This window comes from Pseudonaja textilis, chromosome 11 (assembly GCF_049901715.1).
Source record: "Pseudonaja textilis isolate UNSWEBS1 chromosome 11, rPseTex1.2, whole genome shotgun sequence".
NCBI lineage: Eukaryota > Metazoa > Chordata > Lepidosauria > Squamata > Elapidae > Pseudonaja > Pseudonaja textilis.
Window position 1 is genome coordinate 22,906,473 of NC_142000.1, and position 53,555 is coordinate 22,960,027.

Here is a 53,555-nt window from a genome sequence, read left to right on the forward strand (position 1 = left end):
CATTGCTTGACACAAGAGTCCTTGCAGAAGGAGCAGCAGAAACGTGAGTAGTCTCATGTGCCTGTTGGAAGAATGAGCAAAGATGGCTGCATTGGGGTATTTCTGTCCCCTCTGTTAAGCAGATTCAAGCCTGAGCTGTTTTTTGGATGAGGTTGTGGACAGATCCTGGGTTGCCCATCGGAGCAGGAGCATGACTGCCTGTGAGGGTTGCAAGACCTTGTCTACTGGAGTCTGAAATTCTGGAGGGAGACCTCCACAAGACTTGAGAAGGGCAGAAAAATAACTGTCTTAGAGGTTGGTGGAGCCCTGACCAGGATCTGCCAGAGGCAGAATGCGGAGACTTGAAGGGGGAGGATAGATATTAATGGGGAAACCCTCCCTTTCTTTTCTTTGTTGTTCAGTATTGGATTCTTCTGATGACCTGGAAACTCTGGCACATAAATATTTACCATCCATGTCCACCAAGATTCACGAAAGAAAGTACTTTAGAGAAAGGTAGCCAGAGTCTTCTCTTGCCTGTCATCTTTGCAAAATGCCAGTGTTCAGAGAAGGATCAAACACAGTCATTTCCTCTGCCCCACACACAGAAAGTGGAATTTTGGAGAAGTATGAAATCCCTTTCCCCTTTAGGTATTGGTCGATAGATTGGGTTACTGATGGTTGGAGGAAAGGGCAGATCTGTTCATGATATGTGATGCCTTCCCATTCCCAGCTGGTGCTTAAAGCATTTGGGATCAATTATTGTGTTTTGCAACGTGGAGCTGATGAGGTGGGCCTCATGGATTGCATCAGGCTGCCTTAAATGCCAGGCAAAGCATTGGACCATGCCTGAAGTTAACTCTTTGGGTTTCACTCGCATCATTGCATCACATAGTCTCTTTGGTTAGATTCTGAAGGCATCCATTCTTCCACCCACGGGGCTTAAATTAGGTTGGGGGCTTTTCCTTACCCTGGAATCAGATGGATCTCAGGGGTCAGATAAGCCCAAAAGAATTCTACCCAGATTGGATGGTTGGCTCTGTAAGGGGAGCAATGTGGTTCCAGCAGACCGTTTTGGCCTTTGTCTGAAAGAGTTAACATGCAGCGCATGTTTGTTCCAGATGTTTGGAGCCAGATGGAGTCAGAGTTGGGGGTGTCCCTGGGTGGGAAGTACAGCCCTCCACCTCAGCCAATAGCTGGAGGACTCCAGGCTGACACCCAGTTCTTGACTCTAGGCGGGTGCAGGCTTGCCATGCATAAAAGGACTTGTGTTCTAGCACTCTGGCTCTGCCTTTGGGTCATCCACATTGGACGCTCCTCTGCGCAGCTTCGCCATCACACTGAGCTGTAGCCACATCTTTGGGTGTCTCAGGTAAGTCACCAACACCTGGGTTCCTGAACCAAGAGGCTCTACAAGTAACAATAGAGGAGAATCTTTGTAGCTCAGGGTTGAAATGAGGGGTCCTTAGTGGTCTTTGAGCTTGATTGTTTTCTTGCAAACATTTCATTGGCTAAACTAGGTAACATCATCAGTCCCAACACTGAAAAGAAACAGGTTCAAAGACACCAACAACCCCTCTACAAATAAGTTTAACCAAGGGTCGTTTCAAAATTCGAGCAGCATTTGGTGCTTGCTGAACTCTTCCTAAGCTTCCCTCTTGCCAGCATGCCCTCTCTGGTGAAGACTGTTGGGGATGACCTGGCCTCGTACAAGCACAGAGCCAGAGAACCCCAAACGAAAAACAAATGAACAAGAGGACACTGGACAGTGTCAGGACCAAGGAGCTGACCCACAGTTTCCTGATTAACTGGCAGCTCCAAATGGAGTACAATCTGAGCATACTGGATGATTTAACATGGCACAATTAGTCTTTGGGTAATCAATTCCTCAGCCAAAGTTTTGCAGTTTGTTAGGAAGATTTTGCCAATATTCAATTCAGATGTACCTTCTTGTAACTTGTGTCCATTATTCTGTGTTTGTCCTCTGGAACAAGAGAAAAAAGGTCTTGACTTTCTTCTGAATTTATTCTTTTGTAAATGGGAAGGGGGAGTTTTTATATTGCTCCTCCTCATGTGGTCTCAAGGTTAAACATATTTATGTCTATTCCCTGATCACTCTTTTGTCTTCGGAACTGGTTTCAATTTCTCTGAAACCTCTTTGCATTGCAACCAGGACTGAAGGCAAGGCATGACTTACGCAACATGAAGTGGAACAATTTCTGCTGACAGTTTGAAAACTATAGGATGCAACCTTAAATATTTTTGCACACAGCTGATACATACTCCCTTTACATAAGAAATTGGGCAGTGTTCGGTGATTTTCATGTATATCTGGATATTGTGTGACCTCATTCTAACAGATGGAAGAACAAATTGGGTTTAGGTGCTTTATCAGATTTTTTGTACTGGGTTTTTATTTCCTGGATTTGGGAGGGGAGCAGCTGGGTATGTTGCTTTCCTGGCAGCCTTCATAATGTGAACTTGGATTATCCTGTGCACAAAGGCCCAGCTTTTCAGAGGCCAAAGTGTGTACTCCCAGAGTGAGTGAGTAGGGAAAGAAGCAAGAGAGGTTCAAGGACAGCTCTGCTGCGTTATCTGCTGACCTTTCTCTCCTTGGTTGTGCCGTGGCTGCTAAACAAGAGGAAGCCTGCTAGCATCACCCCAGGCAGCAGTTTACGTCCCTGCCCACCCCGACCTTCATCCCTCTGCTGCCGGGATCGATGACCTGGTGTGTTTCAGTAGTTGATGGCCAGCATCGGGACAGCTTTGGGATTGGCAACAGCCTCAATCTGTGTCCCCTGCAGGCTCTCCCTTCCCGAGATGGACTCCTGCCTGATCCAGGTGAACAGCAACACCGCCCTGTCCTCCGTCCTAGATGTCCACGTCAACCTCAATGGGAAGAGCCCTTCTTTGCCCAAGGGAAAAGGCCGCAAGCCCCACTGGGCAGTCAGGGCTTCAGAAATGTCTAGAAGGACTTTCAATCCCATTCGAGCCATTGTGGATGCCATGAAAGTGGAGCCCAACCCCAGGAAAGCTCTGATATCTTTGTCCATAGGTGAGTAGGTGGATCTGGCTGGCCCACTCTGACCTTTTCAATAAAGTCCAGCCACTGGCAATGTAGGCACCTCACCCTCTCCTTTTCTACAGGAGATCCAACTGTCTTTGGAAACCTTCCTACAGATGATGAAGTCACACGGGCCATGAAAGAAGCACTGGACTCTGGAAAATACAACGGCTATGCCCCGTCTGTGGGTGAGACAAAAATTCAAGGCAAAGCGGGGGAGGGTGGGGCAGCAACACTAACAGACAGTGGCCTTGAGATCCCATACAAGGCCTTTTTGGCCCTGAGAGGGAACTGGGTCAAAGGGAAGGCCTCTCCTACCTGAGCTGAAAGTCCCAGACCAGAGTACCTTTTTAATTTGCGGGAATCCTTGGCAAAAGAATGGGGGAAGGCACTAAATAACAACCTGTGTGGGCTTCTAAATCTGGAATTCAGGAATTTTCCATTTTATAAGTTTTTTTTAATTCAGCCATAACACTGAACACTCAGTTAACCCCACCTCCCCATCCATCACAGGTTACCTGTCTTGTCGAGAGGTAGTTGCAAGCTACTACAATTGTCCAGAAGCACCTCTGAAAGCCCAGGTAACAACACTGATATGTTGAGAAAGAGTAAGAACATTCTGGGGGAGAGGGGCTTGGGTCCTGAGTCCCCATCTAATTTCAAGTGTGTAATAATCATTTAAGGTTCAAATGGCTCTGATCTTTATGTGGGTCTGTTGAACTGAAAGCCATGAAGTGCCCATTTGACTCACAGCTCCCTCCCTTCCCCCTCCCTTTCTTCCTTCCAGGATGTAATTTTGACCAGTGGCTGCAGTCAGGCTATTGAATTAGCTTTAGCAGTCCTGGCTAACCCTGGACAGAACATCCTGGTGCCACGCCCTGGCTTCTCCCTCTACAAAACCTTGGCCCACTCTATGGGAATTGAAGTCAAGTTCTACAATCTCTTGGTAAGCTGGACCTAGATGTGGGGAACCTCACCCTAACCCTTTTTCCAAAAGTGAAATGGAACCAAGGTTCAAAGCTTGGAGAAATGGGCTTTGAAGGAGGAGTCCCAAAGAGAGCTGGAACAGTTGCAATATTAGAGTCAAAACCAAAGCCATATTTAGGGTGTGCATAAGAATAGCTAGAAGTGGTGGTATTCAGCCGGTTCGCACCAGATCAGTAGCAAGAAATTGGGCATGGGGTGCCGAACCGGTAGTAAGTTCTGGCTGGCCACACTCCCGACCCGGTCGCCCTCCCCCCCGATGCTCACTCACTCCGCCTGCCCGCCTGACATTCGCCTAAGGTATTTTTCTCTTTTTCTTCCCTCCCAACAATCAGCTGTAGATAAGATCAGCTGTGCCGGGATTCCCCTTGCTGAGGCTCAGGAAGGCAAAGAAGGGCTCAGCCCGCCCCCCCTCCATTTTTTTTGCTCTCCTGAGCTTCAGAGGAGCCTTAGGGGAGCAAAAACACCCCCCCACACACAAGAGGCTCCTCTGAGGCCAGGAAGCTCCCAAAACGGGGCTTGGAGGGGTCCCTCCCAGGCTCTCTTTTTTTGCTTTCCTGAGCCTTTGCAAGAATTAGAAACAAGCTCTCTCTGTTCAAATTCCCTTATTGCACAATTCTCAGAGAAAGAGGTAAGTTAAAAGTAACTATGATAAAAACCAGCGGTCACCAACTGGTGGTTCATGGACCACTGGTGGTCTGCGAGAAAAATTCGCTGGTTCACAGAAAAATTATTTGCATTTTTATATTGCACTGAATCAGGGATCCTCAAACTACGGCCCCTGGGCCGCATACATGCAATGAACGTTTGTTGTGCTGCAGAGAGTCTCCCACTTTGGGATCTTTTTGTGCAGGTCGGATGGGGGCACAAATTCTGACTTGGGGTCTGCTTCAGCCCTCTGGTGCAGGGCTTTGGGGCTGGAGGGCAGTGCCACTGGTGGCGAAGAGCCTTGTTCCAATGGGACTGCATCATGGCCTGGAACTGGCTGACCATCTCAGCCCACTGAGCCTCCAGGCACCAGTACCTGGCCTTGCACTCCCTCAGGTCTTCCCTCTGCTTGGGAAACCTATGCTCATAGTCCTCAGTGAGGTGCTTCTGCTGAGCCCCCTTGGTCCGATCCAATTTGAACTGAGCCAACTGTTTTGTCAACTCTTTCTCCTGGGGGCTGCTTAGCTCCAACAACTGCTTCCTCTTGGGGCTCTAAGGAACCCGGGCAGGCATGCGAGGAGTGGCTGGTAGGGGAGGGGCAAATAGGGGATGGCAAGGCACCTCTCGACGTGAATGACATCGAGTTGGCCATGCCCACCCAGTTACATGACCACCTAGCCACGCCCACCCAGCCGGTCATTAGGCAGATCATATTAGTGGTCCGCAGGATTTAAAATTATGAATTTAGTGGTCCCTGAGATCCAAAAGGTTGATGACTCCTGATCAAAACCAAAGTTATTCTTACCTTAGATCAACCATTGTTTATTCCTGTGTGATATGTTTATGACCAACATGTTAAATTGCTTGCTTGAAAATTTTTATCTTTTCCTCCAAGACAACATCCTGCAGCTACTGGTCAACAAACTTCATAGCACTCTTCAGCTCTTGATTATATGAGCCATACATTGGGATTGAGAAAGAAAGCTTTCCTTATACAATGCTGTGGTTCCTTGGCTGGCCACCTGTCCCTCTTGCTCTCCCCTTTACCTGCCTATCACTTCTGACCCAGGCAGGGAGCTAAACCCCCATAGCCAGAGTGAAGATGATTGTTATTTGATTTTAGACTTCCTCACTCTTCATCTTCCTTTCCATTTTGCCACCAGCCAGAAAAATCCTGGGAAATTGACCTGAAGCAAATGGAATCTCTGGTGGACAACAGGACAGCTTGTCTGATTGTGAACAATCCATCCAATCCCTGTGGCTCTGTTTTCAGCAGAAGTCACCTCCAGAAGATTCTGGCAGGTAATTCCTCTGACCAGCTTTGAAACTGCCTCATGCACGTGTCCCTGTGCTAAACTCTGTGCTGCTTTGCATGGGGTAGGGGTTGTTTCAAGAGGCTCCAAGCTATGGAGTCCATCCAAGTTGTGGGCACCCAGTGAATAGCTGAATGTCTTCCTTCCTTCTTCTTCTGTTGCCCAGTGGCCTCTAGGCAGTGTGTCCCCATTTTGGCTGATGAGATCTATGCAGAAATGGTGAGCGAGAAGCACCTTTTGTCGGTCTAGAGGAATGGAGAAATGTCGGCGGTGGGTGGTGGTGGTTCTGCTGGAATAACATGACAATGGCAGAGGGTGGCCTTTAAGAGAGGCCTGCTTTTGTGTCAGAGACGGAATTGGGACGCTATTCTCCGGGTCTTGACCAGACACTAAATGGGATTCCTCCAACTCTTCTTCCACACTCAGGTATTCGAAGACTGCAAATATGAGTCCCTTGCAAAGCTTAGCACTAATGTCCCAATCCTGTCCTGTGGAGGCCTTGCCAAGAGATGGCTGGTGCCTGGCTGGAGGATGGGATGGATTCTGATCCACGACCGCCGGGACATCTTTGGAGAGGAGGTAGAGAAATACACACTTGGCTGGTGGGTTGCCCAGGTCTGCTCCAAGAGGGAGGAGGAAGAGCTGGCACTCTTGGTTCCATCCCAACCATTGCCTGCAATGTTTATCCCTACTTCATGTGCTGCCCCTCTTAATGCTGGGCAAGAGGGTTGTGGAAAGCCTGGTTTTGGGGCGGGGGGGACGGGACCTATAGGCAGGAATCTGATGCTTCCCTCCTCCTCCTTTCTCTGTGTGCCTTAAAGATCAGGGAAGGCCTCCTGAGGCTGAGCCAAAGGATTTTGGGGCCCTGCACAGCTGTCCAAGGAGCCCTTGGGCATATCTTCCACCACACATCCCCTGAATTCTATCACAACACTCTCAGCTTCCTCAAGGTAGGTAGGCCTCAACTGTTTCTAAGAACACATTGCAATACAGGTTCTTCTCAATAGAAAGATGCCAAGGCAGACTCAGTTTCCACTAGGCTGAATGGGTCAATTGTGACGGGGAGGTTAATAAACTCAGTAGCTCAAGGGCACTAAATTTAATCCCAGACAGGTCCAGTCATGCATTGGCTCCAATCAAGCGCACTCAGTCATTTTTATTGTGGGAACATGTAGACCTGGACAGTTGACCTGTTCGTTTTCCAACTTTGTTCTCCAAGAAAAATAGCAAGAGAAAGAACAGGGAGAAGCCAAGCTCACCCATTCAGAACTTGTTGCCAACACCTGCAGCAGAGCGCCCTTCCAAAACATGGGTGCAGCATTTTTTTCCTTTTTCTGATTGAAATGAAAAAGACAGTGAAAGCCAAGGCAGTCCCAAGTTCGCAGAGCTCCTGTCTGACGGCCCTGAACTTGGCAGTAATTCCTTTCTGCCCAGCAGGTGACCTGCGGTGGGAGATGGACGCTAGTCTTCTTTTCAATGTCCTTTGCTGTTCCTTTCTGTAATATTAGTGCTAAGAGTTAAAAATGGGACATTAATATATTTCTGAAAAGACACTGAAGGGAGAAAATATTTTGTTTTGTTTTTCACCAGTTTGAAAACAAACTGCTACCAAGGTGGTTTCAGGAAAAGATCCCTTTAATTAGGAAATCTGGATTCTACAACACTTTCTGTTACTAGGAAATCAAAGAGTCCAAAGGGGTTTCAAAACACAGTGCCTGCAGCTCTGGAGATGTGAAGGCCTGTGTGCCAGAGGCCTCTTTTTCGTTCTCCTTTATATCCTAAAACAACTGAGCAGGACCCACGTGTGCTCACATTACATCTGTTGCAAGCAGAGATTCCATATTTCACCTTTCTGGAAGTCCATGTTTAATCACTCACTGTCCTCTTTGGTGGGCCTGGCCAGTTGTGTGAATGAGGTTTCCTTGTCTGTTATTTGACTTCCTCCTGATTTGCTCTTTCCAGTCCAATGCTGCCCTTTGTTATGCTGCCCTCTCCACAGTCTGTGGGCTGAAACCTGTCCGGCCCCAGGGAGCCATGTACCTGATGGTGAGCTACCTGCATGGAGGGGGTGAGGGAAGGGCTGTTGGTATGGAAGGTGCTTTCTTTCCTTCCCCAAAGACACCCCAGCAAGGGCTCTTGGGGAGGTCCTGGGGGAGGTCTTTGCTGTGACCACTTTTCCATCCCTGTGGCTCTAGGTGGGGATCGAGATGGAGCATTTCCCAGAGTTTGAGAACGATGTGGAGTTCACAGAGAGGCTCATTGCGGAGCAGTCGGTCTTCTGTCTACCTGCCACGGTGAGCTTGTTACTCCATGGGAGGACTGTGAGTTCTCCAGATGGAAACTCGGCCTGGCCTCAGCTCTCCTCTCAGCTGATTTTCTTTTCCCTAGTTCTTTTTGCTGGCAGTGATCCCAGGTCCACATTCCTGGAGGCCGGTATGAGAGGTGCTACAGTGTCCTTCTGGCCAAATGCTCGCTAGGATACCCTGGAGACTTCCATGTTCCTTGCTGCACTATCTCTTCCCTCCAGTGGATTTTCATATTAGAAATAAATGGGGGTGGGATCTTTCCCTCTGCAGCTATGTCTGCAGCTTGGTGTCCTGGTAGCAATCTTGGAAGCTATGGGAGATGAAACAGAAGCAAGCTTTTCTTTGAAAGCAGAAAGAAAACTATATCTGGCCTTGGACATGGGCTCAAGGGGGAATAAGCACAGTGGGATTTGTAAAATAAAAATAAAAAAACAAGCTCTTTCTCTTGGCCCAGCTTTCCATAAAAGGGGTCCATGATAGCAGCAAACAAGCAGATTTACAGGACATCAACCCCCAGGGCTCTGCTTGGGAAGCTGGGAAAGCCCCAAGGGAGTCCAGGGGCTAATGGCTCAACTGTCTCTCCTGACAGTGTTTTGAGTACCCCAACTTCTTCCGTGTGGTGATCACCGTGCCCGAAGAGATGATGACAGAGGCTTGCCAGCGTATCCGCTACTTCTGTGAGAAGCACTATCAAGGGGGAGAGGGGACCCAGGACTTGGAGTGTGACAAGTAGGCCTGAGCACGTGCCCCTAACCTTCTACTCCCTGAGCAGCCTGACTCGGCACCACCATTCTTGTTCTGGACTCTGAACTGCTAGGGCCTGGCTAGAAGTAGGCTGTCAGTGACACTCCTACCTGCCCAGCAGGCTCAAGGAACTCCTGCAGCAGCCCTGGGCATGCTTGACAGCCTTCAGTCACCTGCTGAATGATTTCTAGATCCTATGAGAACCTGTGAGAAGGAACCTGCAAGCCAGAGCAGAAAATGCCCAACCCTTCCTCAGGCACAGAACTAACCCCAGTGCTATACAGACCTCAAAGAAGGACCATGATGTCTCCCCCACCTCAATGGATTACACCTGCAATCTGTTTTCTTGTACACACATTTGAAGTTCATAAGTTATTGTATTTTTGTACGAATAAATGCATGGTAAATTTCTAACTGTGTGCAAAAGTTATGCAAGCTCATCTTGCAGCAGGGAAGGTGTGTTACTTGGGCAGAAGGTGTGTTACTTGAGGAAAGTGGCACAATTCTTGCAGATTTCACTTGTTTAAAGCACTCAATGACATTTGTGATTCTCTTGGTTGACTTGTTAAATCAAAAGTCAGCTTTCGCCATTCCACTGGAAAACTCAAAAAATGGGGAGAGGTGGGGAGGGCACTCCCAGGGATTAGTGCACAATAACTAAAGAGATGTTGGCCGGGGATGAAATGAGGAGATGGAAGCCACTGGGACAAACTTGCTTGAAATGTCAGGAGCCAGAGACTGCTATGTTTTATGCACAGCAGACATGCATAAATTGGGAGGGTTGCCTTCCTGGTGGGTTGTGTGCAGTTAAAGGACCTCACTTTGGCCCCTTGTTGGACAGGAATTGGGTTGTGGGGATTGGTCCTAAGTCACTCACCTTCATTTAGCCTGGCAATGTACCACATTCCAGTTCTGTTGATATTGGAAAAAATACCTATGTTGACTTAGAAAAATTATTTCTCCATATGCTGCAAAAGTTGCTTTTAATAGGGTCAGCAGCTTGAATTTTATATAAGAGTCCACTAAGAGGATTGCTGTAAAAATCTTCTAATATGCAAGCTAAAAATAAAAAAAAATTATAATATGATCATAAACATTTTGAACATTCAATCATTATTCTCACCTTTCCTATCTCTGAACTCAATAGCAAGATGCCACTTTCTGCCACTGTTGTCAGAGTGCTGGCTTACTTATCTCTGTGTAGCTAGCAAATGACCTAAACCTTCCAAGTTGTTGCCCTGTAATCTCTCCCAGCAGGATTCCCTGGAGGGATTTTTTTCCTGGAATGTTTTCCAACAGCTCACAGCTGGATCAGGCCATTTTTTGCACCTCCTGCAAGTCAAATTTGTCTGTGTTCTGATCAATTTCTGGAAAGTTAACCATGCTGTTAGTCAGGCATTGGTGAACTCTGTACATTACTTGTTTCCAAATTCTGCTTGCTTAGGTCAAATAAATGAAGCCAGCTGATCCTGATGTCAGCTCTGGGTCTTGCTGAAGTCTTAAAGACTCGAAGAGAGCTTTAATAAGAGAGATAGAAACAAGATTACATGAAGTGTTATAATTCTTTGATAAGATCATACATAGAACATTGCATACAGTTTTGATTCCCATGATATAAAAAGGATGTTGAGACTAGAAAGAATGCAGAGAAGAGCATGATTAGATCTGGAGGCTAAAACATATAAAGAACAATTGCAGGAATTGGGTATATCTAGGGAAAAGAAAGACCAGGACGATATGATAGCAGTCTTCCATGACTTTAGGGGCTGTTCACAGAGAAGAGGGGTCGACCATTGACCTATTCTCCAAAGCACCTGAAGGCAGAAGCAGCAACAATGGATGGAAACCAATCAAGGAGAGAACCAACCTAGAACAAAGGATAAAATGGCTGACAGGACAATTCATCAGTGGAACAAATTGCCTCCAGAAGTGGTGGGTGCTCCAACACTGAAGGTTTTAAAGAAGAGAATGGACAGCCATTTGTGTGAAATGGTGTAGGGTCTCCTGCTTGAGCAGGGGGTTGGACTAGAAGACCCTTCAAACTCTTTTTATTCTGTTAGAGCTAGGGAAGAAGGGAGGGAAGAGGAGAAGGTGGAAAAGTCAACACCTGGCCAAAGGCATACTGCTTGGAAATCATCTGCAATTAACTTTCCTGCCCCCTTTACTCTTCTGGTACATGAATGAATAGCTGTGCCCAGGATAGCTGGTATGCATGGGACCATCTCCTCTGGCATCTGGGAAGAGAGGCAGGTAGTTTACCACCAGTCATCCTTCAGAGTTGTGTCCTTGGCTTTGGCATGGCCCAAACTTTGATTCACAATGCATTCAGCCTGAGTTTTTGACTAAACTTGGCATTCCGTAAACCTGTTGCGTCCATTTGTACTGCAGATATAGCATGAGCAGGATGAAAGGGAGCTTGGTTTGCATTCCAATCATTGTCTTCAGCTCTACACGTGGGAAGGGAAGCGTAGAGCATCCTTCCTAGATTTTAATTTTGGGCCACCCTCCTCAGGCATTTGTAAGGACATCCCTATTTCTTCTAGCACATATTCTTTCTGTACCGTAGAGGATGGCCTGGCCTAATGAGGCTCCCTCCCCATTGGCTCTCCTCCCCTTTCCTCCCCATTGTAATATGACTTCCCTTTTGCAGTCTTTTCCTCCTAGCAGCTCCTTCTCACAGCAGTGTACATTGAATCACAGCTGGCAAGCAGTGCGTGCTGCCCCTGCTCTGGGAAGGGAGAGGGTTTTTTTTCCTAGCTGGCTACAGCCTATGAAAAAGTTGTGATCTTCAACTCCCAGAGGCTCAATAGGTAAGTGAGACAAGTGCTAACATGTGTATTTCCTAATGTACGTGGGGAAGAGGGCCCTAAACAGGGGTGTGAGATGCAACTGGTTTCTGTTGAATGAAAATAGCAGAGGCCAGATTGAATTATGACCCTTGCAAAATTAACAAGTGTCAGATGATAATTGTGTTTACAACAGCCACATTCTTCTTCATTGACCAAGCCAATAACTACAAGCTGTCCACGCTTACCCTGCACTGTGGCCAGCAGTAGAATAAAGATTGGGCTGTTACATTAAAGAGTTGGAAACTTCCTTCTTACAATTTTATGGAGCTTTCCAAAAATCAGTTGGATCACTTATGAGATCCTATGAACTGGATATCAAGATTTGCCTTGTCGCGTAAGTTCTACAACAACTAGTGCCATGAGAACTGTAATATTCTGATCACTCTTGGACTTCCTCTGCCTTAGAAAAGGGTTTGAAACTGGGGTCTAGGCCTATTTCTATAGAACAGGAATTCTCAAGGCAAATAATTTTTTTAGCTGTGATAAGCAAGTGACTGTATGGTTTACAGGACAGCTACCACAAGCAACTAATATCAGCAGCTATTGAGATAACAAGGACACATAGTTTAGCATTTTGACACTTGTCTGTCTTCTGTTCTCACTTCCAGGCAGCCATGTTGAAGCTGAACAAGACTGACATCCTGGTGATCTTAGCAATCCAGGTAGTTCTCCTCTGTTTCATTTTTCAGCTTCAGCACAGTCCCCAGGAACAGTTGTCTCGGAAGCATATCCTCATCCTCTCCTCTTGGAGGTCTGGATCATCCTTTGTAGGGCAGCTGTTCAGTCAGCACCCCAGTGTTTTCTACCTGATGGAGCCAGCCTGGCATGTATGGGCAACTATGTATCAAAACAGTGCCAAGGTCTTGCACATGGCAGTGCGGGACCTTATTCGGTCAGTCTTCAAGTGTGACATGTCCGTCTTCGATGCCTACATGAATGAGCACAGGAATAAGTCTGTGCTTTTTCAGTGGGAGACCAGCCGAGCTTTGTGTTCTCCTCCTGCATGTGACCTTTTCCAGCGCAGTGACATCATCTCCAAACACTCCTGCAAGACACTCTGTGGAAATTATCCATTCAGCAAAGTGGAAGAGGCTTGTAAGACATATAGCCATGTTGTCTTAAAGGAAGTCCGTTTCTTCAATCTCAAGGTGCTTTATCCACTCCTCACTGACCCCACCCTGGACCTCAGAATCATCCACCTGGTCCGTGATCCCAGGGCTGTTTTCCATTCCCGTGAGAATGTAGCAGATGAACTTGCCCGTGACACAAAGATAGTGGTTGGGCATAAGAATATAAGGGACATTAAGCCCTATGCTGCCATGAAGGCAATTTGCAAAAGCCACATTGATATATACACCCAAGTCAAGCAGTCCCTCAAAGATCGCTACCTCTTAGTGCGCTATGAGGATATTGTTAAGACTCCCTTGGCAAGAGCTGCTCAGCTGTATCAGTTTGCAGGGCTTCCCTTCCTTCCCAATCTTCAGTCCTGGGTGCAGCATATCACACACGGCCAAGGCCTTGGTACCAAGGTTTTTGACACTGATGCCAGAGATGCAATGAATGTGTCACAGGCTTGGAGAAAGACTCTTTCTTATCTCCAAGCAGCAATGTTACAAAATATCTGCAAGGAAGCTATGAAACTTTTGGGTTACCGGCCTGCTAGATCTGAGGATGAGCAAAAGAACATGGCATTCGACCTCTTTGACGCAGTTGAATATAAAAACTGCCTGTCCAGCTTCCAGTAGCTCAAAGCTTCCCAACTAGAACTGCCCCAGGAAGCTGCAGCCTGTGTAAATGGATCCCAACATGAAAGGATGAAGGATCACCTGGCATTTGCCCTGCAAGCAACGTTGGAGTAGCTGACAAGGAAAAGCACCCAAAACCTCTATAGTAACTTGTCCATCAGTTCACAATCTGCACTCAGTCCGCTATCTGATTGGCAGCTGGAATGCTTCACATGGCCATGGATCTGTTCTCTTGACCTGGTTTCAGCCCCCCACCCCTTCATTGTAGATAACATGTATTTATTTTTTTAAAATATAGCTTACTGCCTAATAGAATGTTTTTGTCAATTAACTGAGAAACATGGATGTAACAGAATATATAAGACTGTTCTGTAAAACTTTATTGTCGGATTCACATTGACCATTCAAGAACAACTGCAATCCTAATTAACAGTAAACAGTTTACTCTGGAAATAAAACTTGCACAAAAGACAATTGTCCCTACTGCAGCAGCTTCGGTGATTTTCACTCCTGGCACAAACTTTTCCTGAACAACACTCGTTTATTTACATTTCCTACTCCGTATTTTGTTTCTAAGTTATTCCTGGCTCCCTCTCGGCCTTTCAGCAAGTCCTCATCGTCCTGTCTGTTCCAAACAGGCCGCCCGTCCGGCCGGCGGCCGGTCCGCAGGCAGCTGGCCACGGCGGCCACTTCCCCGCTGTTCTTCAGAAAAGCGTGAGTGACCGTGGCCAGATCCACGCCGAACTCCCCCATCAAGCGCTCCATGTCCTTGACTGCCAGGGCCACGTGGGCAGCCGGGGGAGCCGGGGGAACCGGGCGCTCCTCCGGCTCCGGCGACCGGCGGCTGGCGGGCACGGCACCGGCTGCACCGATCTCCACCGTCATCTGGGCATCCGGGGGTGTCCGCCTTCCTCTCGAATTCCCAAGGCCCGGGGAGGCGGGGGGCGCGGGCTCTGCCCAGCCGGATTGCTCGTCGTCTCCCTGGAAGGGAAGCAAATCAGAGCCCGGCAGTCAAACGCTGAGATACTCAGAGGCGCAGGTGGGGGGCAGGCAGCAGAAAACGGGATTCAGAAGTTGCAGTTTCCCTCCGGTTTTACTTGCTGGCCCACCCGAGGCGCCCTTGGACGGCCAGGCAGGCTCGACGGCTCCGCTGCCCATCGGGGTTCCCAAAAGGCCCGCCCGCACCCTCCACGCACGGGGCCCGAACTACCTGCTCGAACTCCCGGTTGGCTTCCCGGAAGAGCGCGGGCACCCTCGACCCCTCCATCGGAACTCTCCCGCAGGCAGACCCCTCCAGCCTGAGGGAAGGGCCGCTTCGGGGGGTCTTCTTGGCGGGCGCCAGCCGGAAAGGGAAGCAGCCACAGCTCCGCCCGGACCCTCGCAGCGCTCCTGGCGCACGTCGCCCTCCGGCCGCTGGGCGGAGCGCTGCGGCTGAACGCCCCCCCCCTCCCCCCGCCCCCGTCTGCGCGCCTACTCCTCGCTTGGCGGAAGTCCCTCACGCGCTTCCGACCGGCAAAGATGGCGACGGTGCCGAGCCTCTCCACGCTGAGCGAGGCCGAGCCTCGCCTTAGTAAGAAGTGAGTGTCGCTCCGCCAGTCACTCATGCTGGCCCTGGCGCGGCTGCTGTCGCGGGGCCGCCCGGCTTGGGCTCGGCGGCTCTTGAGCGGCGGCCGCAGACAGCCGAGGTGGGTGGCTGAACGGTGGAAGGGGCGGTGGGGCGGCGACCGGGCGGTGCCTCTAAAAATCCCCGGCTTTTCTCGCAGCGAACTGAAGCGGCGCCTGAAGGCCGAGAAGAAGGCGGCCGAGAAGGAGGCGAAACAGCAGGAACAGGGCGAGAAGGTCTCGTCGCACCGGGCCGACGCCGCGGGCGCCGAGGAGGAGGAGGACCTTGACCCCAACGTGAGCGGGCGGGGAGCTTGCAGCCGGCGGCAACGGGACAGCCGAGCCTCCTGCGCGTTCGGCCAGGCTCGCTCATGGCCCCGGCCCAGTGGTTGCCTTCTAACGGCCGGAAGCGAGTCCGGCGTTGCTCGGGATGGGGAGGGCGCGAGGCGTGGATGGAGGGCGCTTCTGCTTGCGGGATCGTTCTCCCCTCGCGCCTCTTCGTCCTTCAGAAGCCTTCCCTCGTTGTCTTGACAGCAATACTACAAGATCCGTAGTCAGGCCATTCAGCACCTGAAGGGTACTTGCGAGGATCCCTACCCGCATAAATTTCACGTGGATCTCTCCCTGACAGACTTTATAGAGAAGTATAGCTTCCTGCAAGCAGGGGATCACCTAACCAACATCACGGTGAGAGTGGCAGGTAAAGGCTCACTTGGGATACTGGGAAGAAAGCAGCTTTCAATGCAGATCTTGTTTCCTCCCCCAAGACGTTGTAGTTGAGATTTGAGATAGCATTCTGCTTCGAAGTAGTAACAAAAGGAAAAAAAAAACCCTTTAGTGTGTTTTCTGATGGAAACCCAGATGTCATGTTCTGTTAAGGCTCTTTTGGAATGGAAGTGTGATGATGATCGATATAGCCATAAGGGTATGTTTTTCTTTTCTAGCTCATCTTGCCAGATTGACCTTTGATGAAGAATGCAAGGGAATAGTTTGCTGTTTTTTTGTTGCTCTTGTTCCTGGTTTGCTTGTTGCTTATGATGGTGTGCTTTTTTTGTGATAATACGACAACTCTTTTTGGTTCTGTTTTTGGAGGTCGGATCCATGCAAAACGTGCCTCTGGAGGAAAGTTGATCTTTTATGATCTTCGTGGGGAGGGAGTTAAATTACAGGTGATGGCAAACTCCAGGTAAGCATTAATTTCTTTTTTTCCTGATCATATATTTTAGTTTTGCTTTGGTGTGTATATTTAAGAATGAGAGCCAGTTTGATATAGAGGTTAAAGCACCAAGCTAGGAGCTGGGAGACTGAGTTGTCTCACCTTTGGCACAAAGCCAACTGGGTGACCTTGGGGAATTTACTCTCAGTCCTAAGAAGAATGCAGTAGCAAGCCACTTTTGAAAAATTTGCCAAGAAAACTTGTCCAGGAAGTTGCTTGGAGTCAACAGTGCCTTAAACGCCTCGCTCTCCCCAAAATCCCCCCGTTATTTTCCTCTTCAAAAACTAAGCCCGACCATATAGTTTCATAATGAAGCACGGATATCGAACCAGTATCTTAATATATGTTCAGTAACATTCCAGTATATTTCATGAATTAAACTAAGCAGGCAACTCAATATACTTGGGGCACAGGGGAGACAAAGACAAAGATGAAGGTACCGCACAAGGAGAAGTTTGTTAATATTTCTCAAGGAAGTTGTCTACCTGACTGTTACTTATCTTAGTGACTGCTACCTCTGGAATCCCAGACAGTATATCGTAATGTCAATTGTTGCAAAACAGTTCTAGAAGAGGGATATTGTCCTGCTGCCCAAGCTTACAAATCTCCAAAATCCATTGGATTGTGTGATATAGAATGCTACACTAGATGATCACTCCATTTGATCTAGCATGTGTTTAAACAAGTCCTTGTGGCATGGCAATCAGTGTATAGTGCCTCATTAAAATAGTTGTATGTAGTTAGATTTATAGAACAAAATTCAGATCTTGTAACTTAGTCTGAGATTGAAATTCTATTTCTATTTCTATTTCTTTGGCTAGGCTTGGTATGTAAAATATTTTTTCACTATTGGAGAATCAATTTGGGGAAAAATAATCTTTATAGAAATTTCCCCTCTGCAATATAGAATAGAATGGATTGTGAATATTTAATTGATAAGGCTGAAAAGATTTACCTAGAAATGTTGTTTACTGAATTGTAAACATTCTTTCAGAAACTACAAATCTGAAGAAGAATATATATGTGTTAACAACAAGCTTCGCCGTGGAGATATCATTGGGGTCCAGGGGAATCCTGGAAAGACCAAGAAAGGGGAACTGAGTATTATTCCTTATGAAATTGTTCTGCTGTCGCCATGCCTGCATATGCTCCCTCATCTTCATTTTGGGCTCAAAGACAAGGTATCAGACATGCTGCTGCTTTCTTGGCAACTTACTTGATAGTCTCCAAGAGTGCCTTCTTGCGGTATTTTATTATCTTCATTTTAATTTATTTTTAGGAAACCAGATTTAGACAGAGATACCTGGATTTAATTCTTAATGATTTTGTAAGGCAAAAATTCATAATTCGAGCAAAAATCATAACATACCTTCGAAACTTCCTGGATGAATTGGGCTTCTTGGAGGTGGGTATTTGCTTTTATATGTTAAAATGCAGTGTAGTAATTGCTTGTAGATATCTCAAAGAGCCATCTTTTATAGGAATTTACCTTGCGTTGTTAAGCTTAAATTTTAGAGCAAAGACCCCAAAATACATATAAATTGTTAGAATAAAAATACATTTATAAGAGGCTAGGCAGGGATGTTATAAAATAGATTGTGGTTGGGTAAGTGATCTTCCAGGTCCTCTTAACATGGTTTGTTGAGGATGGTCAAATGCTTCAGTGCCACTACTTGGTTCAGAAGATACTGTATTTGCTGTGTGCCCAGGAAAAAAAGCATTTTAGAATAAAGGATGAAGCAATGGCAGCTGCAAAGTGGTTATTTAGAGAAGCAGAGAAAAGAAAGCATTGCTGGTATTGGAACTACATTCCCTTCTGCAAACATCAGTAGTAGCAATGGGAAACTGTTAATCTCTGTGCCCGAGAGACAGTATATAGCCTTCCTGACAGAGGACATTTGTTTGAATATCTCTGAATAATTTCCCTTGATAGTTTCATCTGGCAGTTGAGTACCTGATGAAGTGCCAAGGGATCAGGTGCCTTCTTTTAACACTTTGGACTGGGAGATATCACTCTCTAAAATGCTGAAGTGATGTATGTGGGAAAACCTGACATAATCGACAGCTCAGAGCTGATCTATAATTTGAAAAATGGAACTGAGCAGAAATACAAGACTGAATGTTCTGAATTGCAAAGTAGTAGTGGCTAAAAATACATACTCAATTTAATTTTAATTTGACACATTTCTTTAAGCAGAGTCTTAAGGCTTGTGTTTTCAGTCATGCTAATTTGATCTTTTTAGTAAAGTAATTAATCATTTGGAAGTAATTTTATGTACCTCAGCATACACTACTACCTCAGTGCCTTACTACCTCATTTTTGTCATTAATAGATTATGTTCTTATTGCAGACTTTATTACTGCTTCTCTGCTTGCCTGGAATTTGAAATCTTTGGTAGACTGGATGAGGAATGTTTTCCCATTTGTTTTTGCCATCTTGTTTGTCTTCAAAATCGATTTCTCGAAGGTTCTTTATAAATGTAGAGACAATATTTTCTGTCTGTTTTTTGTTCCCCAACTAGATTGAAACACCTATGATGAATATCATACCTGGTGGGGCAGTGGCCAAGCCTTTCATCACCCACCACAATGAGCTGGACATGAACTTGTACCTAAGAATAGCACCAGAGCTCTACCACAAGGTGAATAAGTATATTGTATATTTCTATATGCTTTGGAATCTGGTTCAATATGCGGGGCCTTATCAAACTTAGCTATAAAAATAGCTAGGTTAAATACAGGATAGTAAAAGATATTGTGTGATTTAGTGATTTGGAAATTGAGTTAGAAATTGTAAAGACTGGGTTGAATTTAACTTCAGTCTGGAAAATCACAGGATTATTGTCAGCCTTGGAGGCCATATTTTACTCAGAAGCTCGGTAGCTGACACTATTAGTGCCTGGGAATTTGGGAGGGGGGATTGATAGAATTGATGGCTGAAACAGAGGTTGCAATAAAAATAAAAACTGGGATAATAAAAATGTAAGTAGCTCCAGCCTGTGCTTGTTCTGTATCTTATTATATTGCACATGACCTAGAGGGAAAAGCAACTCTATTTAAAAAAAAAAAAACCCTTTAATTTCACTAGTTCCAAATCTGGGCCAATTCTAGTATTAAAATCCACACGATTAGTTAAATCTGCACTTGTGAGATGATGTAACATATCAATTAATGCTTGTTCCAGGTCATCCCAATTTACTTGCTTAGACAGGACGTAAAAGAAGGGGAGTCAAATAATATCAAAACCGCTGAAAATCTTAAAAATAGTACCTGGCAGCGAAACCATGTTTTTGTGGATCCTAGCCATAGCAACGTGGTTGGAACAAATGTTATAAAATCTGTGAGTTTATGGATGGCATAATTCAAGCTCTACCAAGTAGACCCAATATTTACTCTCTATCTTTAAAAAAAAATCTAGTTTCTATTTTCCCTCCGTTTCCACAGATAGAGGTTCATTCACTACTATTAATTTCTATGGTACAAAATCAATGATTCTGGCTGGTGTCTAAAATGAAGGATGGGGAGCAGATTATTTCAAATGCTTGAAATGGGAAACAGATATTATCAAACAGGTCTATGGTGCTCCTGGACGCAATTTGTGATCCTGTGGATTTGTCTTCTCATACTGACAGGGCTTGTTAATTGCTATATTTCAGATGCTGGTGGTTGGTGGAATGGACAGGGTCTATGAAATTGGGCGGCAGTTCCGGAATGAAGGAATTGATTTAACGCACAACCCAGAATTCACTACTTGTGAATTTTACATGGCATATGCGGATTACCATGATCTGATGGAGATCACAGAACAAATGATTTCAGGTTGGTTACAAGTGTTCTTACTTTAAAACTGCTCAGAAGGTCATTCAAACATCCATTTGGAAACTAGCCAGGCTAAAACAATGGTTTTCTCTTGTAGGAATGGTGAAACATATCAGTGGTGGATACAAGGTGACTTACCATCCTGAAGGCCCAGAAGGCCAGGCTTATGAAATAGATTTTACACCACCATTCCGGAAAATCAATATGGTGGATGAGTTGGAGAAAACACTGGGAGTGAGACTGCCTGCAGCAGATCAATTTGAGACTGAAGGTGAGAGTGGAAGATATTTTATCTCCCTCTTTAATTTAAAGAGACCATTATTACAGGCAGGAAGGGTGGGCCTGCATTCTAAGTTTTCTTCCAAGACAGATCAATTGTTTGGTTTAGATTTGACTGGACAGTGTTACAGTGGGCTCTGTGGTGTCTTTTGGTTTACTCCTACTGTTTCTAGGAATGGGGAAAGCATGAGTAATTACAGCCCAAGTTAGAGGAGCGACTCGTGCAGTAGTGTTATGTCTGATTTCACTTTTTTTTTCATAATAAAATAATGCTGAAGACAGCTCAATCAACATTTGATATCCTGCTATTACAACAACTTCCAGTTAAAAACTAGATCATGATCAGGCAAAGAAATGTGAATGTAGCAGAAAAAAATTGCAAACATCCCTTAAAAATAAGTTGATCCTGACAAGTGAATACACATTCTAAGCAAAGAAGAAAAAGATTTAAGAACAAAGAAAAAAACCACTCTATTCTGGAAAGAGAAATTCAAAATGTAATACTCAACGTGTGACAAGATAAAACTGTATAAAGTTACATATTAAATAATATTAACATCATAATATAATATGTCTGATTTCACATTATGCATGCAGAGTCTCGTTCATTTTTTGATGCTATCTGTGAAGAACGTGGCATTGAATGCCCATCCCCTCGGACAACAGCCAGGCTTCTAGATAAGGTAAGGAAGGGCTATTTCTCCTGATTCTTATTTGAGGTGGATCTTGGATGGGATCACACCGAGTTGGGTTTCCCAAAATCTTTCTTACAGAGATGCTAATTCAAAGTGTTATGTATCTTACGGGCCTCCGAGAAATGATCAAATAAAGTTTTCCTTGGGATAGGTGACATTTTGACAATGGCAGAGGAATGTGTCCTTTTTAAAGGCTTGCGTAGTTATTTAATAAATTATTATGTATTTATTTGGACCCTACCCTTATTATTTTTACAAATAACTCATGGCAGTGAACATATCCAACACAACTTCCTCATCCTATTTTCCCCACAACAATAACCTTACGAGGTGGGTTGGGCTGAAAGAAAGTGATTGGCCTGAAGTCAGCCAGCTGGCTTTCATAGCTAACACAGGACTTGAACTCAAAATCTATTTTCTAGCCTGGTGCCTTAACCACTAGACCAAGCTGTCATTATTGTACTCTAATCTCATTATGTCTTACAAAAATCCTGTCAATCAAAATTAATTCATATTAATGAATAATTCACAATTAAAACAAACATCCATGGTAATTGTTACTGTATCATCTGTAATTACATGAGTATTGTGCAATAACAAAATATCCAGATTAAATTGTAAACCAAGAAGATTATAAATAATTGCTGCATATCACAATAGTCTAAGAAAAAAGATACTCCATGTATTCAGTTGCCCTGAGAGATGCTGTAAAACTATGGTCCTGAAGCTTTGCTGTGGTACAGTTATGTGAATGAACCTTGTTGAAGTAATTCCCCGTTAGGAGAATGAGTGCATACAGGGAGATGTAATGAGAATAGTGAAGAATAATACACACAGCACACAGATACACTGTACAGTAAATGTAGGTTTTTACTTCCCATAAACGTTTAAGCAAAGTTCAAACACAGTCCAAGTCATTCACGGTTAAATCAGTCAGTTTTCAGTCCAGGGATAATCCAATAACAAAGTCCAGTATCAAAAACAGTTCAGTAACAGACTTACATCAACATCAGTAACAGTCAGGCAACTGTCTCCAACAGAAGAAACAGAGAGACTGAGACTAGGTTTCTGGCTCCATCTTATGGCCATTTGTGGAACCACACCCAATTACAGTTTTAGTATTCTCTTAAAGACAGAGTATTAAAATGTCTATCCTAGTTTATATATTTTCAACCCAAATAACTGTTAGGTGACTTACATTCCTAACAAACCTGAAAAGAACTTGACCATGTTATACAGTTTTTAACAGTGATGGATTATTCCCAAATAGTTATCTGATGTTTTGCCTTTTCCCATCCTCATTTTTAGCTGGTTGGAGAATATTTAGAAGTCACCTGTATCAATCCGACATTTATTTGTGATCACCCACAGATCATGAGTCCTCTAGCCAAATGGTAAGCAAAAATGCCGTGGTTATGAAAGTATGGATGTGCAGCATATAATCCACCCAATCCACCCACTTTATATAAAATAAACATTTTAACACATTTGGAAACCTTGGGTACAATTGCAGAAGGTAGAAATGTTTTATCTTATGGGATGTTTCTAGCCTCTGATAAGTTTGATATGACGTGCAAAAAAGCCAGCTGATTCCTAGGGCTAAAGATGTAAGCAGTTGTTCAAATCTCTTGTTCTATCTCATGAAATAGAGTAAATAATGCAGACCATCTGACCTGGTATCCCTGGTCACAGAAGAATTATTTTTCTCTGTGTGATCTTCAGTCTTCTCCTTTGGTGTTTATTCAGGCACCGTTTTCGACCAGGATTGACTGAACGATTTGAGCTCTTTGTGATGAAGAAAGAAATCTGCAATGCCTACACAGAACTGAATGATCCCTTTCGGCAACGACAGCTTTTTGAAGATCAAGCTAAGGTGAGTGAGGGTGTAGGCCTGGGCTGGAGCTGCCAGAACTGTTTTGTATTTTGTTGGAGTTTGTCATAACTTCAATTGGTCACTAAGTAACTAGTCTAACTAGTCATAAGTTGAGGACTATATGTAATGGGGGAAGAAAATGCTGACCCGTGGTATGGGGATAGAACTTAACTGGATTGTAAAACTGATCTGCGATTGGGCCAGTATTACAGGTAGCAGAGAAATTTCTTGAGTGGGAATTTCATTTGTTTGTTTTTAAGACTTCAGTACATCTCCCTTCCAAACTGGCTCTGGGCTGCTTGCAAGAAAACTGAGGAGAAAAATCTGTCTATACTAAATGCACTTTCTCTCAGGGACTGTCCCAAAGTTTCGCAGCACTACACAAATCCACCAGGGAGGACACAGTTCAGATATATGAGGGCAGACGTTTCCACAGTAATGGGAATGAAGTGCCAACGAGCATGGTTATAGGATTAGTCCATCTGTGAGATGACAGCATGAGTGAATAGAGACATTGCTGCCTGATCCAAGAAAGGAGGCAACTGGTACCCTAAGGGTCATTGTGCCAAGACTTATCCTAGCCATTGATTCCATCTAGTGTTTAGAAGGAGCTGCAAATCCAGGCAGAACTCAGGATGAAAGAAGCAGTTGGAGAGAGATTGGTTTGAGTAGCGGTCAGTACTTTTTATTTAGAAGTGTCAAATTAGAATCCAATTATTGGAAGTAGAAATGGGAAATGTTTTTCTTTCAGGTGTTATATATAAACTTATATAATCGTAATATAATCCTAACTCCCTCCCCCCAAGTCCCAGTTGCCCTGGCTGGCTCTGCAGATGATCCTTGTCTTCCTGTTCATTTCTAACTCAGGCAAAAGCTGCTGGTGATGATGAAGCAATGTTTATCGATGATAACTTCTGCATGGCTCTGGAGTATGGGCTGCCCCCCACAGCTGGTTGGGGCATGGGCATTGACCGTCTTACCATGTTCCTGACGGATTCAAACAATATTAAGGTAAGCACTCCATAGATGGCTGCTTTCTGTCTATTCAGGGCCTGCCTGGGTAGAGGATGGGCTGCTTCCTACATTCTAAAGCAGCAATTTTAGATTTGCTACTACCTTCATATAAAAGGGAGAGGAATAATTCTTCTGCTTTAATGCACGCACTTGTGAGAATTAATGAGCTGAAAACATACTTGGGAATGTGAAAATACATTACTTTAATGGAAAGCGTAACATTTCTTAAAATGTTTTTTTTAAGACATTTCGCTTGTCATCCAAGAAGCTTCTTCAGCTCTGACTGGGTAGAGAATGGAAGGATTTATATTCCTTGCAGACAGCTGGTCATTTGCATTCTTTTAGAGAGTCACTGAGGCTACTTGGGGGTTTGTCCATCACCTGAATAGTGCAAATGGGTGTGGAACTTTCTCGGAACTGCTGAAGGGACTGTGTTATGGAGCTATGCTTTCTTTTGCGTGTTTTCTGCCCAGTGTCCCTTCACTGTTGAACATAGATGCAGGCTGTTATGGATGAGTCTGTGTTGTCTGTATCTCAAACGGAAGTGCATATGGTTCCTGTAATTTTTCTGGAAATTTGTTCATAGCCCTGTACTATTCGAAGGGTGTTCATCCCAAAATGCATAGCTAAATGTCTATGGAGATTCTCAGTCATCCAGGTTATGGCTGCCCCAAAGGTGCTTTTTCAAGAGGCAACTGGACTTTGTTTTTCTTTGAAGGCATTTCACTTCTTCAGCTCTGATTGGATGGTGGGGAATGGAGGAAATTCTTCAGAGCTGAAAAAGCATCTTGGATGAGAAGTGAACCATCTTCAAAGAAAAACAAAATTCCAGTTGCCTCTTGAAAAAAACACCTTTGGGACAATCATGATCTGAATGACTGAGAATCTCCATAGACATTTCTTAAAAGAGCTTAGGTGGAAATAATGTGGCTCTGGGGATTTCTGATGAGATCTTTCCTTGGAAAAGAAGCTGTACTGAATGACCAGAAATCCCCTTTTCTTGCAGGAAGTGCTGCTATTTCCCGCCATGAAGCCTGAAGACAAGAAGAAGGATCCACTGTCAGATTCTAGTGAGGGGACTTCAGTGTGACACAGCAGCTTACACAAGAAGCATGGAGGACAGGGAAAGTCGTTTCTAGATTTCAACAGGCCTGGGCCACTTTTTTTTCCTCCAGCCATGAATAAATGAAGTCTGTAATTTTATTTTGATAGTAAGCACCTCATTGTGGCCACTAGCTTGCATTGGGCCATTTCTTTGTCCATCAGATTCTGATACGATTCTTGAGATTTAAATCTACCAGTGATGAGCTTTGTTGGCTCTGCAGCCAAACTGAGGGTTGTAGTGACTGTCCATCCAGTTCCTGCTTGACCATCAACTTGAGTTCAGTTCCAGCACATCTTAATTTCACTGAATGTAAAATTTAGGATACCAGTGATTAGATGTTCCGGTTTCATTCTCCATTTGTTACTGGCCAGTACATTCCAGTGGCTTATGTTGGTAAGCTAACAGAACCAAAGAGAGCCACTACAGCTTCTTCCTTGATTCTTCCCATAAAAAAACCTACTCAGCACCAAGTAATGCTGAATTCAGAAATTGCTTTCATTAAAGCCTGCAGCAGCCTAGTCCATGAAGCAAAGCTAGAGTTTGTTTTCATTGTTCTATTTAAATCAATCTGCGTTTCACTTCTAGCAATTAGTTGATACAGTAAAAAAAAAAAAAACAGTTCGCGGTCCATCAACCGTTAAGGAATTGTTTAATGCAAAATATTTCACTTGGGTGATGGGGAGATTTAACTTTGCACCAGTGCTTGTGAAAAAAATCTGTCCTTGTTGACCAGACATTAAACAGAGTGACATATTTCCTAAAAAGGGAAAGGATATTTTGAGATACACTGACAGAAGTGTCAAAATTGCAGGAAGTAGAAAGAACACCTCTTTCAGAGAGATGGACGATTAGAAATACGAAATGTAAACAATTCCACTGTGCTCTGCTCTAGCTATTCTCCATTTGGAATACCATATCCAGTTAAAAGTAGCACAGTTCAAAATGAAGCAGGTTCTGAAGAAGGCTCACCAAGATAGGGAAGAGTCTGTAAAGCAGCCCTTTGAGAACAGTTAAAAGGATCTGGGCATGTTCAACAATCGGGAAAAGGCAACCAAGATGTTTATCAATTGCCCAGAGTGGCCACTGGGTAAGATGGGTAGTGAGCGAGCAAGATAACAAAATCTTCAAAGAGCGGAAGGATTGTCACATAGAGTAAGTGGACTTACTCTCTACTTTTAATAATTTTCATTAAAAATCTCTTCAAAATAAAATCAAAGCTACGAATAGGGAAAACTACGCCTCTCAACGTGGCTGAAACAGTTGCATTGAGCTGGCCGCGCTTCCAGCCTTGACTAGCTGCTCCCTGAAGGCGACGCCTGCATTAGGCAGCTCGCTCGGCGGGGATCGGGACGGCGCCAGCCCAGCGAGACCACCGAAAACCAGGACCGGGGCCCGCTGCCTTTAAGTGCCGGGACGCCGCCGTGTTCTTGCTTTGGGGGAACCTTTGTTCCGTCTTTGGTTCCCGCCGGAAAAGGGAGGGGCTGCACTACTGGTCCATTCCACCCTCCTTCCGCCTTGGGACATGTGGGACGCCGATGAAGTGGCGGCCGTCTGCTACCACCATTATGAAGCGCGGCTGCCGAAGCAGGGGAAGCCGGGACGCGGCACGCGCGAGTGGACTGAGTTGGCGGCAGTGCTGCGGGTGGAGCGAGCGGAAGGTGGCGGGTCGCCTCCCGGTGAGGCCCTCGGCAGGGAGTCTAGCGGCAAGCCGGGGACGGCGGGTAGGGTGCCCGGCCTGAGGGGCCGTGCTCCTCTCCCGTCGTGTAACCAGCCTTTCTCCCCTCAGCCGTGAAGGAAGTCGTGGCCATGGGAACCGGCACGAAGTGTATCGGCCAGTCCGAGATGAGGGAGACGGGTAAGCGGGGCTCGGTGGGACGCGAGGAGGGCTCCTCCGGCGCCTTCTGACCCGGCCACGCTGTTGCTTTACAGGGGACGTCCTCAACGACAGTCACGCGGAGGTGGTGGCCAAGAGAAGCTTCCAGAGGTAGTTGCGAGAGAATTGAAAACAGCGGAACTCCAAGACGTGGCCGCCGGGACGGCCTCATCCTTGGGCCGGGGCTGCCTGAAAAACAGTTTGGGAAGGCTGGGTGGTTCCTAAGGGAGCTGCCAGGAAGAGTAGTCGGGCGTCATCTGAAAGAACTCTGCCCAGTTGCTTCTCTATTTCTAGGCTAAGCCCACTTCTTGTACCCCTAAGGGGCTTGAATCTGGTTATCCGTGTGAAGGCCTCTCTTGCTTCTGCAGACACTAGATCTCAGCTAAACCTGTTTTCTCCCAGCTTCTGGCAATCATGGTTTGGAAGCATGCCGTTGCAATCATTTTGGATTCTGGTTAAGGTCTGTCTTTTGGGGCCAAATACCAAACTATCCTGTAGTTATGCTGAGAAAGAGTATCTGGTTTAACATCTGAGGGTAGGCTTGAATTTGGGCCTCCCCAGTCCTAACCCAACACTTGTACATCACAGCAACACTCATTTTTTCTACTTTCTTTTGAAGGGAGATTGATTTCTTATTGATGTTCTTCCTACCCCTTGGGGTCCCAAGCTGCTTGGGCTTTCCTCCCCACCCTGTGATCGACTGCTCACTTACCTTTGGCACCACGTCTTGAGAGCTCCACACTGCCCACACTCATAGTCATGAGGGGGCTGGAGCCCTTGTCCAGACAGGTGAAGGTCTCCCCTTCCCTGCTGAGCCCCAGCTTTTTTCACAAGTGGGCGCACCGAACTGCCCGGATTTTTCACTTGGAGCACCAAACTGCCCGGATTTCAGCAATTGCCCTACCACAGAGCTGGAGATCATGGTGTGCCTCCGCCCTGCACCATTCACTTGCTGGATGCACTGAGGCCTTTTTCAAGAGGAGCTCCTAATCAAAGCTGCTTTCTAGTTCCATTGTGTTTCTCCAGGCAGCTCAAGGCACTCTTCTTTCGTGGAGAAATGGAAAAGCTGCGTCACAAAAGGAAGAAACGCACAGGGAAACCAAAGAAGAATCCTCCAAAGTCATTGCTTCCCCCAATGTGGACCAGGAGAGACCATGCACAAGGCAACTTCCAGAAAGGACTTGCAGAAAGTTGAAAATGCTAGTCTTCCTTTGCTTTTTAATTTTAGCCCCAAGGAGGAAGCTTCCAGGCAACGGGCTTGGTCATTCTTGTTTGGTTTCCCTACTCATTTCATCCTTTTGCAACGTAACTTTTATATTTTTCCGGTGAAAGAAGAGTGTCTTGAGCTGCAGGGAGAAAGAAATATGATGGAGCTGGAAAGCAGGTTTGATTAGGACCCCCTCTTATGATTTGGAAAAGGCCTCAGAGTGCATCCGGCAAGGGAGGGGGCAGGACTGCATCCACTTATGCGAGAGGCTGTGCCTCAGAAGGGAAGGGGAGAGACCATCCCGGTGCTTCTCCATTTGGCTGGACAAGGGCTCTGGCACGCAAGGCTGCACAGGAGGCGAGCATGGGGCTCTCAGGCTTGGTGCCAAAGGAGCATGTTGTAGCATCTCTACGGTCATTCATAAGGGCGAATGACTGTTGTGGTGCAAGATATGTGACTTTGGGATCTGATTGTAAGTACTTTTGGCGGGGATGTCTTAACTGAACATTCACTAAGTGAATGTTCAAGGAATACCTGCATTGGTTTTCTAAAAGTGATATTTATTGCAGGGCATTTTTAGGAAAGGTGGATTGTAGATGAAAATAAATGTAAGTAATGCCCCCAACTACAATAATTGTCCTAAGTTATTCCTGGCAGATACCAAATTCTATTCTCAATTATTTCTGGCCAAAAGAGCTTTTTGTATTTTTATTAGTCAGTTTACCTGGCTTTTTCTTTTCATCAGCAAAAAATAAGTTTTCATAATCATTTCACGAAGTTCTGGGACTGTATTTCTCTCCCATGTCTTAAGAGTGGCATTTATTCTGTGCCTTCTAAGGATTCTATACTCTTGCCTATAGGTATCTTATTCATCAGCTTTGGCTAGCTGCTGTAGGTCAGGAACCTAGCATTTTCACCCCTGGAACCAAGAAAGGGAAATGGCTTCTCAAACCATTTATCAGCTTTGTTTTTTTCACCAGTCGCACACCTTGTAAGTATTACTGGAATAATTTCATTGACTTTCTTATATTTGAGAGAATTACTTCTCTTTCTTTAATTGACTCCTTGGTAGGCGACTTAGTACTGCTACATTTTATTTTAGTATATGTTGTGGTGGAAAGAAGGGAATTAAAGTTTAGGTAGTGGAAGAACTCAGTTTCTTAATGGGACAACGGACAATGACTGGAGAGATCATGAAAGTTATTTGGATCAGCAGTTCACTTTGATAAGTCACCTCAAAACTTCTTGAGGTCACAAAATGCGACATGCCATTACATTCTCTGCGTGGAAAGACTGAATATAAATCTTTTTTAAAAATTACAAAATGATTGATGTGTGTTTCATCTGTTGCAAATTAGGTCCTTGGTATTCTCTGAACTTGGTTGTTTTCTTGTAGACGTTTCATTACCCAAACTAGTGCACTGATGATATTACCTAGTTTGGGTAATGAAATTTTTGCAAGAAAACAAGCTCAAAGAGCACCAGGGACCCCTCATTTCAACCCTGTGCCTCAAAGGTTTTCCTTTATCTGTTGTAAATAAAATGCTGTTGGTTTGATAATTGTATATATTATTGAATAAATATATGTAAAGGTCCAGACATAGAGGGTCAAATCAGTTTAAATCTTAAAAGCTATTCCCATTTACATATGCTTTGTTTGGATATGAAATCACAGAATCATTCAAACACATTTTTATTAGAAAACTAGCCCTATAGCTAGTTTCTGGTAGATCCACTTCACTTTGTCTTTCTGAAATTTCACTGATGCTTGCAGATAATATATCTTGGCTGGTCTTACATACTCTGGCTAGAAGACTGTTAAATATGTTCATAGGAAGTGGTGGTTGCAATTCAATAGTTATTTTTTATTTATAATACTGTATTATAAATAAAAGCAGCATTGTTACTACATTCCTATTTACTAGAGAATATTTTTGTTCCTGTGCTTTTATTTCATGGAATTTAATAATGAAAGGAAATTGCCTAGGTTTCTCAGGAAATTGCATAGGTTGGCCTCTTACCAAGACACCATTCCTTATCATTAGATAATCATTCTCTGATGTTGAAAATATGCCTGTTCTTCTGTTCTTTTAAGTTGTATATTCTCCTGTTTTTTGTAGGTGGGGATGGCTCCATTATTCCAATGATGGAAATGGATGCCCATCCACGTTTGCTCCTGAGCCCAAAAAGGGCACCCAAAATGGACAGCAGTGACTGTAGGGCACAAGAGAGTTATAAAAGGGAGGCCGAAGAAACAGTCACTGGTTCCTCTCCCAAGAAACCAAGAATGGATGCTAGCAATTCTATCAGTAATTCAGAGTTTTCAGCCCTTAGAGGAACCCAAATAGTGGATCTGCATAGAACAGGGGCCAAATGTGTCAAAGGAGAAACAACGGATTCGCAAAGGCCAGGCATTGAATATCATACCATAGGGCTTCTACGGATCAAGCCAGGCCGAGGAGCCCAGACAGCCTCAATGTCTTGTAGTGATAAACTGGCACGCTGGAATGTTCTTGGCTGGCAGGGAGCACTTCTGATGCATTTCCTTCAACAGCCTATCTACCTGCCAGCTCTGGTGGTGGGTCAGTGCCCCTACAGTTGGGAAGCTCTGCACCGAGCCATCGTGGCAAGGTGAGTGAATTATAACTAGGCGACCATGATGGGACAGCACAGCACTTGCGGTTCCTCTTCTTGTTACACAAATGCAACACGATGGGATACCTTGTCCCTTTTGTAAAGCCTCTCCACATTGGAGTAGTTGTGATGGGATGGCAAGAGATGTAGTTACCTGGAAGAACAAACTGCCTCTTGAGTTTATGGAAATTATTCATGATGAAAAAGATGTATGACCTAGGCCTAAATTTTCTGCTTGCTTTTATGCTAGCAATGTCCTTGGTAACTGACATCTTAATGAATCTGGAGAGCGGTTGTTTTCAAAAATAGGTCATCCTGGTAATAGCGCTGGATGGTTTTTTCAAATTTATTTTACTTAGTCTGTCCCAACTTGTGTATAGAGAGAACCTGTTGGGCAAACCAGTAAGAAAATGAATGGATTAAGCTTTGTGCAACTGTTTTCCTTGTTGGCACAGTCTGTCTTTTTTCCTCCCCTTCACTCTGGTGGGTAAGCAACAAAACAAACATTCTGTCCTAAGCATCCTGAATTTGGAGAGGTTTTTATATTGCAAAAATGTGTGACCTTTCTATATTAAGCAAATTAAGACCATACTTATATTTTATTTGGCTATTGCTAGTCAGAACGGGTAAATTAATTGCTGAGGGACAGAGAACTGTTACTTTTCTTGTTTTCTGCTTCTCCCAAATCTTGTGCTGCTTCCAACATTTAGCAAGAATGACTTTAATAATTCTACAACTCTTCTTTACAGCTTGAAGAGTTAGAAACCTGTTTAAAATAAGCAAAGGACAAAAGTGACATGTCTCGGATCATTGATTGTCTCGCTTCCGTTGCCATTTTTTTAACTGCTGTGAAACTCATGACTTGGCCTAGCCTTAGTCTGTCTCTGTCTGTAAAATTAGCTCTGTATGCAAAATCTTCCCTATTCTGAGGATCTGTAAACACTAATATAGAGGATGTGGCCAGAATATGTTTGCTTTTTTACACCAAATGGATGACCTTTTGTTATTGCTGAACAAAAGGCAAGATTGGCAGTAAACAAGTCTAATATAAATATTACATTATTCCTCTCCTCCTTCCTAGGTGTCATCTAGTCTCACATTTGCCAGATGGTTTCCAGGTTCAAGAGTTGAAAATTCTACAGTCCCGGCTAGGTTTCATCCATAGTCGTGAAGCAGCCAAATCTGGCCATGTTCTAGGACAAGGAAAGTTAGTGTCCTGTGGCACAGGTAAATATCATAGAAGGAATATGAAGGGGGTGAATTTGTGAGACTTCTCTTTTGCCCTTTCACATCCTTGCTTATTAGGATAGTGAGCTGTGGTGAGCTGGTGTGTTGTGGGAACTGCATTTTTGGTCCGTTACAAAAGCTGTGCAAGCTGAGGCTGGGTCTTTGAGCAAATTCCTATAACGATCACTTCCAGTGGTGTCACTGTGACATAGGAAAGACAACTGATGAGCTAGGAGGAGAAGGCTTGATTAATGACAAAGAAGGTGGTGAATTTTTATCTTTCACATACATGTTGCATGTGCACTTACCTAATAAACCTCTTACTAGTTGATGAACTGATTCTTGATTGATACTTTATTTACTTTGTACACTGCCTGATTCCCAACAGCTGTGGGTACTTCATAAAAACAAAACTACAAAACAAGAATGCTGCAATAAAGAAGGAACGGAAAGAGCAAAATGGGGCAGCAACAAAATACACTTACCCCTCCAAAGAGGCTTACCTATCCTAGCCAAAGTCCTGTTCAAAGAACCCAATCTTTGGGGTCCTTTGAAATGCCAGTAGGGTGGAAACCATCCGGATGTGGGGGGAACTTCATTCCAGAGGGCAAGTGCTATGGCAGAGGAGGTGCACTTTCAGAATCCTGGCATTGTTGAATTGAAGGAAACTAAATTATGCCAAGCCTGCCTGATCACAGCAGCCCGGGAGATAGGCAGTCCCTCACATAGGTGAAGTCGCAGTCAGTTCTGGGAACTTCAAAAGGGTCTTGGAAATCAGTTATTCTGAACCACTAGTTAATAGAACTGTGTGGTGAGTCTAGACCTTGAAAGAAGGAAGGTCCTTATCTTGGCAACAATCAGATAAAGCTTAAACCCAGGCCAAGAAAATGGTTTAGAAAACTTCTTACGCCATCCCCTTAATTCTCATGAAGGTAAAAGGAAGTAGCACATTTGGACTTGCAAGATTTTGTTACTGTAGCAGTTATAATAAAAATAGCTACATAGCATCTATTTTTTAGCCTGGTATTTATAGTACTGACCGGTTATGAGAGTGACTTTACTTCTAAGCCTACTTTCTAAGAAAACTGTAATCTGAATCTTATGTAAAGTTATGAAAGAAGCTCATGGTCCTTGGATACTGTCCGAGATGGGGTGTTGCTTGAAAATTATACTAAAGCCCCTGTGGAAAAGGTTAAATCCTATAAGAAGGAACCTATAAGATTCCTAGCACTGTAAGAGTTGAAGGAAGGGATTTCTGGAAAAGCTGGTGAAATAGGAGATTTCCTGAACTGTAGAAGCAAAATCATACTGTGTGGGTCATCAGTCTGAAGGAATTGTTTTGCAGCAATAGAGATAGCCACTGTTTCTTTGAAAATAACCTCTCTAACCCCATTTTCCAGCTATCAGTTGGAGTGCTGTTCCAGAGCATCCATTAGATGTCACTTCACATGGTTTTAAACAAGGGACTTCCAAGAAAAGGATTGGGAGCTTAGCATCCAGGTATATGTTTCCTGCTAAGATTTGAGTGTTCTGGCTGTCAATACTTCATCCTGGATCTCTTTTGAAAAAAAAATATTTGAATGATTTGCTTATTGTTTGGTTTCTTGCAGAGTAGTTTGAGGGTCTTATGTGTAAATTTGACATTTACAATCTGACTTTAAAGCATGGCTCTGAAAATCCATGCTGTTGGACTTAGAGAGCTTCAGTAATTTAAGATTGGAAAATCACAGAATGGTTTCTTTTTTAAAACAAACCATTCTCTGTTGAAAATGCCTTCCTTTTCTCTTGCCCCTGCTGTTCATGCTGTTGCAGAGACTGGGCAATGTTTTAGTAGCCAGGGACTTCCTGATTTTCCCTCCAATTTCTGTAGGGGCATGACTTGAAGTCCTAGTGTCACCTGAGTGAATACAGCCAATTTTGAGTGGTAAATTTAGGAGTACATTTTGGCCCCTTGAAACCCACATTGGGGAAAATAACGGCGCATGGGATTAGTAGAAGTGTGTTAAGGAGATTAAATGAAGACTTCCATTCTGTTTTGCCTCTTAAATCTTCTGAGTGAACAAGGCCGAAGTTTTCAACTGGTTAGTGCTGGTAAGTGAACTGGGGAATGTAAAATAGATGGGGTGCAAGTATGGGGAGTTGTTTCCTCCGCCTGTTATAAAAGAATTGGAAAACGGCCATCACCTTGGCAAAATGTCCTAAGAAGGGTTAGAATTCAGATTGTGAAATTCTGAAGAGTTTATGAGACTACTGCCTGAGATAATTCGGTGCAATAGGATGAGCTTCTGGCTAGGCTGTGGTCCACTTATCGATGATACCCTGAAGTTTTGCCAGCAACTGTGGCTGGCAACTTCATAGGTGGAAGTGGTCTGCTTTGTAACACACTTGTGATTGGCGCTGGCCTGACTGAAAGTCAATATATATAGATTAAGTCAGTTGATTAAAGAAAGAAACTATAAACGCACTCTTAGTATTCTTTGTCCTTATTTGGTGATTTTGGATTCAAGTTATAGTTATTAAATATTTGCTTGACAACAGATGGATTTTTAATTTCCTGTTGTATGTGCTTGACTTATTACTTAGGCATGTCATGTGCCTCTTCTTGCCAACAAATCCTTGTCTGCCTTGGCTCTGCCTAGAGAGCAATGGACGTGTCCTTCTTGCAGTTCAATAGAACCAGCCACTCGAATGGCAAAACAGGGGATCTTTGGGTTGATTGAGAAAAAGCAGAGGTTGGAGCAAATGCTTTAAAGCCTTGCATGAGCTAACAAGTGACTTTTGCTGATTGTTTTCTGGAGGAGGGGATAAGCCATGCTGATTGTATGGTGATCACTTCTTCCTAGGACAGTCATATAACATAAATTGCAATTACTTCCTCCCACATAGGGTTTGTTTATGACAAAGCAATTAATAAAAGTGTGCATTTAATAAGGAACGAATTCACCTGAAGCTATACCGCATTATATGGTATGAATTCCTATAAACTTTGCAGCTGTAAAACGATTTGTGCAAAGGTCTAAAGTCATTTGAGAGCATATAGGGAAGTGATAAAGCAGCAAGGCTCAAAGAGTGTTTATATGCCTTTGTGTTGCACTTTGGTGTTTTTTTTACTGGCAACTTTGCAGAAGACAGAAACTAATAATTAACTTTGAGAGGACAGAGTTTGACCCGGAAGATGAACTAGGTAGAACTAGGTTAGCAAATTTGAGTAGTTTTTATAGGATAAAAGTTCCATCTGATCACTAGGAGGAAAGCTTTTTGATTAATGGATAGTAGAAATGTGCATTTTTACTGCTTAGAGAATGAGTATAGTTTGTCAGAAACTGTAAAATTGTAAGCAATCTGTTAATCAACATGTGCAGTCTGTGAGTGAGCGAGCATCTAAGGGATATTTTGTCCCAAATGTCATTCTGGAGAGGGTATTTGTGATTGTTAAGAGTTAATATATTGCCTTGATGATTCATAGTCAATTGGTAATCATCTGCAATACTCATGGTTAACACTGAAAGTGTCACAGCAGGAGTTGGATTTGATGCATGCAAGATCTATCCACCACCCAGTCAATACCAGACTATCTATAAATGGATCCTTCAGTAACAGGGTGATGCCTACAGTTACTTGATGTTACTAAGCACAAATATCACCAGTGTGTGTCATTTCTATACCCTCCAAAATCATTTGGACCAAATATATGTGGCATATATTAGTATAATACACCTGATATTTGATTATGAACTATGAGGTTTAGGAACAGTTAAAAATAAATCAACAGTGATTAAATGAGTACCTTTTGGTAAAGCATTCAGATACTGGATTCTCTTGGAGTCAGCCAACCACACCAGTTTGATTCCCCAATATCAATTCTCTTGGTAGCTGGGCATCTTGTAGAGAAACACAAATATTGGAATAGTTATTGTTGTGGTCTTTTGCTATGGGAATTTACCAGAAAGTATATCTGACTGGAACTTGCTCTGCTCTTACTGACAGGTCTCGAATTTGCAGAATGGAACTTTTCCATGCTTTTCTAGAGGTGGTGGCCAGCATTCCTCTGAAAAACCTACCAGAAACTCTCACGTAAGACTTTTACTTTTCGTAAGACTTTTACTTTTCCCAAGACTTGTTATGATATCACCTTATTCTCTTCTCAGATCATGGTCATTTCAGAGTTTCTTTCTCCTATATTTAACGCATCCACTTTTTGGTTTTCAATTGCTGTGCATTGCATGTTTTGCTCTGTTTGCTGTTTTGGACCCAAATGTGCACATTAAGGCTTTAAAGATCAGTTTCTTTATACTGTGTCTTCCCTGTTGGGAGTGCTGCTTTGCCTCATGCCCACAGCAGCCTAGCTTTTCTTGTCTCTTACCATCCCAAATCTACCCGATAGAGCAGTAAGTCTTTCTAAGGGGTTGACTTTGGGTATGATGGAGTGATAGTGCATTCCTTTTGGTCATGTGCTATTCATGTTTTCACTATGCCTGCCTTTTTCAAAAATATTTTTCGAAACTATCACTTGCCCTGGACACATTTCCATGGTGAGCAGGCAGCTACTTTCTGCTTTATATTAGCACGAGATTAGATGAAATCTAAACTACCGAAGATAGAGGATTTTATTTTATTTTTTCTGCTCTTGAGAAGGCAGATATTTTTTTTTGTAGTCCTTGAAGGTTGACAACTGCCACTTTCAATACAGATAGTTCTTGAGTTACAATGGCAGTTAGGGCTGGAATTTACATTGCTAAGCAATGTGATAACCATCCTGGCTATCCCCATTGCCATTATTAAGCAAGGACCTTGTGTGATGGCAACTTGCAGTTTCATGCTGGCTTCCAAGAAGTAGAGTCAATGGGAAAGTTGACAGGAAGCCACAAGTCTCGGTAGCTCACAAACAGGTTGCTATACAGGCGAGTTATGCAGTGTTAGGCAAGGGTCACAGCTAATAAAACGTGAGTGTAAATAAATCTAAATTAGGAAGTATTTTGAAAACCTTAGGTGCCCCTGTAGAGCTTTTCTTCTCAAACTTTAGTGAAACTGAGCCTGCTTTTGTCCACCTTCAGTTTCTTTTCGAGGCAGTGAACACTCACCCCGGATTAAGGCCCTATTCTGTAGTTTTTTTCTGTGCAAGAGGCAGAACTGCCAGTGAGCTTTCCCCCTATATACAGTAACATCTTTTAGCAAACAGATGGTTGCAGCTTTTGGTAAGGCCCCAAGTCTGCTACGAAAGGGTAGTGTTGAATGGTTTTCCATCCACGCCTTGAGCCAGAGAGCAGAAGAGTTCATCCCAAGTGTCACTTGCTCTCTTTAGAGCCAAGAGACTGCGGACATACTGGGAGTACAAAGAAGCTGCTGCTTCATACCAAGAGGCATGGAAGGAACTGCGTAGTCAGGCCTTTGGTGCCTGGGTGAGGAGCAGCCGCCATTACCAGTGTTTCACATGAAGGAGGAACAGAGTGACCGTATCTGACTATCACTTATGCATCTCTCAGCTGTTCGGCACCATTAATGTTTTTTTTTTAAAAAAAAAAATCATAGCCAATACAAAGAACATGTCAGTGCTTTTGGCACTATTCCTCTGAAAGTAATGTTTTCCTCCAAAACACATTGGGAAGATTTTGGAATAAAGTATATGTACTCCTTTCCTTCTGCTTGGCTGAGTGTTTATATTCTGTTGATCCACAATTTTTGGTGAAAATTTGAGGCTACACACATCCCCATCCTGAAAACAGGACAACATTCTGAATTTGCAAAGAAGGCATATACAGTTTTTCTTGCTGCCCTCTGGACTTGGAAGCTTAATAATACTATAATAACTCTCGCCCCCCACACCCCTTCAATATTTACTCCCTGGATTGTTCTTTCTCCATGGTGGTTTTAAGAATATAATTTTTGACAGAGCCTTAATGAATTGTGATCACCGTTACCAGCCTGTACTATCATATTGCCACTGTGATAGTAATGTGGGATTGTAATAGGGGATGTTCACTTATCAAGAGGCTGCAAACTTCAGAGTTGTGATTACTGTAAAGACTAACAACATGAAATGAAATAGGTTCTCTCAAACCTCCAAACTCAAAAGCGGTCCCAATCTCAAACTGATATGCAGCAGGATACTAATGAACAGATAGTGACAGATTTGAGGAAGATCAAACAAAAATTGGAGTGTATATTGTATCCATGTACCTTAGAAATATTCCTTATTTACAAGAACTTCTAGTAGTATTGGTGGAAAATCAAGTTATATTACCATTGCTGTAATTATCAAGTTAGAAGGCTACAAGATTTGATGGAATATATTTGGAAATATAGCAAGTAACAGAAGAATCAGTAAAGTCTGTAGAGTCAAACCATATTAGCAAATCTGGAGCTCACAGATTGTTAGAGGTTGGTTGACGTATCAGTATTAAAGAAGACTTAAGTAACTGTGCAAACTATCGTATAGTTCCTTAACGCTTAGAATGAGTTCAGTTTAGAGTCCTGCATGAAAAAAGAAAGTCCAGATGTTAAGCTGACCCTAGGGAAAAAATGGGAACAGACATTGTTGCTGATGCACACAGTCTAATTGAGAAAGTTTTAAAAATAACCAAAAACAGTCAATATGTTTCAATGACTATGGAAAGGTGTGCAATTGTGTCAACTAAGTCAAGCTGTGGAATGTCCTTAGGAAGAATTCCAAAACAATATTTGTCTTCATGTGAAACGCACAGGGTAGGAAATGACAATCCAGATTGCGAAACAGACTGGTTTTAGTTTGGGTTAAGGACAAGGACAGAGACAACAAAGATGATGACCCTGATTCCAAATTTCCTCCCAGCCCGAGAGTGCTACACTCCCAAGAAAGATCTGCATGACCTGCAGCCAGGGCAATCCTGTTCTTCACTGCCTGCACTCAGCACAGGCTTCGTTTAAAAAGCATCATTGCCAGCCTTTCTCTGAGAAATCTCCTTGGAACCAGCAACAGTTGATGATCTGCCTTTGGATTTTTTGGAATGTGAACTGTGACTTGATGCACCTTTTCCTTTCGTCTTGGACTAAGCGCACTAAAGTTAGTAATTAGAATTTGGAACTGTGGTTGTGTGCAGACAGAACCAGTTAGCCCTGCTTCTGAGTTAAGACAGGATAAAACTTACACATGTGTAACTTGAGATAGAATATATATTGAAAAGATGAGATTACAATTTAATTACAAATACCAATTTAAGGGCAACAAGGATAGCAAGCAGCTTTAGAGTGCTTTAGACAATGAACACTGAATAGTTTCAGCTTTGACTGGCCTATCAACTAAAGGAATGGGCAGTTAGGATATATAGCAGACTAGTAGTTGGTAGGGTAAAATGAAGTCATTGGTACATATGCACAAATGAAACCAGTTGCCTCAAGTAGGGGGGAAGAGTTTCAGGCAGAGATGCTATATTTAAGATAAAATGATCGACTATTCAGCTGAATAAATCAACAATTTAAGGTTCATCTCCTACAGGAGTAAAAATAATTTTGCAACCTCCCTAGGGTGTCCCTGAATGATTTTATATTGTCTGAAAAATGTCTTTGTATGCTTAATCTTATAATGCTATTTTTTTTTAAAAAAAAGAAAACTGAAATACAAAGCAATATTGCAAAATTTTTGTGACAGTAACTTTAATTGTTGCTTCTTAAGCAAAATTCAATAAAAGCAACACGCTAACCAAGATAAACATATCAGCATCCTTAGGGTAATACAGAAACTGCCATTTCTATGAAACTGTAATTATGCTAATATTTAATTTCAAAATCCCTCTCCCATCATCATCTACGGTTGCATCCGTATTTGAATGTCATTAAATATGTCCCAGCGGAAAGGATGCAATAAAATTTACAGCTATGGTTATACGTGTAATGGAAAAATAAAATTTTATAAATTACTAAGCTAACCAACAAAAATCTATCTATATATTAAATCAACCCAGTGACAAATGAAAAATGCCCCTCAGGGTCATGATGAAGAACAAGAGGCTATTTACAAAGCAGCAGAGATGGAGATGAAATCAGAAACCAAAGGTGTTTTCTCCACTGTAAGCCACGTACAAGAAGCCATCCTCATCTTTCTCCTTCTCATAAAGCTGTCCCATGGTTAAACTGTAAGAAAAAAAAACAAAGCAGCAAGAAAACCATCACATACTAACAAAGGGGGAATGTGCAAATCAAAAAGCAGGGAGGATGGATGAGAGTGAGGAATGAGTAACCCTGTCAACTAAGCTTTGCTGCCTGTTGAACTTTAAACGTATGAATTTGGATACCTTGTTAAACATACATTAAGACTTAAGCTTTTTTCCACTTGACTGTCTCTGCCTAGAAAAACCATAGAGAGCAGAAATTTGAGATGGTTAGCTTTTTTGTATTTTGGTGCAAAGTGAAAAAAATTGGGAAGTAACAGAAAACAAGGTCCTGTATAGTGGATTAAATAGTGCAGTAGACTGAAAATGGAAACTTGATAACAGTTTCCTTAAATTAACCCCTACCCTGATCTGATTTTCATGTACAAGGATTGGCAAGTGGTGCATATCCTACCCTGATATCTTGACTCCCACAATCTTACGCCACTAACTATATTGGCTAGAACTAATAGTTGAGTTCCCATTGTAAGCACTTTGCACAGGAACAGGGACATCAAAACCAAACATTAATTATTGTGAAATGTTAATAGAATTTAACCTAAACATCATCTAGGAAATGTAAGCTCTAGCTAATTGAGAGAAGAAACCTCTTCTACTTTAGGAAGTGGCTTCATCTACTATCCAAGATTTTATGGGAGGACTCCACAAGTTCCAGAAATGAAAAGCCAACTTTTGTCCTATTACTACACACAACCCACCCACGAAAACCTCACCTAGACTGGGGGACAGTCTTGTCTACAAAGAGAAATATGGCCTTCTCGGAGGGCAACTGGATCCGCTTCCTGATGATCCACATAAACTGAGCCACGGTTATGTCCGAGGGAACCAGGTACTTCCTCTTGTCGATGTCCACAATCTGAGATCCCGAGACCTTTTCCACGATCACCTGCATCGAGACGGAGGAAATTTATCTCGGCCAGCATCCCTCCCCCCACCCACCGCCCGGCCTTCCTTCAGCCCCGCCACTGAAGCGCCGGGAAGGGGAGACGAGCAGCGGCTCCAGTCGCGTGTTTGCCCGAAAGAAACACGGGCGCGTCAGTTTTTCTAGGGACGATCCACCGGGGGAAAGGGTCCTGGCGCCTCCCGTTCCCTGGGAAAGAAGGGCCTGCCAGTCTTAGCGGAGCCCTCCGCCCCCATGACGGGCCGCTGCCGGGAGGCTCGGGGCGGAGCCTGCGGAAAATAACAAGGCCGCCGACGTCCGGCCTGGGCACCCCGGGGCCCCCTCGAGCGCCCCTCAGGCGGCCTCTGCCCTCGAGCGAAGCCCGCTTGCCGTTCCGCCGACTCACCGGGACGCGGTCGGGGTACTTGGCCCGGATCTTGGCGGACTCCACGCACCGATGCTCTGCGGAGAAGACGAGGAGAACCGCGTCAGTCGGCCGAGCCCGGCCCCCGCCCCGCCCCTCCGCCCGGCGCGGCCCGCTTACCCAGCGCGTGGTCCTCCTTGAACATCCACTTCATGGTCGGGCGAGGCGGGCGGCGAGTGGGCAAATTGGGCCTGTCGTCTTCAGCAGCTCCTCGGCAGCCGCAGCAGCCCCTCTGCGCACGGGGGGCGGGACTTCCGCCGACGCTCACGCGGGCGCCCCCTCCGCCGCGGCGATTGGCTGGCAGGGCGGCGCGTCCGTCGCCGTGGAGACGCGCAGCGGCGGCATGGCCTGGCTGGAGGTGGCGGCGGGCTGCGACGGGTGGCGTGGGCGAGTCCGGCTGTGCTCCCTGGCGGCGCTGGGGCTACTGCTGCTGGGGGCACTCACCTACGTGCCGCCCCTGTTGGTGGCCTACCGAAGCCACGGTGGGTTCGGCGGAGGGGGCGCCCCGGGCAGGACTGTCGCTCGCCCGCCCGTCCGGTCTCACTCGCTCTCTGTCTCCGCGCAGGCTTCTGGCTCTCGCGGAGCAGTTACGCCGAGCAGCCCAGCGTCCGCTTCCGGCACGAAGTGCTCCTGGCCGCGCTGACGGATAGCGGCGGCGGGCCGGTGGGCTGGAGTTCCTTCGCCGCCTTCAACCGCCTGCTGGGCACCCGGTTGCGCGTCCCGCTCGTCTCGGTACGGCGGGGGCGAGGGTGGGGGCGGGGGGCGAGCCGTTGCCGTGGCGGCGGGGACCGAGTCCCCCTCCGGAAAGCGCCGGGGCCGGAGTCCGCGTGGTTGCCCGTCCGCCATCTGTGGAGTGGGGGGGCAGCCGTAGACGGAGATCTTCCAAATGTTTCTTCTGTGTTCCAGGCTCGGGAGGAAGACTCTAACCAAGATGGAGTAACGGACCTGCTCCGTTTCCAGCTGGAGCTTCCACTGCTCCCCTCGGAACGAGTGGTGGGGATTCAGCTCTTGCTGACTTTCTCCTACGAGTTACATGTGAGTGTCCTCAAGCGGCAGCAGGGAGGGTCTCCCCAGCAGCCCTTTAGATGTGAGGACGATCGGGCCTTTCCCTGGTCTTCGTTTGAAGCAGAACAACGTTTCTGTGCCGTTAGGCAGAACCGAAGGCCTTTAGCTTCAGCGGAAAGTGAGATGGGCAGAAAAACTGCTTTGCTGAAAAGGAACCTGTTGCATAACTATCAAGCGATAGAAACATGTACTGATGAACAGTATTGTTGATTATCAGAGGCTCTGGATAGCTAATTATCATTTCCCTCCTCCCAAACGGAGTGATAAAGCAGAGCCAGTTTGGTCTGGTGAAAGCTAGAAGCCAGGACACCCTGAGTTCTAGTCCTGCCATAGGCACAAAAGCTGCCTGAGTGACTTTGGATCCGTCACTGTCTCAGCCTAACTTACCTAATAGGGTATTTGGTATGGAGAAAATAGGAGAAGGAAGGAGCATTGTGTGTGTTGGCTGCCTGGAGTTATTTATAAAAATAATAAAGGTGGGATATAAATAAATAATGTAGAGTGCAGGTCTGGAGAGAATCTGAGCAGGGAACTTAATAGTTACAGTACTCAGGATACTCAGTTTGAGAAAAGACTAGATAAACAAAACAATGCATAATCTAGGAAAAATTAACATGGGAGCATTTTTAGCAGAATACCGAAACGCTTTCATGCAATAAAATTGAATAGTGGGAAAATTAGAATGGATAAAGGGAACTCTATTGATTGGTGCCAATTGGGGTAGTTTAAAAGGCAGTCGTATTTACAGAGGACAGTGCTTCCTATATATAATGCAGCAGGGAGTGTGGTTTATACAGTATATCTAAATGCTTTTTTCTGAGGAAATGTGCAGCTCTGTTCATGTCCTATATTGAGTTTGTCTTGAGATTGGTATTGAAATAGAAAAGTTGTGGATTGTACATCTTTTAAAATGTCCTTGCACCATAAATTTAAAAATTGCAAGCACTTCTATTTTTGCAGATTCTTTAAATCTTTGGGAATTCTATATATAGCTGCTTGGTCTAACTAATAGACTGTATAGTTCTCAGTAGTTCTAATCCTATTTTTTGTGATGTGATGCTAAGATTGTGGCATAACAACTCTCTCCCCATCTTTCTGTTTTATTTGCTGCTCTCATTTCAGAGAATGTCCACCTTTGTGATGCAGTGCATGGCTTTTTTGCAGTCTTTTTCCCCTGTGCCAGGATCACAGGTGTTTGTAAACGGAGATCTCAAACTTCATCAGAGGCAGCCCCTTCACCATGCTGGGCTGGATAGCAGATATAATGTGAGTGTTGTCTCTCTTATCTCACTTTTTTCAGCTGGTTCTGTTGTCCTTTAACTATTTTTTTCTTCTGCAACTGCTCTGGCTGAAATTATGTTTGAATTTCTGAACTGAGAGATTTTTTTCAGAATATTTATCGATAATAACTGTTGTCTAGTTTAGTGATCACAATTGGGATTGGCAACTTGGTTGTTAAAGGAAGAAGTAGCTAAGTAAAATTGAGATTATGATTACAATTTACTTCAGGCTTACTTTTTAAAAATGTTAATTTTAAAGATAAAAAAACTGAAGGAGAAAAAAGTATTGGTAGATGCAAAATTAAAAAGAAAGCAAAGTCATAAAAACATATAATCTCCCTCCTTAAAAAGAATGTTATTTGGATGCATATATATTGCTCAAAAAAATAAAGGGAACACAAAAATAAGACATCCTAGATCTGAATGAATGAAATATTCTTATTAAATATTTTGTTCATTACATAGTTGAAAGTGCTGACAACAAACTCACACAAAAATTATGAATGGAAATCAAATTTAGCAACCCATGTAGGTCTGGATTTGGAGTTACACTCAAAATTAAAGTGGAAAAAAACACTACAGGCTGATCCAACTTTGATGTGATGTCCTTCAAACAAGTCAAAATGAGGCTCAGTAGTGTGTGTGGCCTCCACGTGCCTGTATGACCTCCCTACAACACCTGGGCATGCTCCTGATGAGGTGGCAGATGGTCTCCTGAGGGATCTCCTCCCACACCTGGACTAAAGCATCCCCGACTCCGGGACAGTCTGGTGCAACGTGGCATTGGTGGATGAAGCGAGACATAATGTCCCAGATGTGCTCAATTGGATTCAGGTCTGGGGAACGGGCGGTCCAGTCCATGGCATCAATGCCTTCGTCTTGCAGGAACTGCTGACACACTCCAGCCACATGAGGTCTAGCATTGTCTCGCATTAGGAGGAACCCAGGGCCAACCGCACCAGCATATGGTCTCTCAAGGGGTCTGAGGATCTCATCACGGTACTTAATGGCAGTCAGGCTACCTCTGGCGAGCACATGGAGGGCTGCGCGGCCCCCTAAAGAAATGCCACCCCAAACCATTACTGACCCCCTGCCAAACGGTCATGCTGGAGGATGTTGCAGGCAGCAGAACGTTCTCCATGGCGCCTCCAGCCCCTGTCATGTCTGTCACATGTGCTCAGTGTGAACCTGCTTTCATCTGTGAAGAGCACAGGGCGCCAGTGGCGAATTTGCCAATCTTGGTGTTCTCTGGCAAACGCCAAACATCCTGCACGGTGTCGGGCTGTAAGCACAACCCCCACCTGTGGACGTCGGGCCCTCATACCAACCTCATGGAGTCTGTTTCTGACCGTTTGTATCCCACCCTGTGTAATCACAGAAAGGCTTTTTGTTTATATGAAACCAAGTCTTTTTACCCAGTAAAGTATTACAAGAATACAAGTTAATCCAACATTAAAAACCTGTATGGTATCATATCACTTGTTATATGCCTAAAAATATTCATCAAGTGTTCTGATGCAAGTTAACAATTAGTAAGATCCTGTGTCCAATGCAAAATTCTCTCACTATGACAGGTATCTGTGATCAATAGTACAAGTCCTTTTGCCCAAGATTATGATTTTGTGAACATTGTTGAAACATATCAGAAGAGGAATGGTGAGTTTTCACAGAAGTTCTAAGTTTTTGTACGCAAGATGTTTCTGGTCTTTCTCAGATCATTTGCCTTAATATTAATTACAATTATTTCCTTTACAGTTACAACAGTTTTGTCTGGTCCCAGTCCCATTTGGGTGACTGGAAGATCACCAGATCAACCATTTGTGATCCAGGCCTTCATCCATTATCCAACGGAATTGATTGTATATCCTTTGGCTACCAGTTGGTAATATGGTTTTGGTTCTTTGAATGATGGTTTATGGCACTTGGCCTCAACCACTAATACAACTATGGCTGTTGTATCAAGATTTGTAGCTTACCTAACATTAGGTAGCTATGTAAGAAAAATGCCATGAAACTCAAACAGGATATATCTCTAGAGAATATTTCTAGTATTTAAAAAGAAAGTGTAAAAGTTTTATGGTACATTTTATATTGATCTGGGGGAAAGGAGATCTTGGGGATTCTCATTTCTTGACTGTCCCTGGCCACTCTTGAGAAGAGGTGGGATGCTTCCCAGTTCACATTACTAGCAAAAGAATCGGAAGTACACATCCTTGCCTTTGCATGAAGATGCTTCAGATTCCAAATACTCCTTGACTTTTTAGTACATATCAGCCAGGCTTCTGGGAGATGGTGAAATTTGCCTGGATGCAGTACATTAGCATCCTCCTGATTTTTTTGTGGATTTTTGAAAGGATAAAAATCTTCCTTCTTCGAAATCAAGTGCTGAACATGGTGCCGATGTCTCCACTTCCCCCACTGTTGTCCCATAAAGAGCACAGATCCTGACCAAGCCTGCACAGGAAAAAGAACTTTGCTCTCGGTGGCTTCCACTGCTTTGCATTTGGAAGATGAGGCTTTCCACAAGTTGGGTGTATATATTATTTTGCAAAGTTTATCGGTGGATCCTCAGTATAGATTTTCTTTGCTGTCCTATTTTTATAAATCTCATTGTTGTTATGATTATCAGATGGCATATCAACTAGAATCCATACCGTGACAAGATAAACAATTTAATGAAAGTTATACAAATGAGTTTTGGTACATAACTGAATCCCAATCTTGATGGCAAAGTCCTCTAAAAGGAATTAACTACAGAAACAAAAAGAGTTCTCAATTCTTTGAAAAGACAGATTTTCTCTGCAAGAATACCGAAATAAAGAACACCTTTGTTCTTTTTCCTTTCAGTTTGCGAAATCCCAAGGAGAAAATCAAGGGAATAAGAGCCATCATCAGCCAGGAGCTGATATTGTCCCAGAAAGTTTGAGTTCTTTCACCTGGCAAGCAAGTCCAATGAACCATGCCAGATAGATGGATAGGGAAAAAAACTTACAGGCAAATAAAAGGGTTACTCTGAAGCAAGTTCCAATTGCACCCTTGCTTGGAGCAGACCTTTTATATACCATTTTGAAAGCATTGTCATGGAAACACATAACATCATTGACCAGTCATTAAGAGCAGTATCACGCATAGTTAGTCGGTGGGCATAGTAACTCAGTTTAATGAAAGGTTACAAGATACGTTAAAGGGTAGATTGAAACCTTTTGTCTTATCGATCTTTTCAGTAACAACATTCCTAAGTAATTTGGTACCACGGTCTCATCCAGCATGCTAGGGAGCCAAGGATTCCCGAATAGAGGAAGACAGACGGTTTTTAACTCAAGAGCATTGTTATTTCTGCCTGTAAAAAATGTTCAGCGCTGCATAGCTGCATGTGGGTAGATGCATAACGATTATCTTTTAGAACTGAGTGCAACACAATTTTATTTTAATGTATGCTGGTTAGTGTACATTTAAAGTGACAAAAGTTTTTATTCTCTATTATATTAAAACATTTCAACTCGTTGCAAGTTGAGACCAGGCCAGAACCATTCCATCCTTATCCCTTTGTGCTAAGCAATAAACAGCACTTTAATATGTGACTGTTTATTAAGATATAAAGGTAATTGGATTAAGGCTAAATAAATTGGGCCACGAGCCATTTTTTGCCAAACTTCCTCATCCCTTGCAAACATCAGCAATAAAGAAGAAAGCAGAACTTCTCCCACAGAACTTTGGGTGTCGCCTGGTGAGGCTGCTTTTGTCGATTTAAGAATTGGGGTGGGGGAAGCTTCCTTTTCTCAACTGGCTGTGAGGTAAACGCCGCTTCTCATCACGGAGAGGTTCTGCCAGCCCCTTTAACTCCTGCACCGAGAGGTTCGCTGCCGCGGGACGGCCGGCTGCGGTGGGGCTGGAGGGAGGGAGCCTGTTTATTGGGCACTGCAGTCGGCCTCCTCTCCAGTCCAGGTGGGAAGAAGCTGCCCCCCGTCTCCACCCTCCTTAGGGCCAGTGCCTGATTGGCGCCTCCCACGCTGACGCCCCCCGCCCAAGCCCCCTCCTCCCAGCAGCCGTAGGGGAAAGGCCACGTCTGAATGCCGCTCATTCTACGCGGAGCCGGCGCTGCAGCCTCATCTTCCTGCCACCTCCGGACTAGCCGCGACCTCGTTAGTCGCCCACCGGCAGATACCGAGGTTAGGGGCGGGATGGGCTGGGGCCAGGCGGGTGTACCGGCTGGAAAAGTCGTGGCGCGCCTTCTTCCTCCGACCGGGACGGGGAGCTTCCTCCCCGCGGGTATCTATCCCATCAGCTAGGTTAGCAGAGGCGCTGGCGGACAGTCGCGCGTGCAGGACCGGGCGCCTTGCACGGCTGCCGAGCGTCTGAGTAGGGACCGGGAAGAGCGTCCGCACCAGGGCCTCGGCGCCGGCCGGCACAATTCTCAACAGCTGCGCTATTGCAAGCGCGGAATCCCCCTCCGCTCCGCGATTTTAGGCTAAATTTCAGGGCAGGGCGGGGCCGACTTCTGAATCCCAAACCTTCTAGTGGGAACGGCTGTAGCTAAAACGAGCCCCCTCCCTTCAAAAACAGTCGTGGAGAGATTTTTGCGCAGGAACAATGTGAAGAGTTTCCCCGCAATAGCAGTTAGGCTTCTGTACCGCTTCATAGTGCTTTCCAGCCCTCTCGGGGCACTTTACAGAGCCAGCCTCTTGTCCCCAACAATCTGGGTCCAGGTTTTAGCTCGGAAGGATGGAAGGCCGAGTCAACCTTGAGCAGGTCAGCATGGAAGGAATCAAACTTCTGGCAATATGAGCAGAGTTAGCCTGCAATACTGCATTCTAACCACTGCGCCACCATGCGTTTGAAAATCTTGTACCCAAGAAAAATATTCTTGTCAAAATCTTGTACCCAAAGAGCAATTATTTCCCTTTTGTATTTTACAAAAACATAAACCGCAAACTCTTAAGTGTGTTCACTCCCGTAATATTAGAGAGAGGCTGAATTATGTCCATATCAATTTTAAGGCTGTATAAAGGAAGTGATACTTGCATTGTTGCTAGAGTAAATAATCCATAGAAATTGTAATAGCAGAATTATTGTATAGCTTGTTTATTAACACCCCATACACATTTCTTTTAGCTTGTCTCATCATTGTGGATCCATGACACAGTAATCTGGGATTCTCCATACAATTCATTTATCCACCCCCAATCTGTAATTTGCAAAACTGCTAAAGCATAATTCCATCAAACTGATGCTATAAAAAGTGGTGATCCCCTTCTCTCCATCATTCCAGTCGTACTCAGCTTCACCCAGGATGCTGAGGCTCCGCCTTTCTAATGCCACAATTGCAATTATCTTGGCAATCCAGACAGGATTTCTAGTCTTTCTATATACTCAACAAGGTGGCTTCCTTCCTCAGTCTATGGAAAAACCTGCTCAGGTGCACATCCTCATCCTTTCGTCTTGGAGGTCAGGCTCTTCCTTTGTGGGGCAACTCTTCAGTCAGCATCCCAATGTCTTCTATCTAATGGAGCCAGCCTGGCACGTGTGGGCAACCATGTACCAAAATAGCGCCAAAGTCTTGCACATGGCAGTGCGGGATCTCATCAGGTCCGTCTTCAAGTGTGACATGTCAGTGTTTGATGCCTACATGCCCTGGAAGAGAAACAGAAATTTGTCTGATCTGTTCCAGTGGGCTGTGAGCCGGGCATTATGTACAACACCTGCTTGTGAATTCTTTCAACGGACTGATATTACTGGGGAAAGTGCTTGCAAAACTCTCTGCGGCAAGTATCCTTTCAGTAAAGCGGAAGAGGCCTGCAAGACCTATAGCCACATTGTCCTAAAGGAAGTCCGTTTCTTTGACCTCAAAGTCCTCTATCCACTCCTCGCTGACCCCTCGCTGAACCTCAAAATCATCCATCTAGTCCGTGACCCCAGGGCTGTCCTGAAATCTCGGGAACAATCTGTCAAAGCCCTCGCCCGTGACAATGGAATAATTCTGGGTATAAACAGCAGCAGAGCGGATGACGGTGGATTTAAAGTCCTGCAGGAGATTTGTAGAAGCCACATTCAGATCTACGAAACAGCTAGTCAGAAGTCTCCATTATTTTTAAAAGATCGTTATTTATTGATCCGATTTGAAGACATCGTGCGGGATCCTTTAATGGAAATTACTGCAATGTATACATTTACAGATCTTCTATTGACCCCAAAACTTGAAAATTGGATCTATAATATTACACACGGACAAGGACCGAGTAAGAAGAAAGAAGCTTTCCAGATCACTTCTCGAGATGCAATCAATGTTTCTCAGGCATGGAGAAATGTTCTTTCATTTCAGAAAGTCCAAAAAGTGCAAGAAGTTTGTAGAGGTGCTTTAAATATACTCGGTTATCAATTTGTAAATTCTGAGAAAGAGCAGAAAGATTTGTCTTTAGATCTAATATTACCACATCGGAGAACCCAATTTCGCTGGGCATTGTTTCGTGAAAACTAGATCAAATAACTTGAAAAGATTTGTTGGTGTCAGTACATCCGAGTTCTCTTAGAACTTCATTTTATCAAACCAAGGAATTGTATGTTTTTTGCATTTGCCTAACTTCCAGACTAGCCTCATAAAATAACATTACAAGAAATTACTGTTCATCTGCGCACAGTTATAATTTTGATATGCTATCAAACACCACCTTGCCTTTTGTTTTTCTAAGCTCTCTTTCATACGCAGGACTGCAATATTACCGATACAGAATCACGCTTGTTTGGAGAGGTTGGGAATTTGTCACTCTGAAATGTTAATGCACTCAAACTTCTACGTACCCCAGGGAACAACGGGCATAGAAATCCAGAGATCAGAAGGATTTATTTCATTACATAAAACTATTGTCTCTGCATTTATTACACTCCTATTTTTTGGGACACAGGCATCCCTGATTACCTATCATAGTGAGATTAGTTCCTAAGAACAAAAAATGTTTTTTTTTTTGCTATATAGTTTGAAATCAATATTCCCGAATCAATATTATCGGGCATATTTTTATCATATTGAAAGTAGCAGTATCCCAGACCAAGCAGATGAATATTGCAAATGTGTGCAGTTTATTTATGTTATATGCTAGCATTAACAAATGGGGCCGACACCACAGATCATTTGCAAAAAACGTGCATGTTTAGTTTCTCACATTATCTATGCAGATACTCTAGTAATCTCTCTCTACTACCTCTGTCTGCACTAGGCTTTGGGATGCACTAGGAACTGGGAATAAAACATAATTTAGATTGGAGGAGGAAGAGGAGGAGGGGGAGGGGAGGAGTGGCAAATATGGGGTTGGCAGATGGGAAAGTCTTAAAAAGAACTCAGGAGGTTCATGGGAAAAGAAGGGGATTGGAAGCAGAGATGACAGTTGGCAGCTAAAATGATCAACATACACTTAATTCTAACAGCCGTTGAAGATTGATTTTAATTTAGAGAAAAGAGAGCCGGTCGTGCTTGAACAGAGGGGGTTCTGTTTCTGCTGAAGGCTTGTTACTTCTTATCTTTTGATAAGTAACTGAAAAAAATATAATATTAAATTTAAATCTCACTAAACATTAAATGTAATCATAACTCAGTTAACGCCAATCAAAATCACATTAATTTCTGTTTGTTCCATCATCAAGGCAGCTTTAATTGGTATAACTAGGATGGAGAATTCTAAGCTAAGGGATCACCGCAATTCCCATCAATCTTAGATGTTGGAATAAATTACAAATGAAAAGTTTTGGCAGAAGCAAAGTTTTAGCACCTGGGTAAATGCTGGAGAACAGGGGAAGAAGAGCCTTTCTCTGAAGACCACCTTTCCCACTTTGGGACACAGCAGGAGAGAAAACCGCTGTCATCTCCCTACCAAAAAGCCTGGCTCCTGGCAACAGCCGATTTTCCAAAGGGCCTGTCTCGCTGGGCAGGTTCACAGGCAGGCAGGGGGATGGAGGTGCATTTGCTGAATAGTCACCAAGGTAACCAATACATTAATCAGACTTTCTGTTGATTAAACTTCACAGGCAATCTGTATATCGTATCATTTGACCACTTACTTATTGATGCATCACACACACACAACGTACGTATCATTTGTTTCTTTACGCTATAACAACTCGATCTGAATTGTTAGCTTTGCCTGAATTTCTCGGTGATTTGTATTTTCAGGAAACCAAGAAGCCCCTTTGCACGTTTTGTCTCAAGTTTGGAGGATAGGTCTTTAGCCCCATGCCCATTCAGGGGGCCTGGTTTTTGAGACAAGGCTTGGTTTCCAGTAATCGGGATGTCCCTTTTTCAGTAGCACATTTTAAGGAGCTGATACTTATCTGATTTGCTTTCTGGTTTTAAATTTAACTCGTGTAGAGATTGAGTCCTCGCTCAGTCCCATTTGCCACAGTGTTTAATTACAGAAAGAGTACGTATCGGAGGGGAGCCCACAAATAAAAGATACGCACTGATATTTATAGATTTCAGAAAAGAGAAATAAGGCCCACATACTAAAATTACTTCTTTTGTAGTACCTTCAAAAAGTCCGTTTCCATGTCCAATATAGAGGTAGTTCTCAACTTATGGCAATTGAGCCCCAAATTTTTCTCAGTAGGTGAGACTCAAAAGGGAATTCACGAGCCTGGCATAAGCACATGCCAGTCACGGGAATGCCGTAAGTCTGTGAAAAAGTCACTTTCTTCAGTGCCATTGTAACTAAACATTCACCAAATGTACTGTAATATTGAACAGCCTGTTAAAGCGTAGCAATTCAGTTTCCAAGGGAGGAACAACGTTTTATTGTTTAGGAAAAACCAAAACAGGGAGGACAACCCAGTGACAATAGCTCACTCCCCCTCCCACCCACCCCGTCTTTCACTCAGGATCACGGAGGCCGAAAAGCGAGGTCTGCAGTGCAGAGTGCCAGGAAAAAAGCCCTGCCACTATGCTGCTCTTAAAGAGACGATCCAGTGCCTTTGACAACGACCTTCCCAGTATGACCTCGACTATGTATCAGAACGGTCAAACAAATGGCAACTTCAAATCTCAACAAATGCTTTGTCTTACATATTGGCAAAAAAAAAATCAGAAAATAAAATACAGGCTGAATAGTCAAGACCTTGGCTGACAATCCAAACACTGTCAAGGACCTTGGAGTACTCATCTAATGATTTAAGTGCTAGAGCCCACTGTAACTCCATCGCCAAAAAGGCATTAAGAGTTGTTAACCTAATGTTACGTAGCTTTTTCTCTGGTAATATCACACTCTTAACTAGAGCATACAAAACGTTTGCTAGACCAATACTGGCATACAGCTCATCAGTCTGGAACCCACATAACATATCAGATATTAACACAGTTGAGAAAGTCCAGAAATATTTCACAAGAAGAGTTCTCCACTCCTCTGCTCGTTGCAGAATACCTTATGCCACCAGACTCGCAATTCTAGACCTAGAAAAGCTAGTAACTACGCCTCCTTCAGTCCGATCTAAGTATAGTATATCAAATCATACATTGCAATGTCCTACCTGTCAATTAATACTTCAGCTTCAACCATAACAACACAAGAGCACACAATAGATACAAACTCAAGGTAAACCACACCAA

General features: G+C 44.1%; 8 protein-coding genes across 14 annotated transcripts; 6 read left to right on the forward strand and 2 right to left on the reverse strand.

The window, feature by feature from the left end:
• Positions 1-1,265: 1,265 nt before the first annotated feature.
• TAT (tyrosine aminotransferase) lies at positions 1,266-10,132 on the forward strand. Of its 2 annotated transcripts, none has more exons than XM_087940780.1 (12): positions 1,266-1,351; positions 2,762-3,034; positions 3,127-3,231; positions 3,557-3,624; positions 3,831-3,989; positions 5,839-5,977; positions 6,155-6,207; positions 6,415-6,567; positions 6,810-6,938; positions 7,951-8,034; positions 8,184-8,282; positions 8,884-10,132. In XM_087940780.1, the coding sequence occupies exons 2-12, from the start codon at positions 2,800-2,802 to the stop codon at positions 9,025-9,027; spliced, it is 1,368 nt and encodes a 455-aa protein (XP_087796906.1). In that variant the 5' UTR covers positions 1,266-1,351; positions 2,762-2,799; the 3' UTR covers positions 9,028-10,132. The 2 variants fall into 2 exon arrangements, with proteins under 2 accessions (XP_087796906.1, XP_026575577.1); XM_026719792.2 differs by having other exon boundaries at positions 2,784-3,034.
• Positions 10,133-11,719: 1,587 nt separating this feature from the next.
• On the forward strand, positions 11,720-14,000 carry CHST4 (carbohydrate sulfotransferase 4). The gene is made up of 2 exons (XM_026719793.2): positions 11,720-11,848; positions 12,496-14,000. The coding sequence occupies exon 2, from the start codon at positions 12,502-12,504 to the stop codon at positions 13,630-13,632; it is 1,131 nt and encodes a 376-aa protein (XP_026575578.2). The 5' UTR covers positions 11,720-11,848; positions 12,496-12,501; the 3' UTR covers positions 13,633-14,000.
• On the reverse strand, positions 13,992-15,074 carry TERF2IP (TERF2 interacting protein). Its single transcript, XM_026719796.2, has 2 exons — positions 14,843-15,074; positions 13,992-14,613 (listed from the first exon to the last, which is right to left on the reverse strand). The coding sequence occupies exons 1-2, from the start codon at positions 14,897-14,899 to the stop codon at positions 14,137-14,139; spliced, it is 534 nt and encodes a 177-aa protein (XP_026575581.1). The 5' UTR covers positions 14,900-15,074; the 3' UTR covers positions 13,992-14,136.
• Positions 15,075-15,133: 59 nt separating this feature from the next.
• On the forward strand, positions 15,134-25,333 carry KARS1 (lysyl-tRNA synthetase 1). Of its 2 annotated transcripts, none has more exons than XM_026719788.2 (14): positions 15,134-15,317; positions 15,396-15,531; positions 15,769-15,934; positions 16,327-16,420; positions 17,445-17,631; positions 17,730-17,855; positions 18,973-19,092; positions 20,107-20,269; positions 20,367-20,540; positions 21,146-21,231; positions 22,552-22,637; positions 22,990-23,116; positions 23,984-24,127; positions 25,137-25,333. In XM_026719788.2, exons 1-14 carry the CDS (start codon positions 15,235-15,237, stop codon positions 25,218-25,220), a joined length of 1,776 nt encoding a protein of 591 aa, XP_026575573.1. In that variant the 5' UTR covers positions 15,134-15,234; the 3' UTR covers positions 25,221-25,333. The 2 variants fall into 2 exon arrangements, with proteins under 2 accessions (XP_026575573.1, XP_026575574.1); XM_026719789.2 differs by having other exon boundaries at positions 15,134-15,209.
• A 1,384-nt stretch (positions 25,334-26,717) lies between these two features.
• On the forward strand, positions 26,718-40,157 carry ADAT1 (adenosine deaminase tRNA specific 1). 3 transcript variants are annotated; one of them, XM_087940783.1, is made up of 10 exons: positions 26,718-26,911; positions 27,022-27,090; positions 27,165-27,219; positions 29,176-29,306; positions 30,436-30,946; positions 32,031-32,176; positions 33,577-33,679; positions 34,792-34,908; positions 36,164-36,250; positions 37,479-37,806. In XM_087940783.1, exons 1-10 carry the CDS (start codon positions 26,758-26,760, stop codon positions 37,609-37,611), a joined length of 1,506 nt encoding a protein of 501 aa, XP_087796909.1. In that variant the 5' UTR covers positions 26,718-26,757; the 3' UTR covers positions 37,612-37,806. The 3 variants fall into 3 exon arrangements, with proteins under 3 accessions (XP_087796909.1, XP_026575575.1, XP_087796907.1); XM_026719790.2 differs by lacking the exon at positions 34,792-34,908 and having other exon boundaries at positions 33,577-33,676; positions 37,479-37,812; XM_087940781.1 differs by lacking the exons at positions 34,792-34,908; positions 37,479-37,806 and adding an exon at positions 38,985-40,157 and having other exon boundaries at positions 26,719-26,911; positions 33,577-33,676.
• GABARAPL2 (GABA type A receptor associated protein like 2) lies at positions 39,789-41,943 on the reverse strand. The gene is made up of 4 exons (XM_026719797.2): positions 41,745-41,943; positions 41,607-41,662; positions 41,034-41,206; positions 39,789-40,282 (listed from the first exon to the last, which is right to left on the reverse strand). The coding sequence occupies exons 1-4, from the start codon at positions 41,776-41,778 to the stop codon at positions 40,192-40,194; spliced, it is 354 nt and encodes a 117-aa protein (XP_026575582.1). The 5' UTR covers positions 41,779-41,943; the 3' UTR covers positions 39,789-40,191.
• On the forward strand, positions 41,944-51,066 carry TMEM231 (transmembrane protein 231). Of its 3 annotated transcripts, none has more exons than XM_087940784.1 (7): positions 41,944-42,106; positions 42,190-42,356; positions 42,531-42,659; positions 43,812-43,955; positions 45,544-45,625; positions 45,725-45,851; positions 49,082-51,066. In XM_087940784.1, the coding sequence occupies exons 1-7, from the start codon at positions 41,968-41,970 to the stop codon at positions 49,113-49,115; spliced, it is 822 nt and encodes a 273-aa protein (XP_087796910.1). In that variant the 5' UTR covers positions 41,944-41,967; the 3' UTR covers positions 49,116-51,066. The 3 variants fall into 3 exon arrangements, with proteins under 3 accessions (XP_087796910.1, XP_087796911.1, XP_026575579.1); XM_087940785.1 differs by lacking the exon at positions 49,082-51,066 and adding an exon at positions 47,194-47,341; XM_026719794.2 differs by lacking the exon at positions 49,082-51,066 and adding an exon at positions 46,237-46,556 and having other exon boundaries at positions 45,725-45,830.
• CHST6 (carbohydrate sulfotransferase 6) lies at positions 49,260-51,066 on the forward strand. The gene has a single exon (XM_026719840.2). It carries the CDS (start codon positions 49,260-49,262, stop codon positions 50,442-50,444), a length of 1,185 nt encoding a protein of 394 aa, XP_026575625.1. The 3' UTR covers positions 50,445-51,066.
• Positions 51,067-53,555: the final 2,489 nt, after the last annotated feature.

Bases quoted from the DNA above. Each gene is read 5' to 3' on its own strand.
- TERF2IP (XM_026719796.2), bottom strand. From the start codon at position 14,899: ATGGAGGGGTCGAGGGTGCCCGCGCTCTTCCGGGAAGCCAACCGGGAG. The intron at 14,614-14,842 runs GTAGTTCGGGCC...CTTCCCTTCCAG, and splicing joins CCAACCGGGAGTTCGAGCAG to GGAGACGACGAGCAATCCGG.
- KARS1 (XM_026719788.2), top strand. From the start codon at position 15,235: ATGCTGGCCCTGGCGCGGCTGCTGTCGCGGGGCCGCCCGGCTTGGGCT. The intron at 15,935-16,326 runs GTAAAGGCTCAC...CTGTTTTTGGAG, and splicing joins CATCACGGTGAGAGTGGCAG to GTCGGATCCATGCAAAACGT. The intron at 20,541-21,145 runs GTGAGAGTGGAA...TTATGCATGCAG, and splicing joins AGATCAATTTGAGACTGAAG to AGTCTCGTTCATTTTTTGAT.
- CHST6 (XM_026719840.2), top strand. From the start codon at position 49,260: ATGCTGAGGCTCCGCCTTTCTAATGCCACAATTGCAATTATCTTGGCA.
- GABARAPL2 (XM_026719797.2), bottom strand. From the start codon at position 41,778: ATGAAGTGGATGTTCAAGGAGGACCACGCGCTGG. The intron at 41,663-41,744 runs GTAAGCGGGCCG...TCTTCTCCGCAG, and splicing joins CAAGGAGGACCACGCGCTGG to AGCATCGGTGCGTGGAGTCC. The intron at 41,207-41,606 runs GTGAGTCGGCGG...GTCTCGATGCAG, and splicing joins AGTACCCCGACCGCGTCCCG to GTGATCGTGGAAAAGGTCTC.
- TMEM231 (XM_026719794.2), top strand. From the start codon at position 41,968: ATGGCCTGGCTGGAGGTGGCGGCGGGCTGCGACGGGTGGCGTGGGCGA. The intron at 42,107-42,189 runs GTGGGTTCGGCG...GTCTCCGCGCAG, and splicing joins GGTGGCCTACCGAAGCCACG to GCTTCTGGCTCTCGCGGAGC. The intron at 42,357-42,530 runs GTACGGCGGGGG...TCTGTGTTCCAG, and splicing joins TGCGCGTCCCGCTCGTCTCG to GCTCGGGAGGAAGACTCTAA.
- TAT (XM_087940780.1), top strand. From the start codon at position 2,800: ATGGACTCCTGCCTGATCCAGGTGAACAGCAACACCGCCCTGTCCTCC. The intron at 6,939-7,950 runs GTAGGTAGGCCT...TGCTCTTTCCAG, and splicing joins ACACTCTCAGCTTCCTCAAG to TCCAATGCTGCCCTTTGTTA. The intron at 8,035-8,183 runs GTGAGCTACCTG...CTGTGGCTCTAG, and splicing joins AGGGAGCCATGTACCTGATG to GTGGGGATCGAGATGGAGCA.
- ADAT1 (XM_087940783.1), top strand. From the start codon at position 26,758: ATGTGGGACGCCGATGAAGTGGCGGCCGTCTGCTACCACCATTATGAA. The intron at 30,947-32,030 runs GTGAGTGAATTA...CCTCCTTCCTAG, and splicing joins CACCGAGCCATCGTGGCAAG to GTGTCATCTAGTCTCACATT. The intron at 36,251-37,478 runs GTAAGACTTTTA...TGCTCTCTTTAG, and splicing joins AACCTACCAGAAACTCTCAC to AGCCAAGAGACTGCGGACAT.
- CHST4 (XM_026719793.2), top strand. From the start codon at position 12,502: ATGTTGAAGCTGAACAAGACTGACATCCTGGTGATCTTAGCAATCCAG.